A 72,089-nucleotide genomic window follows, 5' to 3' on the forward strand; every position below is an offset into this window, starting at 1 on the left:
GTTTCTGGGTAGAAAGTAATCCATACCTTGGTCTGTTTGAAACCTGTTTCAGATCTCCTGTAGGCCAAGGAAGAAAGCTGCTGCTGCTTTCCATAAAAGTAGAAGCCTGCCCTTGCTCTTCATTTCCATTACTTATCATTTTTACTGCATTCATAATTTTATATTTTGCTTTGGAAGACACAGGGACAGAATGATACTCCCTTTCCCCTGATCGCGCTATGATTATCTAGGATAAATCTCCCTTTATAATCTTATCTCTAGGCAATTCAGTTATTTTAAATGTGAGCCTTCTTGGCCACTAATCAGTTCATCTTCAGGTTTTAAAAAGTGCTATTTCATAATTCTGCACATTTGGATTGCTTCTGACTGTCCAGCCTAGTTCTGTCTTCACTTATCCCCTTTTCTTTCCTTTTAGACAAGGCAGGCTCTTTCTCTTGCTCATAGCCTTTGCATTCCTTCCAAGTTGATGCACATAGTCATTTGTAATCAAGGCTGTAAATTGTATTTAAAGCTGTGCTCCGCTATCCATGGATATTTGAATCATAAATGAGAGTATTGTCCTGCCTGTACTCTCACTTATTCTTTCAGCCGTAATAGATCCTTTCATTTGTGCTCAATTAGCTTTTCCACTCTTGCATTCAGACCCTGGAAGTTTCCACTCTTTTCTTCAGGTCTTGAATGCTGATGGTGTGGCCACATTTGCCTCTACCCCATAATTTGTCTAGCTCTTTTGTGCAACAGATTTTACTGAATATGGTTTGTTTGTTTTGACAAGTCCAAACACTATGACTGTATTTTGCCACAACTGTGTCATAATAAAAAAATGTTCCCTTTAATTATTGCTGGGGTGCTCAGCCCTGGAAGAGGCCTCTTAGGTGTTTGGGTTTTTCTGTTTAAATATATTGCCAGGCTGAAACATAACCAGAATTCTTCTAGAAGACTACCTCGTCTGTTAGGTGGATGGGGTTTTTTTTGATTTTGATAGAGAAGTGAGCCAAGTCACAGCAATCATATGTCAGGAGCAGTCATTTTTAGAACAGCACCCTACAGTGTTTAAGTACACAGAGTACTCTTCCTTTCGCTGCAGTGCCGGTGCGCTGATGTGCAATCCAGCACGAGGGCATCCCGAGCTCTTCCCGGGGGCGCCTGACTGCTCTGCTGTCCTGTTTTGCAGGTCAGTAAAATGACTCCGTGAGGGCTGCATGACGTCAGTGCGGTAAACCTTCATAGTGCTCGTTGCTGTTCCTTGTTAGGTATTATAAGTCTGCTGGGACCTCAGTCTGGTGCAAAATATGCGGCTCCTAATATTTGTAGTGATTTGTTCCATTGCTATCGCATCTTTTTTGTATTTGCTGACATCTCTGAAGGTGGAATTAAAAAGAATCTTTCTAGCTAGGGTTTCCTTTTTTCCTTCAGCTTTCCACCCCCGTTTTTTTGTTTCCTTTTTGTCTTTGCTTTATGAGAAGAGAAAAAGCAAAACTCACAGAATGTTATTAGCCAGCTTGTTTTCCTTGCTTTGGATTACAAAATGTGCACATACTTTTTCAGTATGATCAGATAGGCTTTATTTCTCTTCTCATTCCAAACAAATGTGGGTTGTTTTTTGAAATTGCTATTCATTTATTTTATGAAAGTATTTTTAAGGGACTTTCACTTTGAACAAGACTGTCTTCTTTTAAATAAATGCTTCTATTCAGTACTGAGCCCTGGGATAATGTTGTAGGCAGGGCAATAGATGCTTTGAAACTGATGTCTCAGGAATTATTTTGAATCTAGAACTTGATCTTGAACTTGATCATGACCTTTCTTTCCAGGATTGCCCAAGGATGGAGGGAGAATCTATTTTAACTTCCTCAAACTGTTCTCAATGAAATTTGTCTTTAATATTTGCTAAGGTTTCTAGCGGGCTTAAACTTCACACAACAGATGAACTAATCTCTAGTTTAATTCTCTTGCTGCTGATAGGCATGACGGAAGCAAATATTCTCCCTGAGTTTCCCTAAATCTTATTCTAAAGGTTTCCTTTACTAAGGTTCTCTAGAGTTAAAAAACAAATAAAAATAATCCAGGTCTCTGACAGGCTAAAATGAAGGGTGTTTCACTTTTTGTATGTAAGTGAACAAAACGCAGGGAGAGAGCAGGAGGAAGATGGTCAAGGTGCTAGGATATTCATCAGGGATGTGAATCTCAAAGCAATCTCGAAAAATATGTCAGTAAGAACTTTGCTGAACTGCATTTGGAGGAGAGGATCTCAGTGGAACTCTATCCCTAAATCTCATCAGCAAGAGATGACAAATTTAAGCAATAAATTATCATGTTTGGAGTGCTATATCGCCAGCACCAGAGCTGGTTGAACAGGGCTGTTACACTTCCTGGAGCAGCCAACTCTAAGATGAACCCTTTCACGAGCATCTAACATGGCTAGATTATCTTTTCGTATTTAGGGATATCCAAGCTGAAAGCCCTTATCTTACATTTTTCTTATGGTTAGAATGGGTCTGAGAATTCACTCAGACCTCATGACCCTGTTCATCTGTCAGGTCTAAAATCCACAGTTGTCCAAAGAGACTTATAAAAGTAACAAATCTGTGGCATTGCTATTGAAAGCCGTTACTATTTTATATATATATATATCAAAATCTCAGTCGCCATTCTTTTCTTCACACCTTTCTTACTGTGGGACCCTACTCATCAAGAAATCAAACTTGAAATCCTATCATTTTGTCCTGAAAGGAGGGTCAATATGTGCCTCTGCTGATATGGATTTTTCCACATAAACCGACCTTGTGCAGCATTTCTACTTAGTGAATTATAATCAGTAGGGAGAGCCAGACATGTACAAGTCTCAGTGGCCTCATTTTATTATATGCACTTTAAGAATAGACTGTTAAGGAGGAACATTGCTTGGGGGATGGTTAATACTGATTCTGGCAGACAATGCACGATGGAATTGCTTAGTTTGTATCCCAATTTGCAGATTTCCAAGGCTGCAGTTCCTGTGCAATCCTACTCCTTTGTACTTCTCTACACCGCCCATACAATTATATCTCATCTTCCAGAGTTAATGCCATTTGTATATTGCATACTCTAGTCATACCATCTAATACTTCTATAAGTGATTAGTTTTCCTTTGGTTTTATTTTGAGCTTGGACATTATCTGAGTTTTAGATTCCTGACTACAGAAAATAATTCCAAGCTCTCAGTCCAGAAGGGCAAAAGGTCATCATTTTTTGTTAAGATAGCTACGTACCGACGTTAGAAGCGATGTGATGTCATACTACACACCCACGAGGTAGCTTGCTCTAAGCATCGCTTCAGGTTTCTAGGCTTTCGTTCCTTCATATTCCAGGTTCCCACAGTTTAAGGATGTACTGAGAGGAGGCTAGGTGGAGGGCAGGAAAGAACACGAGAAGAAAATGTTACTAAAATCAACAAGCACCGTTATCGGCAGCATGCCAGAAATGTATAAGTGGACTTGGATGTGGAGAAGTCTGAGCCTGGCTGGTGATAAAGAAGAGAGGATCTCTCTTATGCGAGGGGATCTGCAACCAGAAAATGCATGAGGAAAAAGCAAGCCATCCATAAAGCACACTGGTGGCAGTTCCCTTTTGCTCTACATCCTCTGGGCATATATCGAACTGGAACTGCCCAGAAGCAAAGTAGAAGTTGCAGGGATATAAAAATATCCCCTCTTTCGTAATTTTCAAATTAAAACTGCCAGTGTGTTGCAAACTTTGACTGTCCATTACCCGCATGTGCCTAGGTATTGTGGCAAATGCTGTACATTGCAGTTCTCACTGACCGGAGACCTCTAAGATATTCACAACAGAGATGAGACTTAAGGACGGATTATCTTACTTCTCTGAGAGGAAGTCAGAGTCTTACTATTATTTTATCATAGTGTTTTGGTATTTAATATACAAGGATTTGACAAAGCACTACAGTATAACCTTCTAACAATACCCATTTTGCTCCATAAAATTATAATATCCAGTCTTAAAATGTTAAATATGTCACTATTAGGGTAGAGTATCATAAAATTTAGTTTATAATATTAAAACTCAAAAACGACACAATGTTATCAATCACATTCCTTGGTAATGTTCAACTTTCTTCATTTTTCTTTAATTTGGCATTTTAGTATAACAAATTGAGATTAAAGCAGCAGCCTCTAGTTCAAGGTCTCTTGGCGGTGAATGGCAGTAAAGTTACAAGTAAAGTGATAAGAAAACAAATCACACCAAAATCTAATATTTAATAACATTTCAGACAGATTACAGAGATTTAAGACCCTGTGCTGTAATCAGCATTGGATCAGGGCAGATATTCTAGTAATTATAGAGGGAACACTTTCATCTCCTTTGAAATAAATGCAGATCACCAGCAGAAGATTTAAAATATAGTGAATAGCTAGTATAAAATTAAGATTTCTTTGGGGGAGTTTTTTTTTTTTTAAATTTCTATTTTTCTCCCAGAACCTTTCTGTGAACTCTATTTTACCTGGTTTTCTTTTAACTGAGGGCTGACTGGAAACTGTATATTCTTCCCATTCCCCGTCACCTCTCCAACTGGTGCTAATATTGCACATATTTCATATGGACTTTTACATTTCTTGAACAAATACAGGGAAAACTTTCCCCCGAAGTGGAAAAAGCCCCAAAATGGGCTTTAACACTCTGATGTATTTCTTCTTTTATTCTTTTGTTTTTCTTTTTTGAATACCAGAATATAACAAACTTGCGGTTTTAATCGGCTAATAAAGGACCGAACATCCTTTGGAAAATTTGTTCAACTGACAATGAACTGATGACCAAGTTACACAATAATGCAACAACAACAACAAAAAGTTACACTTGAGTTAGCAGGGCTTTCTTTGCACATAATGTACATATCAATTACTTAGTGATGCATTATACGGTATAATCTAATTCAGCATGTCAAACTTTTCAACCCAATTTATAAATTCAGCTGCATCAGCCTCTGCATCATTTACACCAAGTAATTTTTAGCTTCTCTAGAAATCAGCTTCTATGGAAAAACTGGATAGATTTATTGTATGTGTTATACTCTGGGACCTAGTTTGCTCAGTGAGCAAAATGAATGCATTGAGTTTCACACAGTAGAACTAGATATTGTGTATTGTATTTTGTATGCTGAGCCTTTTTCTTTCTTTTTCCTCTCTCTCTCTCTCTCTCTCTTTTTTTTTCTCCAATAGAGCTATCCAGTCTTGAATATGTCAGTGTGCCTTGAATGTGCAGTCACATTCTGAGGTATGTCTTTGAACTCTTCGATGGTGCTTTGCATTTCTTTGAGACCTTTTATGGGAAGGAAATAGAGAAATGTGGACTAAAATGCTGTGCGGTTGTCTCATTATTTCTCTTCCATTAAAAAAAAAAAAAAAGAGTTTTTGTTAGACAGGGACACCTCCGTTATATAGTATATTCAGCATCTACTGTGCATGGCTCCATACTGATACTTGCAGACACCCTAGGGTGTGGTGTACCAATTTAGGAGGCCAAGACAATAGTTCTGTATCTGCTCCGAACAAAGAAGTTATCATCCCCAGCTAACAATTACTTTGACAAAAGAATAAATTGATTTTCAGTGTATAGCTCATTCTTGGCCAACTTTTTATTTTATTTTTTAAAATAACAAAAAACAAGGGAAAGATGAAGACTGATGACTAATAATCAGAGTATAATAAAGTGTGATCAGAAAAATAAGAAGCTACCCGGCTGTTCTACTTAAGCCGGCCAGGCATATCTGTGGAAGGATGGCAGAACAGGACCTGTGAATACATGCTCCTCTTTAGGGCTAGAGTCTGTCACCCTTCCTCAGGCGAAGTAATGTTTTAGTACGGAAATGGTCTTGAGCAGTAGGCAGTTGAGTTTGGGGATCACAGTATGGCATTTGATGAGTTTCAGATGGAAAAGCTTGTGCAGCAACACTTGATACACAACGCTTGGGCTAAAATCAGCTGTCTCAACACTGCAAGGATGCTAAGTATGAGTGTCAGCTAGATAGACATAAACTAAAGATTGTTAAGGAGAAATTTTACAAAGGATGATTCTAGCATGTAAAAAGAGAAACCAATAAAAGTTTGGTACAGAGCAGTATTCGAGGAGATTATACAAGTGTATTTTATGAGGCTACTTTTAATTAAATTTACAGTTTAGCAGATTTTATTTCTACATGTGTTAGGCATGGAGAGGAAGAGGACTTTCTGATGCAGTTTCTCTAGAACTGAGGCAAATTTCTTCCCACATTTGTGATAATATCCCATTACTCAGTGAATATGTTTATCCTTTAAGTGGCGGGGAATGTGAGTTGGCTGTCTCAATATAAGTGTAATGCATTAAACAAGTTTAATTTAAAAAATCTATTTTGCACATGCCCTTTTGACAGAGACATTCCATAAGCAGATATCTTTTTATACTACTTGGGGCACAATGTCTGACAGAGATTATTGTATAACCTGAAGTAAAAGTATTGGTGTAAAAAGCAAGACTGTATACATGGGATTTCATCCAGAGCACTCAGCCAAAAGAAATAATGAACCACAGCTAAATCATCCTAATGAGTTAAGTATTGTGTGTGGTTTTGTTATTTTAAGCAAATGTATTCGTATTTGTTTCTGGAACTATAAGGATCAGTCAAGCAAATGTTTCTGTGAAGGGAAAAAAATATATGTTCATAAAACTTACAGTGACTTACTTTCTTGGTGGCAAAATATTTAAAATAATTGTTCAATGAAAGACTAAACATTTTCTTGGAAAACTCATTTAATTCAAGAATTAGCCATATAGGGTGTCCACTCTACTGTATAAAATAATAAACTTCATTCTTTCTTTTTCTGTTTTACCTTTAATACATAGCCACCTTTATAAAACCCATATGTTACACATAACGAGGCATTTTCATTTGAAAACACAACTACAAAGAATTAGATTTACAGGCCTAAGGAGAACATTTGACTGGTTTCCAGTTTAAACTGGGGGGTGAGGGAGTGGAGAGAGGGGGAAAGGTGAAAAGGAAATGGTACATATCAACTTAAGCTCAGTGCTTGGTTGCCAAAACGGGGGCTTTCAATAGGAACAAACAGAACTGCCTCAGTCTTTATGTTCTTCTCCAATTTTCTGTTGGTATAGGGATTAAGTAACTACTGCAGTTCATACATTAATGTTTTCCCTCACAGATGTGAAACATCTTCCAGACAGCTTGGCCAGGAGCTGTCGAAACATCTGCTGCTCTCTCTTCTCCCATCTTCACCTCCCAGTCATTCGGCCTGTGATGGGCATAAACTGGGGAAACAGAAGGGAGTAACTCCTGAGTATTATCATTGTTTTGTTTTGAGTAGGAACTGTATTTTTTGTTTGTTTGTTTTGCACTTGCTTTTGTGAGCAATGAAAGAAAAGGGCATAAACATAGCCGTGTGGGTGTTTGTTCAAATGTAGTAGATGTACATAGGAAACTGCCACTAGGTAGGAAAGAAGCTGTGGTGGGTAACAGACCTTCAAAATGATTCGGGATTCTACTTTGGGGCTTCCAGCCAAGCAGCATTCAACGTGACCTGGGGCAGGAGGGGCACACCACCAACAACTATATTATACCTTCTGAGGGCTCCCAAATCTTGGCTTGCCAAGAGGCAGTTCATTACCGGTATAATTTAAGTCAGTCACATGTGCATCATAGTAAGAGCACACTGGGGTTGTTCCATCAGCCACATGTTGCTGGAGTCTATCAAGCTGAGCCCATGGCTTCTCCCAGTTTTGAAATGCCACCTGCTGACTCAGCTCTCTGCTAATAAAGGATTGTCCTTCTGGAAAAACCTTCAGAAGATCATTTACGGCAATGTGTTAGACACACAGGAACAGAGCAAGGGGCCCTCCCCACTGTATGCTAGATCCTTTTCCTTAGCCTACAACACACAGTCTCAGTCTCAGCAGAACTGGTTTGCTCGTACACATTATGTTAATAGATCATTCTGGCTGGATTTGCTTTTTTTTTTCCCCCCCTTAAAACTTTAGAAGATATTTCACTGAGCAGTATCTACAGCTAAAAGGCCGTTAAGGAATGTTCAGTCTACAATACAGGAAGGCCAACCTCTGTGTAGGACTTTTTTAACTTTTCCTTAGAAAAAAAATGTTTCCTTAGTATTGAAAAATCATAAAATGACTTTCTCTTTATGGGTATTTTTTTTAATAATCCTTCTCACCTCTTATAAATAAAGTAAATTCAGTTAATGTCTTCTTGGTATAATTTTTCCAGCTATAGGCAAAAAAGATCTGCTTTGGCACAAATGTTACCGGTCTGAAAGAGCAGAGTCCTATAAACATGGAGAGCATGGGTTCAGTTTTATTATTACAGGCAAAGGCACACTGTGTCCATTTCCAACAGCCGGAAGATGAGAAAATGACTAAAAATGGCATTATTGTCTTTCTCATGAATGTTTAACTGAGAAAGTTCAGAGGGATGAAGACATTTGTGATAGAGACAGCTCAACAGGGATTTTTTTTTCGGTTTGCATCGCTTAACAGTTTTTTTTTTTTAATTTCTGTTAAGATATCTCAGAGGTGAGCTGAATAGCTTCAGTCAAGTGGAAAAATCAGTGCACATGAATTGTTTAAGAAAGATCCCCACTATGCTATACAATGTGTGTGTTGTATGCATATGCCTACAAATTGTAAATACATTCATCTGAGAAATAATGCATTTCGTGCGTGTCACCTACTTTATTTCCACTATGGCTTCCTGTCTTGTAGGAAGGTCAGCAGAGGGTGCACAGCTATTGCAACCTTCTCCTTGTGCGAGCGAACAGCAAGGTCGTAGCTGGACACACAAGCGCAGGCCGTTTTGGAGCCGGTGATTCCCTTTGCCCTCCCCAGCGCTACTTGGTGCAGCACAGGCTCCACCGGTGCAGCTATGTTACAGCCTGCTCTATGGAGCAACTTCAGTCTCAGCTGCCTACTGAGTGAGGATATTTCTACACATCTCTTCCAGGTAGACGTGTACTCATGTTGCCCATGATCTGGGCCGACCAAAGTCACACGGCTACGGTTAGCTTGAGCTAATTGTCCCTGCAGGTACCTCTGCTGCTGCTCTGTGCGCTGATACGGTCATGTGCATGCTGGTCTGGTGGGAGGGCAAGTAAGCCAAATGGGGCAGTTCAGATGAAAGGCAGAAAATGCTCAGGTACCCCTGCAAAATATCATGGAAGCTGTGTCTCAGGTCAGCGGCAGTTTCCACACTTGAATGCCTTCTTTAGTGTTACTGTTTCAAGTGAAATTTAACCTTGATTACGTGTCAGGGACCTATTGCTTTATTTGACTACCGTGTGCTAACTGTATCTGCAGTATAGTATTTGATTTTAAAACATTAACAGTAATTGTGGTGTTGCTGTAACAGCTACAGATCTCAGCTACTAACAAGGCCTTACTGTGTCACTCATTTTACAAGAAGTAAAAGACACTCCTTGTCTCTGAGACTGTAAAGTTTGAGGATAGAGAAATGTCTAAGTGTGGAACATAAGCACAGTGAAACTAAATAGTTTGCCTGAAGTCTTACTACCCAGTCAGTGAGAGCGCCACGGATAAAGAACATATTTCCCAATCAGTGCTGATCACTTCCTTTTTAAATACAAAATTTGATGTTTAAAGCACTGTTTATAATTATTGTTCCAAGCAAAGTTGATAAGGTCGATGCCTAACCACCTAAGACAGAATAGAGTTATATTTGAAGGCTCTGTAGCGCATAGGCAGTGGAAGCATAGACAGGGGTGGTGAATTTTGGAGAATGGTGGTGCGATAAGCTGAGTTAACCTGTGAGGTTGGAAAAATATCAGACCTTCTTGTCTGAGCAAGTGTCAAGATGTGGGGGAGTACTGAAGCAGAGGCAGGAAAAGCACAGAGGAGAACATATGGATGTGTCTTCTGCTCTGGCATTCATAGCCCCCTATATGGGAGAAGGTCACAATGTTCTTAAACACAATGAACATGCTGCAGTTGTAACATAGACAGTCAGAATAGTCCACTAAATACTGCATGTATAAATACAGAGATATGTATCTGTATATACAAACACAAAACTTTCACTTACGATAGAAAATTAAGCAAAATTGGATTGATTTTTATTTCCTGATTTATTTGAGGATATTTGATTCACATTCAAGTTTCAAAAGAAGCTAAAAATATTGGATCTCGGATAAATATATGACTACAATTTGTCAGTAACTGATAGGACATGTTAGGGATCTTGTGGAAATTCTTCTCAGTTTTGACCTCAGCAGTGGCACTTCCCATTCAGTAGCAGTGGCCAGTCAGCTCCTGAATTTATTTATCATTTTCAGTGTAAACATGAACGTTACATCAAATGGTCTCCTGAATATTTTAGTTTTACATAACTAGCTATTGAGAAGAATAGTTAAAGGGACAGTTAAAAGTTAAAAGGATTTACTTGAGGAAGAGATCACAAATACTGTATTTATCTGAATAAAATTATTTTGAAATCAAATTCATATTTTATACAGTTTCTAACTGTGCAACATAGGATTCAGTCTTCTCTTTCTGAAGTTTGTGGCATAACATACTCTGATTTCTGTGTAAACAGATAGATTCCTTAGGTCTCGTTTTGGCAAAAAGTTTTTGCTCTAGCTTCACTAAAGGTGGGCTAAAGAGCTGTAGATCTCCAGCAGTCCAAGGTTAGTGTAAAAGCTTTGATGAATGAGGATTTACTGATGAACAAGCGCAAGAAAACAATTTCCCTTACAAAGTGTTGAAACTAGTCATCTTTTCCAGAACTGACCCATGTGGAACAGACTTTGCTGTGTCCACCCAGTTCCCTTTGTTCATGTCACCAAAATCATCTCTGCTATGGAGTGCTGGTCCCTTGTCCATTTGAACTTTGATTAAATGTGTGTGCCCAAGCAGCCAGAAATGTTCAGACTCAGAGGTATCTGTAGGTTAGCCTCCTTACTTATGCTGACAAACAGCTGTGTAAATCAAGGGGTGTCTATATGACATCTGTTTCCTTTCAACCTGCGATGTAAGAAAGAGTTTGCTTTCAAAGTGGTTTCACTGCTTTGATCCCACTCCTTGTCTTTTACTGCTCCTTACTTTCTCCATTACTTTTCTCTATCTATTTTTCACTATTAATCCTTCCTTGCACTTGATGTCCCCCAAGACTCCATTTCTGCGAGTGGTGAGCACCATCCCATGTGTGAAACTTCTTTTTTCATCAGGGACTGATTGTAAGATCTCACGATGGCACAGAAAACCTACTTTCATCTGTGTTCCTGTAGAGCAACCTTAACATCTACTGAAGCATGTTTTATGCATTGTTTACTTTGGGGATTCATGTGTGCATGGGACAGTGCTGGCTGCGGATGAGGCTGGTAGGGATCCTTCCTTGTGCATTGGAGGACCTCCCTGTCTGGATCAGGGGTACCACATATCACGTTCACCTGCCAGTGTCCTGGCTCCTAGGACTTCTGAGTACAATGTTGGAGAATCTCAGTCCTTTGAGGCATTCAAATCACAACGAGGAGATGGCTAGACCTTTGATGCTATTTCCAGTCTGGGGATGTCCTGTGATTGATCACTCTGCACTTCAAATTCCAAAAGGAAATGTCTGCAGCTTTGCTCCTTCGCTGTGTCATACACTTTTCTGATCCTGCAGAATGAAAAATTGCTATCTGCCTTTCCTCTAGTTCTGCTGTTCACTTGGCTATGTAAAAGGTAAAATAAGATGGGGCGTACATTATTCTACCTGGCTGAGTTTGATAACTCCTGAGGTTTATGAAGCCAGACCAATGAATATACCCACATTGGACCTGATGTTGCAGGAAAAGGACAGTTCCTAGGTAGATATTTCAGCCTTTTGCCTGTCACAGATGCAATTTTTGGTGGCTCTTACGATTGAAGAGGTCTTGCTCCTTTCTAGTAAAAAAAGATAGAGTATGGAGAGTTCAACCAGATTCACTGACCCAGCCAAAGGTTTTCTTACTGGGTATGACTAAATCTCTTCCCTCATTACCAGCCCCTAATACCTTGAAATATTTTCTTGAACTGAAAAAGTCAAGTTTACTGTCAGCTCAGATACAGTTTGTATTTTGGCAATCTCTCCCCATTACTGCCAATTTAGAAGTAAGATTGTGCCCTCCTACTCCCCTGGAGGGCTTGTTGGTTCAAAGCCATTGCAGCAAATTATCCGAACTGGGAGTCTCTCTGCCCTTTATAGCTGAGTTTAATGTAAACCAGGAGATACATTTACATGTTTTCTTCCTCAGACCTCTTGCCTCCAGGACTGCAGCCTCTGGATGAAACAATGCACAGACTTGATATCAAAAGTCAAGTTTTATACCATGCCATTCAGACATTCTCAGCCTCTTGCAGACAAGCTGAAGACTACCTACAAAACTTGACAATTGGCTGTGTGTTAAATCTACTGAGGTGAAGCCTTCTTTTTTTGACCACAGATCAGTCTGTCAAAGCTGAGTCCATGCAAGGAGCATCACTTGCATGACTGTCTACAGCTTTGATGTTTGTAGGACATTAAGGAGTCCACTTGCATCTAGTTCATGAAATACTGCGCCATAACTGAGATATCCAGGAATGATGCTGGATTTGGCAGGAAGGTGGCTGAAATTGCTGCTTGAACAAAGGACTTTGAGACTGACCTCTAGGTGTAAGGTAATGCATAGAACCATTGAAAGTTAGACATAATTTACTAGAGGAGATGGAGGAAAAAGAAATAAAAAAGAAAGATCATTTACCATTAACCACTGGTTTGTTGTGTCTGGCCTGTCTGTCTCTTGGCTTCTCAGTTTACTTTCTCCTCTTTTTCTCAGTTCAATGTATCTGAATTGGAGTTGAGAGGAACTGGAGGCCAAAGGTGCCCCCCAGTTTGTATGCATGCCCATGTGTAAGGTAAGGGTAAGGAGGTCGAGCCTAAATAGATGTTATGGAAACTTTAGGGCAAAAACGTCTCAAGCTTTAGCTGGAAGGGACACCTAAAGTAAGAATTTGTGGGTAGAAAACACTTCTTTCAGGTATTCTGGTAGGATGACCACCAACTAAATCATTTTTCAGGTGGAATTTCATTTGTCTTAAAGGTTGGGACATCCTGGAGAATTCACATTCTCACTGCAAGCTCTGTGACTGCACAGAGGAGCCCAGAGCACCAGATCACCACTTTTGATACTGCTATTACAATTCACATCCAGATAAGAAAGTCATAACTCAACTGAATAAAATACAGATCTTCCCTCAATGTGTATGACGCAGTGCTTTAGCTAGGTCCTCTCAAATGCACAAATGACTGATTATGGTTGTACTCTGGGAATGTTATTCTTCTTTAAAAATGTTTTCCTTGAACTACATGATACAGAAGAGGAGCACCCCAAGTACTTGAAATATCTGGGAAACCAACTTAGTTCTGTTTGACGAATCCTCCCTACCATGCTGAATCAACCAATTAGTCATGCTAATGCTTGATAATGCTATTACTGTTAGAAGAACAATGTCATTTGGCTTTATTTCCAAATTCCGACAACAAAAAAAAACATGTATTGATCCTGTGTGGCAAATTAATGATGTTTCTGTGCTACTGAAGCTCAAAAAGTACATGATTGGCTACACCTTCCTAGCATCTGCTGATGCAACGACTCTGCAGTATTCCCACACCTTCCAGCAAAATTCCACGATACGGATCCCAGCAGAAACCATTAAATCAAACATGGTACAGGCATGGCTAGTTCCCTGGGAAAAATATAACAGGCCTAAAGAAGTGCTAGCTGATCATGTTAGCTGAGCGTATTAATTGTGCCAGAGTCCACCTCTTCTTTGGGCTCAATTAGGAGTCCATTTTGAAAGGGCAGTTGGTCTTTAATGGGTTAACTGATGCCACGTTAATAGAGGAGCTGTAACATGACAAACAAATATAGTTTAATGCACCCTACTTTGAATGCAGAGTTCATATGTATTCCAGACAAAAGGCCAAACAAATTTACAACACTTCATGCATTTCTATAGCGGAACATTTTTTACTGAAGGATATGTAAATCCTGCACTAATCAGAGGTTCTGGAATTCCAAATGCCACTAAAGGTTATGACCTGAAGCCCTGCTAATAGATGACTGAGGGCGTAGACTAAGTAGCTCTGAATGACAGCAACCACAGGGTGTTTTGCATGAAAAGTAACCTCTAATAAATGACCTCTGCTTTTTTCCTTTCAAAGCTATGACAGTAATGAATATGAAAGGGGGAGCTTTGTACACACCAAGTGTTATTTACACCTAAACACTGCGAGAGAGTGCCGGATGGTATGTGAGGGTTTCAGTTCAGCTGAAAAAAGAGGAAAGGGTGTTTTCAGTGCCTTAGCAAACACTACTCCTCTTCTGCTGACTTCATTAATAAACCCTTTCCTAAACAGGGCTACCACACAACAAGGTAGTGTTACGAAAGCAAACATTTCCTCCTTCATTATGTATGTGTGTGTATAAATATCTATGTATGTCTATGCATGTATGTATGTTTACTGGATGGGTTACAGGCTTTATAAGAAATCTCTCGGATTGCTGATAGAAGTATTCACATTTCAGCTGTTTTGTGACCTTTAGTTAAGCAGAACACTGTCTTTGGTGGTACGAACAAAACAAGGATGTTTTTAATGGCAGAGAGTGTCTCCTAGTAGATGATATTTACACTCGGGCTTCTTGCAGGAAAACAGCTCTGAGATTTTTCTCAAACATGAGCAGAACCAGAGCTCTGAAAAAATGGATTTCCTTTGAATGATGGTGATCAGTCTGTGAAATTTTTCATAGCATGGTGGAGATACTGGGTGAGGGGGATAGAGGAAATGTGAGCAGACCGTCTTGTCTGTGCTCCTACCAGCTCAGGACTGTTCCCAGCTGCATGAATTGCTTTGCCTCAGCTGCTCTTACTGTAAATGATTTGCAACATGTCTTTCATTGCTTCTACTGGGCCACCTTCCTGTCCTGCTTTCAATGTGTAAGGGTGGAGGGGGAAGGGGGGAAGAGAGGCAGGCAGGAGCGTGCTGGTTCCTCTATGCCATTAAGGACCATGCTGTGCAGGTGCCCTAACTGCAATGGCTGGAGGAGAAACTGTGCAGAGATGCTGTCATGGCAGAGAAAACCAGTTGTATGGGATACACCTAACCACGTGAACTACCGCCATATCGGAGATGGCTGAGTTAGTGCACTGAGACACAAACTGTTCGTTTCAGGCATGGGCTATGGATGTCCCAGACTAAGACCCACCACACTACAGCCAGGTCAGGCAGTGTTGCAGCCCTCCACCCTCAGCCTCACTGTGACACTGGTGCTTCCAGCGAGGGTGCTTGTTTGCGTAAACCCCATCTCGGGCATTTCTTGACAACGCTGCCCAGCATGGTAAAGTCATACCAAGGGCTCAGCATCTTGAGGATATTTAGGTGCCTGCTTAATGTAGACACGCCTTTAATTCCCAGTGCCAAAAAGCTTGGTCCTGTACAGTGCCACCCTTACCACTGCACACAGACGGCCCCAAGACAGGCCATGTACAGTGATGGGGTGGCTCTGACACTCTGCTTGCCTCTGAACCCCTTCAGCTTCCTCATGTGAAGCCTATTGATTTGGGATTTGAGCATGTGAGCATGCAGCATATTAAGAGATTTTTTTCCACAGTCTAATGCACTTCATAGCCCAGGAGTTTTTTTTGCCTTATTTTCAGCACTATTTTTTTTTCTTTGCTTCATATTATCCAATTATTTTTTCATTAGTTAATTTTTATATGGCTGCTTTATTTGTGGAGAGTAGCTAGGTTTGTTCAGGTATGGGGTACCATTTTCTTAGGTGGCAGTTTTGCCTGAGTAAGGAGGCCAAAACAGGGCTCTAAAATGCACTCCTCATAAAAAATTAAAGAGCTGTTCTCTATTTACATATTTACACAACACTCAGTCCATCATGTAAAGCTTTCTTTGCCTTAAAACCTACTCTCCAGGGTGTACTCTGTGCCTAGGGAAACTGGATGGCTCAGAGAAATGATAAAGAGATATCTGTCCCCCCACCTATCTATCATTTTTTATATCATACTCATTACCATGGTCTCTGAGCCCCTATTACATACATGGAGCCTTTCCCATTTCAGTACAGAGCTGGTCAGTAGAGACAGCAAAGCTGTCATTATTTTCTGAAGAGCACGAGACTGTGGAAGGGCCAGTTACTTAGTTTGTACTGGACTTTTGACAACAGGCAGTCACAAGAAGAAGAGAAGAAAAGAAGAGAAGAAAATTCCCTTTTTCTAGCTGCCCAGGAAGTCTGGAATGGCTTCTGGAAGATGTAGTTCAAATGGACTATGTGCAGAGAGCTAGCCTTAGGTATCAACACTGCTGCTCCCACGTTCACTTCATGTCACCATGAGAGAGAGACTACCTCTTCCCTCCCTCCTTGACAGCTGTTTACCAGGAGGGGGACTTTAACTCTGAAAAAGCATCAGAAGAACTGGCAACTTTAACTTGGATAGACTGTCCAAGCGACTCTTCAAATTAACAGAAATAGCTGCATTTCTCTTTCTCATGCATGTAACTGTTTGGCCACTTTCAGGCCATGTCACCACACATTTGTCTCATTCTTACCCTGGGGTCTACCTGTTTCTTTGCAGAATTCACTTATTGTCTTTTGACTTGTGCTTCAATTTCAAGCTCTTGAGGATGGCAGTTTTTTATTAGGTTGAATTCAGAGCCAGGCACAGTGGGGGCCTGATCCTTGACAAGGACCTGTAGGCACTCAGCAGACAGATATTAGTTAACACTGATCATTACTAAGAATAAAGTACCATCACCACTGCACAGCTCGCTCCAAGGCTGACTCTGTTACAGCTGCTGTTTCCAGTGATTGTAGCAGCCCTATTAGCCATCTTATTGCCCATTTGTTTTCATCTTTTTTCTGCTGTGTTAGTCCAGGATGTTTCAAATCCATCTTAGTTTGCCTACCAGCTCTGAGGGGCAGCTCGCAAGACATACTGCGGTAGCCAGGACACCCCGCGCTCCCAGGCAGGCTGTCACTGGAAAAAGCAGCGTGGTCTGGAGGTAACGCTGCGGTGGGGGCTCCAGGCTCGGTAGGATGGACAGATACTTCAAGCAAATAGCATCTTGTCCTCTCCCCATTCTTGTGTCATGGAGTGGCATGGGGATGGATAACTTTGTTCCTCTTATTACTGGTAAAGGGCAGAGAGTCTGCCCCAAATCACAAGTCAGAGAACAAGTACAGAACCTAAATCTCTGACTTGCTGCTTCTCTACTGCAAGCATCCCTCTTATCTTGTCCTGTCTCAGGCACACTGTAGCCTACTCCTAGCTTTTAACCAGAAGAGAGGAGAAGGCTTCATCAGTCAGTCAGCAGGAATGGTAGCTGGCATCCAGTTCATGAAGTGTATCCAAGACTAAAAGAGGAGAATGATTGTATTTTTGAAATATATGTAGGGAAAAAAATTATAGATGGCAAATGAAGAGCTGGAACCTCACTCAGTCCAGACTCTGACAGGGATCTGCGCATTGTTTGTATCTAAAATTGGAACGTTTTGATTCAGGCTTTCTTGTTCTTCCCTTACAGAAACCTGGCACCACTGCAGGCCAGCTGAGTAGAGCCAGGAGGGGTTTTATGGATAAAACCTAGAAAAAGCTGATCAGTTCAGCCAGAAATGCTTCATGGAAATGTTTCAAGTCTGATGGATTTGAAGGACAGGTTTCTGATGGAAGTCCACCCTTTTTTCCTGGTCAGCTCTTGGGACCTCTGGGCTTCTAGGGGCCACAGTTTTGGGACTTCTTTAAAGCTGGAGTCCTTTACAGCCTTGGATCTTATTTTAGGACTGAGCCATACTGATGAAGAAGAGATCATGTGCTCTAGAGCAGTCCTTTGAACTAAATTTAGTATTTTGTTGCTTTTTATTCTCTCTTCCCTTTCTATGGTCATCTTATGCACTCAACAAAAATTAATTTTCTAATAATGTGCAGTAGAAGTACACTTGCTTTTTAAAGATTACAGACCAGATTTTCAGCTCTTTCCAACCATCCTAACTCAATTGATATTTTTGATTTATGCTAGCTTGAGTAAGAAATTGGACCATTTAAACTTTAACTTCCTCTCCTAGGAACAATCATTTTGTTCCTGTAATCTTCAGATGAAGAATGAAACTCTAAAATATCTGCTCAGCCTGGCCACAGCTTGACTGCAGGACCCTGACAGTAGCAGTTTTGCATGGTGTGGTAAAGAGGCGATTAAAAGTTTTACTATCTATTTTATCCTCTTGGTTTTTACAATAAGGAGAGCTGTCATTGTTTTAGGATTATTTTACCTGTGTCTATTCATTCTGTTTCATTGTCTTTACAAGTCTCACTCCCATTTCGTGCTACTTAGGTTCTGCCCTTTTCAACTCGTCAAGGCTGAGCGGGGAAGGAAGGACAGATTGGCTGACAAACTGCAGGGCGAGAGCGTGAAAACTGAGCTTTAACGCCAATCTCTTCTTGCACCTAGGAAGAGTCAAAACATCACTTATTTTCTTTCCCATCTTTGTGGTGTCTTTCCTTCACACAGGTACATTAGGCCACAGTTTCCTCTCACACGCATGCTCCTCTCCTGTGATGCCCACAGACTGAAATCAGTGCAAGAAACTGATGCGAACACCACTCAAGGATGTGAATGTGTTTGAAGATAATCTAGCTCTTGATGTTGGCATTGTGGTAACAAGCAACTTCAGTGATTTTTCAGCACTGTGGCACGACAGTGACTTTCAAACTTTCTGTGAGGCAGGTTACAGAGCTGTAGTATCTCTCATCTGTGGGCAAGTACAGTGAAGCAGAGAGGTTGTGTCTGTGCATGGTTACAAGGGGATTTAATAACATAGCTGGGAACTTGTAGATTATTTGGTTACTTACATAATCAAGCTGCCCAAATAACCCAAATAACCATCCCTCACTGATGTTTTGTGTATATTTTCATATTCCTAGAAATCCACCCAAAGTTATAGTCAACATGTTGAGATGATATAGGTGGGGAAAGCAGAAGTGAAGTGTTTTTGTATCTAGCATTTGGAGTTTGAGGAAAGTAAGGATGGAAATGGAGATAATGGGGAGAAGGGAAGGCAAAGTAAGAACGGGGTGATTAAAAGAAAAGAGACTGTGAGAACATCGGAAAGATGGGGGGACGGTGTAGGGGGAGGGGGATTGTGTTGGAGGAAGGAAGCCAAAGAACTTTTGGGAGGCATGGGGAGCAAAGTGGTTAAAACAGACACAAAAAGAATGATTAATCATCCAATGTTACAAGCGAAAGGAGAGGAAAGGGTGGAACAGAGTATGACTTAGGGAGTAAATAGATGCTAATTACTTCAGGTAGCAAAATACTAGCCTTGCCAGGGCATGCTACCTGTGTCCCCTTGCTACAGTTTTCCTTCTGACATTTTATATCATTCTCCCTTTTGGTTCCTGTGTAGCATCTGTATGTAGCAGTAGCTGTGGATTTATTCACTATTAAAAATTTACCCAGAGCTGAATGAAACAAAGTCCTGTCCTACCTGAGCATGTCTAGGACTAGGAATCAGTAGTTTACATGTTTCTGTTGCTGTTCTGTGCCTATGACACCCGAGATGGCCTTGGAAAGGTACCTGATAGATTTTGAAAAGATTTTTCAGGCTTTCAGAGATTTGAGTACACAACACTTTAAAAGGCAGCTTTGGAGGTATTTTAATCTGCCTTGGTAGTTTTGAAAAAAATCTCAGTAAGTACATACTTGTACCTTTGGGTGCCTAAATTATTTTTAAGTTCTGGATATTGTAGCCCTAAGGTTTTCATCAGAAAAAACAGGGATAATCATGCTTGCACTTACAGACTTTACTTTAATACAGCCAAGAAAAGTTCTTGAAACACTCAGCCTGGGGAGAGAGAGAGGATGGTATGTTTTCCAGGTGTCATGTAAGTTCAGAACTCTTGCAATTTAAATACACGGCTAAATACTGAAAATCTGTTCTGGGAATATTCATTCCAATTTATTAAAGAATTAAGGTCCAGCTGTGCTTACTTTCCACAATCATTTGCTTCTGGGACATTTTTTCATTTGCTTTTCCAGCAGTTTTTGTATCAGAAACATTGTCTTAAATGTCACAGTTGTCAAATTAATGAACTAAAGCAGTATCACATGGCTTAATTTAGACAAGTAATGCATTTGGAATTTCAGATGTGGAATAGCAGGCTTGCTGATCTGTTCACTGTCCCTCAGCAGTCCAAAAGAGAGAAATCAGAGTAAAGTTAGGCTATACCCTATCCCATGGGAGTGCCCCGAAGAATGAGGGGAGAAGGAGGGCATTTGCCTATGTGCTTAACCTAGAAGTAGCTATATACAGTTCAAGTTCAAATCCCAGACAAAAACATGCTAATAAATAAAAATATAAATATATGTGTGTATGTGTATTTTTTTTTAATTTTGACTTAGAAGGATTTACCCCAAACCCATACAAGTTTCAGTGGACTTGGATTAGAGTTTAATTAAGTCCTTATTACCACCTACTGAATCAACAGCAAAATCTCTCATCTCTGACTGCTGTCAAGAGGGGTAAGATGTTTTGCTTTAAGCTGACAGTCCAATACTGCTATAAAAAGGCCATTTATCTTACATACCATTTCTTTATTTAGGATATTAGGAAATATCTCAGGGTGGGCATCCACGAACTGAGGCACCCATAATCACTATATACATCTGCAATCTAGGTATCCAGAATGGAACTATGGGTCAAGATCTTGGAGCATTTATTTCTCCAAATTGTTCACCCAAATTATTATTATTCTCCAAATTATTCACAGTGGATTGCTGTTTATTCTCCCCTCACTTAATCCTGTTCTTCACAAACCTCTTGGAGAACAATAGTTTTAAAAGAATGCTTTGGATTAAGGTGATAATGAGGGAGATGTTCAAAAGGTTATAAAAAAGGTTTCGAAATTGTAAGATTTGTGTTCATTTTACTTATCTCTTGGCATCTTAGGCTTCTGAGTTCACATTCTCAAGCTTTAGCTTGCAGTCGTTACAATTAGAAATTTATATTAAAAAAATTACATGACTCCTAGGTCTCATAGCAGAAATTTGCAAGTGGAGTTTAAGAAAAGTTGGCAACACAGTATGAGTATTGATTAATTAGGAAATCTTTGTGAAAGAGACTTCTTTCACTAGGGAATATTTGGATGAAATATTTTATTGAATTTTTTTTGTAAACTGTAATAAGCATTTGCACTGCAATCACCAACTTTCTTTGACTCACACTAGTCACAGCTCAGATTTCATCCACTGAAGTGTGAGGTCTGTATCCCATGGCACAGAAGAAATGAACATGGCCAAACGCTTCATCATATCAAGCTGCCATATTATTACTTTACAAAGTTTTCCAGCTCTTGTATCCTACTTGCCTTGCTGTAGTTACTTGTTTATCATCATTAATCCTTTAGCAGGAACAGTATACGTTCAGGTTAGCATAGCACTGCTGAAGAATGTCTACTCGGAGCAGAAATTATGTGGTATATTGAATTGTGTCACGACTTTGTTTATGCTAATAAAGAACTCACCCAACCCAAAGGAAAAACTCGTGAAACTACTGAAAAGTGATTTTGATATACAATATGGTGATTAGGCAGTCTTCTGATTTTTGTGGTAACAGATTACTGTTAGGGGAAAATACCCTTTGTTTACATCAAATTTAGATTCTGGCTTAAATCTATATGCTCAAAATCATGCCTAATTGACAATCCAGTCAAACCTGACTATTCCTGTTTTTCTCTGCGTTTGCAGTTTGAATATCCTTTTGATTCATAAAAATATTTTTGCAAACTCTTTTTTAAGCAGGCAGTGCAATTAAGGTTTGAAAAGTGGCTAATGCTCAATTAACTTTATTATATGCGTTTGCTGGCTTTGGAGAATGGATCACTTTACCAAAAATGTGAACTATTACAACTATGTGTTTGTGCATTAGCCTGTCTGAAGTTAAGTCTTGAAAGGATTTTAGAGTTCCTAAATATGTGTCCATGGATTAAATCATAACGCATCTGAAAGGATCATAATATGCCTACTATAAATTATTTAATTTCAAAGAAACTATTATAGTTAGCAGGTAAATATGCACTGGTACCTTAGGGAATAAGAGAAATTAAACCATGAAATGTATGTAACTTTGAAGGTCTGAGTAAAATTCAAAACACCAAGAAAAGAAGACTGAAAATTTGGTCTGATACCAATTTTATATTGCCCATGTTCGCCTTACATGCCAAGGTTTCCAAAGTGTGTGTGATTTAACTTGAGGCAATGTAAGTGCTGCCTTTAATTTGGGGTTATGATGGCATGTGTTAAAGACAAAATGTCACCTAGGCTGGATTTTCAGCTACGAACACATGGGTTATGGTTTTAAGTGAGGCCTAACAGTGTCACTCTAACATAGAGCTGTTTTCTTTCTGTTGATGTGCTTAACTGCATAAAACCAAAAGCTCAGATGAATGAGAAGAACTGGTAGAGGTTTTCTCCTTCACAGAGCTAGGACTGTCTTTATACTCTGTTAAATTCCAAGCTGAGTCTGCTCACAAATGCTGCAGTCAAGAATACTGCTTTTATTTGCACCTCGCAAGATGTGATGTTTAACTTTTCCTTCCCGAGATGGCACAACTGCTCAGATTTTTGACACTTGTGGCATAACAACGGTATTTGACTTTGTGAAGGTTGCATGAAATCAGCTTCCTTCAGGGAATCAGGGTATTAATTAATTCATTGATCAAGGTATTAAGCTGCATGTTGGTAGTTCTGTGGTCTGAACTGGCATCCAGTGAGTTTCCATTTAGATACAGTATGCTGGCTTTAACAAATGCAATTTAAATAATTGGGGGTCTTAGCTGTATGTAGATGTCCGTGGTGTACATTCGTGGTTGAGAGCAGAGGCAGCACAGCTAAGGTTCCTTCCACAGGAATGGAAGAAAATTCTTACATTGTCAGGCTCCTGGAAGGACCCTTGCTCTATAACACGTTCCATACTTTGGTTTACTAACTCTGACTTTACTAGTTTCTTAAAACTCTCTTTTCCCCCTTTTAGCGTTCAGCCTGCATCATGACTTAGATGTTTTGTAGGTAATATTAAAAAACGTGTTGCATGTGTTTAATGTGTAATTTTTAAAGCTGAGAGATAGGCAGCCCTCTCACTAGATGGGCATCTGGAGATGTTTCCTAGCAATGTGACTGAACCACCAAAAGCCATTTAGTGTTGCAGCTGTATTGGGATAACTTTGGACATTATCAGTTGGCTGCTTTGAGACAAAGATAGCGGTAGAGAGCAAATATCTCATCAAGGAGTTCGTCTACCACAAGTCTATCAAGAGGGAGCTGATTTCACCATTCAGACTGTCTGAAAACTCAACTGCACAGTGAAATTGTTTTATGCCTGGAACAGAAACTCAGTCAGGCTATGAGCGAGAAGGAGAACAGTCTCTGAAAGGAAAGTGTTGTTCCATCCCTCTGAAGGCACTAACCTACATGCCATGGATTGATTCCTCTGAGACCTTGCTAGTGATCTGGACTGTAAGACTTGTATGCAGGAGAGCGTTGAGTGCACCTTCTTCCCACTCTAGGCATCAAAGCACAGAATAAAATGAGTGAGGTCAGGTACTGATACCACAATAACATTGTGATCTTGTGTGCAATGTCAAAACTATTGGGTGCTGATAATACCTCGATATCTGTAGCTCACCAGTCCCTCTCCAAGGAGTTGGGACAATTCTATCTCTATGACCTTTCTGCTGCAGCAGAGAGGAGAAAAGGAGTGGGTAATATTCTTGTCTTCTCCCAGTTGGCAATGCTCCCCTTTCTACCCAGGGCCATGTCTAAGCTAGCCCAGGGGGGTCAGTGGGTTCAGGAAGGACACAGGCAGAGGTCACAGAACCCAGGCCACTAGCTACCTCATCCACTACCTCATCCTTCTCCCAGTAGAAATGAGATCCTCCTGGAAGAATCTCATCTCATGTGAGAACACCTGTGCGAGTTACCAGAGCGCTGCAAAACACTGCACAGAACAGACCACTGCGGTCCTGATGGATCCACAGTGCAAAATCAACAGGATCCTTTTAGGTGTTGACACTTCTCCTTTCATACTATGGCATAAAGTGGGGAGTTTTGCTGCCGTGTCAGTCTATAGAGCTGTTGCCAGTCAGGAAAGCATTTTAACTTCAGGTAAAGGAAAAATATAAGTTGTAATATTGACTTATGTTATTATAATATCATATTATGTTGCATTACATTATATTATGTCTAACATACACAATGCAATGCACACTATACATAGCCTTAAACTGAAAACACAGTGCATCCCCAGTGGCTGTTTCCAGGGTGCAGAGCTAGAGCTATGGCACAGGGCAGTATGCACTAATTTTCACACATTACAGATAAATGTGCATTTAACACATATACAATGAGCCTATTTTGAGAGTTCCCCCAGACAGGCCGTGCTTAGCACAAACACTTCTATTCTCATCTTGAGGATTCAAAATATCTTGGCTTTATGCTTGGTTTCTTTGGGATTCTTGAGGTAAGCTGATAACTACAGTGTTATTTTATGCTAAATTATATATGTGTAGGATTGATACAATCATTAATTTTTAAGATATATGGTTATGAAGTATTGTAACTAGCATAAAAAGAGTTATATAAATTAAACCTATGAGGGAGGTTTGAGAATCTTCCTGTTTGATTTCTGTTGCAGGAGGAATGAACCAAATTTCGGGTGAAACTCAACTACCTCAGTAAGAAAGGAGCTCCTTTTCTCAGGGTGACTCAAATAAAGCTGTAGTTGTATTATTCCTGGCACCAAACAGTCCTCTCTTTAAACAGAACAGCAAGGAGAAGAGAGGTGAAATCATTCCTAGTAAGCTTAGGAATGCTTTCTTTTCTGTATATCTGTTGATTTAAGCTCTCATTCAGGATATTTCCTTAGATTGAGGGATGAGCCAGAAAGAAAGCCATGTTTCTTAAGAAGATACTTTAATAGTTGCTTTACACAGAAAAGATGATATGGCTCCCCACTATATACCTAGATACTGTATCTTAAGTCAAGAGCTCTGTTCTGAAAGGCCATACCTACAAATACTCTTCATTATTTTTATCGTTTGTGACCTTGTTTCCAATTTTGTGATCACTCATCTGAACATATATTTTCCTGGAATGAAATTGACTTCGTTTCTGTCCTTAAATAGCAATAGAGAGGTGACAGAGAGATCAAACAGATATAGGGTGCTTTGTTTGAACCGTTCACAGCAGTGAGTAGAAAATCTTCAGGTGTCCACTGCTTGAGATGAATTTTGGCTTGCCAGGAACAGGGTGCTCTCTTTCCACCACGCTGCTAAGGTCAGTTCAGGGGTTAATGGCAATAGGTTATGAACCTGGGGAGAAGAGTTTCCCATCTCAGGCAAAAACCTGTGTTAGTGTCTTTGAACATGAACACAGAGGTACAGCAAACACCACTGTAACTCTACTGACTTCAAAGAGTGCATTTGTTCTAATGCAAATACTATGATTTTCAGTGACCTTTCACACTTATTCTTTGCAACTGGGTATTCAGGATACGTGTAGGAGGCCATTGGCTTCTCATTCCACATCCAGTTGAGCATCTGCTCCTACCAATCAAAGATGTAAGGCAGAAAAAGTTAGATACATGGCTGGGATTCAGTTGCCTAAGCGTATGTTTCTAGAGCCAGTTTAGATGTCCTTGACTATCCCATCTGGCAGCCAGCTCCTGTGGAAAGATGGGGGTCTTCTGCAGCTCATATGTCAAATCTTCCAGGTCATATAGATTTTTTGGAAATCCTACAGTGTCCAAAATGGTGCTAGGACCCTACAGTTAGGATCCTGAAATGTTGCTATGGTGTTTAGCAGGTGGAAAGACTAACCTGAGACTCACCATTATGCATGAAATGTTCATATACTTCAAATTTAACATATCCTTAAGAGCACGGAGGCGAATGCATAGAGCGTCCTTTTCTGTCTATGAGAGCAGCTATGTTACAGAGCTATGTTACGTTTAAAAAAATTTGTTTTGTTTATTTAATATCTCTGGAGAGAGCAGGTGGCAGTACTGAAAAAGCTTCAAAAGCAGGAGGTTCACTAGCAGACGTCATGACCGCAGCCAGCCCTTTCCATCGCGGGGCCTTGTCTGTTGGCACATTAAAGTGTACGGACTTTCGGGGGAGGGGGGGCAGCTGCGGGCGGGAGGGAAGGAAGGGAAGGACTGTTTTTTCCTCACCACCTCTGCTCACAGGGGCTTTTTGAAGGCTCAGTTCGGACAGCGATTACCACTGCTTTGGCCTTTCTGGCACATGGATGTGCTGTCAGAAGCAGCTTGGATTTTGCCTGCGCCTGTTCCTGAAAGTCCAAAACCATGAGTGAAGACGCTCTATCTGAAAGACTTGGGAAAGCACCAAAATAAGCAAAAATAATTGAGGACAGACTTGTAAAGGCCAAAACCACATGCACTGTAATTCTGTTGGCCCAATAAATGATATCTCATCATCACCTACTCTGTCTAAATAAAGCCATCTCCCCATGAGCATATCTGACCCAGAAACTGCACAGGCACAGAACAGAATGCACTGTATTATTCTCCTTCAGCTTTTTTAAACAGCTTATTTCAAAAGTAGGTTTCTACAAGGAATTAGAAAGCAGGGAAGGCAAACTTCTTCCCGTCTTCCTGAATTCCCCGTCTCCCTCTGTCCTGCTGACAAAGGGAAAATAACGCGTTACTGCCAAACCCTTCTCCCACCTCTCCTGCCCTGTGCACAGCTTCCAAAAATGGAGCGCAGAGGCAAACCTCTCCCTCAGCTAAACCGAAAGTTATTTTTAAGGCAGAGCCCTTTATCCAACATCAACTTAACAGCTACCGCAGCGATTCAAAGGAAACACGCGGCTTTCCCGACTCCAGGGCTTCTGGAGGGCGCGCTGCAGCCCCGCCGGCCGGAGGCAGCGGCGGCGCGGAGGCCGCGCGCCCCGGGGACCCCCCCCCCCCCCCCGCGCCCAGGCGGCGGCGGCGGCGGCGGCGGCAGCGCGGGGCGCGGAGGCGGCGGCGGCGGCAGCGCTGCTGTCCCCGCTGCGGCCACAAGATGTCACCCGCGCTGCTCGGGTGCGCGCCGGGGCGCCTGCGGCCCCTTCCCTCCTCCGCCCTCCCACCCCCCCCCCTTAATTTCCACATGGCTCTGAAATAATGATGATGAATAATGAAGGCCAAAAAAAAAAAAAAAGGGCCCCCCCACAACAACCTCCCTCCTGTAGTCTATTCTTTATCCTGTGGGTATGGTCCCCCCACCCCTTGCTCCCACTCTATTTCACCCCCCCGCCGGAGCTTTGGGGCTGGCTGTGTGCCCTCCGCAAGGTAAAGCGAGGGATAAGGGGGCGGTGAATCCGGCTCCGGCGCTTGCAGGACAGTCGCAGGGGTGAGAAGGCTCCTTATCTTGCGCGCTGGTTAATAAAGTTTATTCATAACCTTAATCCCAGTTTATTAACTTTAGGTATAACAAGTTGTGCAGTAATTGCGGTTGTTAAGGGAGCACTGGGCATTTTTTTCCTAGAGGGTATCAAATTCTGTGTTATTATTATATATGCACTAAATCTCCATTAAAAGGCTCTCTGTAAATGTTTCAAGGCTATGCCAGATAGAAGGGTACTTCATCTTGGTTTCCAAACGTGGTATTATCTATTTTAAATACCCTGCAATAACAGTTGCCTTATTTGTCTCTTTCCCCAAAACATAGTGGCATAAGAATGGCTTGGTTTTTTGGAAGAAAAATGGCATAAATTGAACTTTTGTGCCTGTTATATCAGTCATTAGTAAACCTGAGTTGAAACATATACTCTCGGTAGAGCCTGGCCACAGTCTTTCATAGTCTAGCAAAATAAGAAAACTGCAGGATGGAAACTCACTGAGCCTAACTATCCTGCTGCCTATTATTTCGCTCCTTTTCATATAAATCACACTCATTTGAAGCTTCTGCTTTTCTTTCGTAGTCTCGAAAAGCTCATCTTTTAAAGTCTCTCTTTAAAGCTAATTGTTTCAAGAGGACAGGCAACTAGTAAAAGACAGCTACAGTTTATCTGTATCGTCTCTTTCCAGGAATGTTTATAAGATAAATATATGTTTATACAATAGACATGAGTGTTTAAAAGCTGACTAGCAAGGCAATATTTTTAACAAGATTAGTTAATGTGGTTGTTCAGCACCCCAAAGGAAGCGCAAAGCGCTTGCAGGACAAAATTTCTACGGCCGGATCCAAAGCCCATGGCAGGTATGGGAAAGGCTCCTGGTGATTTCAATAGGCTTTGAGTGAAGGACTTGGGGACAGATATACGAAGTTGAAAAGTGCAAGCAGCAGCCCAGAGAAATGAAATGGACAGCAGCAGGACAGATGCAAGCGAGGACCAGTGATGTGTGAGCCTCAAGAGGTGCTGTTTATGTTTGTGATGAAGGTCTGTGCTGTTAAGTTACTATTTGACAGTGTATTTTAGCAAATATTTTAGATAAATACATTTGCAGGAAAGATCAGAGATACCCACATCTTTGACTATACCGAAGCATCAAGTGAACTTCAGTTTCTTAGGGAGATCTGGTAAACTTTAAGTTTAAAAAAAAGGTGGGGGAATTGGGCAGCATTTTATGCTGTTTTTGTAAAGGCAATGGGAGTAAATGATGTTGTTCTTATGGAATTTCTGACCTATCTGAAAGCAAATCTACCTGAGAGTTAGGCGTGTATTTCAACCCCATTTTTGGATCACAGAGATTCACAATTCTCTTCAAAAAATATCATTCGTACCTTTATTTTTAATGATAACTCATCACTAGATGTTTTAGGATCTTATCCCATTACTCTTCTGGCAGTAGTTTTTATTCCTGTTTTTGAGGCCAATGTTCTGCTTGTGCTGTTGAAGCCAATAAGATTACTCACTCAAGTAGGACCCAGATATGTGAAAGAGTACTGTAAAATGTGGCCCAGAGTCTGTAAATGGAAAACATTAGATCCAACAGTCAGGCTATGTGTCTGGTTTAGCTCTCAACGCCATTAATACGTCCATTACTTAAATGAGTGAGATAACAGGCCTGCCCTAGAGTAACAACTTCCCCACTATCCCATTACATGAGGCCTCAGCATCTTGTTATTCCATCCCCATTCAGCAGCCTGTACAGTGTGGGATAAGACTGCCAGTGACATAGCCGCAATTTATTTCTGAGGACTAGGATTTTCTAAATGTGTCCACTAGATAGCACAATAAACTTCCTTCTTTTCTTGTTGAAAAACTTTTTCTCCCACCCAAAGAGCCATTAGCCCTTCTGTCTCAGAGTAATGGTGCTTCAGAAAGAGATCAAAGTTTCTCAGATAAGTGTTCCTTTACACAATGTTACTGACACTCCACTTTGTAAACAGGCTTCTTTTTTATGGTTAAGAAGGACATATAAACATGCCAAGTGAGATGGATAGACTGTCACTTTCTCTTTTTCTTTTTCTCTTTGTACGTGCATATTAACTGCTCAGTGAGTATCATGGTTGGGTTGTGCTGATATCATTGAACTTGGTCTGGCTTTTGTGTAAACAGAGGAAGAGCAGAAGAACAGCAAGGATTAATTTCAAGTGCAAGTTTCTTACAGGAGTAACAGCTCTAGTCTGACTTTCTTGCAGCCTTTGTTGGGAAAATGCTCACTTGCCCACCTGAAAGAAGATGGAGAGCTTAGCACTCAGATCCATATGTGCCTGCCATAAGTCATAATACCTCCCTATACAGACATGTTAGACCCACTTCAAGACCTAAGCTGGGTATTGTAACATCTAAAAATGAGGCTGCTGCCCCCAGGAAGGTTTCCAGACTGCCTCAGTTCCCTTTAGCTGGAAACAAAGAAGAGGCTGAGGGCCCTCCAGAAGCCCCTGGGACAAGCCTAAGTTCTCTACTAGAGACTATATAGAGAATCTGGGCCCTGCTGTAAGATAAGTTCAGTACGTCTCCATACTGAACTGAGGGCTAGCTGGAAATAGCCAATAGGAAACCTGAGAGGTGGAGCAAAATGTTCCAGTCTGATCAGCCTGCTGGTAAAAGGTATTGTGCAGGGGGGCTTTTTATTCATCTGAAAACCTGAATCCAAATTTGAATGCTCCCATACCTGTGTGTTAGGAAGAGGGGGGGCTTGCAAATGTAGAGTCGACTTTTCCAGCTGGAAAAAAGCATGTGCTGTGGCCTGTGCTTGCATCATGTCATCTAGGGAGCTAGTCATCTTGTTTTTTTTTTTTTTCTTTTCACTCCTGTCTCCCTTTATGACTTTCTCTCAAATGTCTTTCCAATGAGAGCAATCCTTTCTCAGTCCTGCGAGCTATGTTTCCATACTTTCCTCTCAGATTGTTCCTGAAAATCCCTTCCTCTGTGAAATGCTTTGAATAACTTCGTATTCTCTGTCATGCATTACCAAACACTCTGTGTAAGGCAAAAACCTGGGGAAATAATGAGAAAAAAACCTCCTCCTTTTTTGTCTCCCTATGAGTTTGCAGTTACTCTTCTACCCAGACTGTAAGTTCCTCAGGGCAAGGACCAGCACCATGCAACAGCCCCAAGTGACATACATGCCGTGTGACCACTGAGCGCATATAAGGAAGGTGCAAAAGGGGTCTGCTTGCATCTCCTCTTCCAAGCAGTGGGCCTGAGGTTTCTGGATCTCTGGTTTAAAATGGTAATGACAAGGCCCGTACTGTCTTTCACATTTCAGAGCTAACTATAGGAGTGTAACGCACATCTTTAAAAACAGGTGACACAAGGGATTTTCCACGACAACCTTTCAAACTACAGCAGAATACCTCTGTTACTAGGTTGAAAACACTCTTAATCACGATGCACCATCTCCCTTTGACATGAACGTGCTACAGCTGTACTAATTTGTCATCCCTGAGGATTTTTGTTGCTGTAGTGGCACCTAGAAACCTCAGTCATGGATTTGGACCTCGACCTCCTCTACAATTTAGAAACATAGGCCAAAAAAAAAAATAGAGAAAAGGAAAAGAACAGAAAAAGAACAGACCAAAAGACAAGAGGCAGCGAATACAAACACACTGGGGAACCCAAGGTAAAAGTGAGACAGTAACAGGCAGTGGGCTGAGCTCAGCAGTGGCCTAATTGCTGTTCTGGACTTGTAAACAACACAGCAAAGAGAGCCTTAAAGAGAGATTTGAAGGAGAGCACTGAAGTGGTTTGCAGACAGCTGTGGGGAATTCCACCCTGAAGGGCCATGCAGGTGTTAATTAAGATGCCTGTTTATAATACATCTTTACTTACTTTTCTATGTTCTTCAAGGAAAAGATTTGCATATTTCCTTTAAACTGGAGGCACGGTGGTGTAACTAGCCTACCTAAAATCATCCTACAAGTCTGTACTTTCCTTTTTTCATCTCCTCTTCTGTATCCATAGGCAAGACTATTGCAGATCTCATCTTTTAAGTGCTACAATTGATCCATTAAATAGCTTCTCGTGGACATTTTTTTCAGCTCCAAGGAGTAGAGCTGCTGAGTGAGAAAGGCATAAGCCGGTCTCTCACTGCTGGGACTTCCTCCAGACCAGCTTGCAGCCCTAAGAAAAATGAGTTGGATGGTCCTAGCTCTGTCCCCAATGAGCAGCAGCAGTAGATCACTTCGCAAAAATGAGCCACGCGTAATTTGGCACCATTGACAGAAGACTCACTAGCAGCAGCTCAGGGCCTTGCAGGCTTGAGATAATGTGCTGCTAAAATCACCTCCTGACCCTAACCCGGGAGGTTCCTCCGGGTCACAAGGGAGGAGGCGGTAGTAGGCCACTGTGAGATACCTTGATAAATGTACAAACCCGGATAAGTCAGCCTGGTACGCCTGCACCAGTGCAAGCCACTCTGTTTATCATAGTGAGTAGAGTACGTTTCCTGAGTTTTGTTAGAGGACTCGAGACTTCTAATTGAAGCTGCCTCCTCCTTTTTCCCCTCCAGTGCAGCAAGCCCACTGTAGTGAACTGGTGGCCCTGACGGAGAGCAAAAGCAGGCTCCATGCATCTCCCTGTGATGGAGCTGGCAGAGAAAATCGGACACTGGGACAAACAACCATAAATCAGGACTGTCCTGATTAAATCAGGCATGGCTGGCAAGTAAGTTATTAGCCGCCTGTGAAACTAATTGTGATACTGATACACTCAATTTTGCTGTGTCTTTCAAACACCAGTTGTGATGGGAAACAGCTGTTAGAACCCGAAAAAAAAAGAGAGAGAGAGAGAGAGAGAGAGAGAGAGAGAGAAAAAAAAAAGAGAGCGCTTACGATTCAGAATCATAATAAAGTCTGTCTTCTCTATTCCCTTTCACAAAAGCTCTTAGATTCTTCTATTCTCCTCTAGACAATTACTCCCAGCAGGCAGGGTCACTCAGGATGAGCACACTATTGCATTTAAAGTTCATCTACTGAAGGGGGGGAAAAGGCAGAGAAAAGAGAATTTTTTCCCCCATTAATGCGTGAAAAAATGGAAGGTTTAAAATGGGTTAGAAATTCAGGTTAAAGCAAAAAAAAAAAATTGTCGCACGACATCAGTAGGAGAAAAGATTTTGTTCAGCGGTATTGTTTGACTGAACACTTCCTTCACAATAACATTAGTGCAGGGATATAAAAGCCAGTGTTTATTTGATGCCTGGTCCAGGCAACTGTTGCGAGTAGTTAGCATAGAAAAAAGGAGGATGTTTTGAAATATGTCAAAAGGAGAAAGGCCCTGATCCTACTTTCGTGGATTTGCTGGTAAGACTTTTTCCGCCTTCAATGTCAGCTTCAAATTCTATGCTTCACTGGCCCTGGGCGGCTCCAGCGAAATCAGTGGTGCTACCCCCGGTGCAGGCTGCTGTAAGAAAGAGTAAAATTTGGCCAGTTAAAATCTACTGCTGTCAAATTCAGTCCAGGTAGTTAGTAGTGCTGTAGTAGTTTTGATGGCTTAAAGATAGAAGCCAAGCAAGGTTTGTAGGGAGCTGCTTACTGGACTAAGTAACACAGCTGAAAAAAAAGACAATATTCTGAATATACAAGCCCTTCTGTAGGTCTGAAAAACAAGCAGCAAACCTAGCTTGAAATGTGTTGCTCTTGCTTCAGTCTTGAAGAAGGGCCTGTGAATCCGAGAGCTTGCCTTTTTTTCTCCAGAACTACTTAGACAAATAAAAACTATGACCTTTTTTTGTACGCTTGTCATTGTCAGGATAACTACACATATCTGAAAAATCTACCCCTGCATGGATCAGAACATGAGTGATAATAGCAACTACATGGAGTTTGGAAGACGCTTTCTCATCGGCAAATTTATTTTTGGTGATTTTGTGCCTGCTGCCAAAACATCTGCAATGGCCACCATTGAAGGTTAGACTTTTTAGCTCTTGGTTTGATCCCCTGTGATCCCTAAATACTCTGTACTCCACCAACTTTAACTTTCTGCCACTTTTCTTTCTCATCTTGTGTTTCTCCACTTTCTTTCTATTGCTTTCTCCTTCTTCCTCCTTTTTTTTTAAGTTGTGTTTTAGCTGTCAGGGTGGAGAGAAGAGGAAATGCATTAGCTAATAACAATACGACTGCACCACGCGTTTGGGAGAGATGGAAGGAAAAACAAATCACTCACGTTTCAAGAATCTAACCCCATCCTCTCAGCTTCCACAGTAATATTTCTGGCTTCCTGTTTGTAAACCAGAAATGTTTATTTACAATGTCTTCCAAGACAACTTTTCAATGTATAATGCTTGTGTCATTACATAATGGGCCATAAATGATGTTGGTTGTCGTAGAAAAACAGAAAATCATCCAATATTTTCTTCATTTTTGTTTGCCTTTTGTGGCAGGATTCAGAGCCGGCTACAGTTGGGAAGTCGGAAGGTAAATCATCGTCTTTCCAGTAATTCCAGCTCCAGTTTGTTCAGTCTGCCAGAAAGACTCCTGACAGATGTGTGAGGTAATCCTGATGCTAAAATTTTGGTTGTATTGTTTCACAGTGGCCCTGCTGCTTCATGCAGCTTCTCGGCTGCTTGTCTGGAGAGGGTCAGGCAAAGACTTCTTTCTGCGTGGTTTTCTGAACAGAAGGGGAGCAGTACACTACCTATACACAAATCCAGACCATGAGCAGTTATTGTTTGCATATAAAAATTCAAACATAAGGCTATGCACCAAGCCAAAAGAATATCAGATCCTGAGAGTTTGTGCTATAATCCTGAAAGGCTGCAGCAAAGGTTAGTGCAGGTTTTCAGGGAATTTTCTGATCTGAATTGCATCAACAGGGCATATAAAAGTGCGATTTTTTCCGGTATTGAGATACACAGTTGTATGGCCTAAAGTCTCCTGTTCCTATCGCTACAATGCAAACCAGTAAGGTGTGCGTATGTTCCAAGAAGGTGTAGTCTTTATTTCTGACTTAAACTTAGACCCGGCTATCATAGGCTTGAGCTCTGATGGACTCCCTTGCCCTCTCCTAGTTCATTTGGCAATATTACAGATTGTTCCCTGTCTCAAAAGTCGGGGAGGATGAAGAAAGAAAGCATCTGTTAAACCAGGATACTGGCCTGAAATTTTTACTCCTGCTTACGCCAGTATATATTGGGTATAACTCCCCTGAAGCTGGTGGTGAAGCTGCTATTCTTACATCTGAACAAATCAATTCTTAGCTCTAAAAATAAGTGAATTAGAAAAGAGGTAAAGCTACCATTTATAAAATAAATGTGTTTATTTGGTAAACATTGTATCCTGTTTATGAACTTCACCAATATTAGAGCTACCTAAATTCTTCTTAATCTCATTAGGGAAAAGGCAAAAGGATTTTGCATACTTTTACTAAGTCAGGAGACGTATTTTTTTTCTCTTGGTCAAAATAACGGCAAATTATTCATTATCAGAATAAACGACAAAAGGTAAAATACGCCTGTTCAAAACACACCCCTAGAACTTTCACTTTCCTGGTTTGGGATTGTTTTAAAACAAATGTTCCCAAGCCCAGCTATATGGTATGCATTCAGTAGCTCTTCAAAGCACCGTCAGGACACTGATAGGCATTTCTGGATTGCCTGAAATAGATGAGCCACACGGATCACTCGTGTAATTCCATTAATGCCAGAGAAGTTGCATCTTGCAAACATACCACCTGGTGAGCTTATGGGTACCTCTGCAGGAGGAATAGGGTTTCGTGCCTAATTTTTATGGCCATGACAGATTATTTGCTGTGATCTTCTGGCATTCATGTGCATCAGGATGTCAGTGAGCACCCAATATAGTTTCCAGCCACACACTAGGAAATACTGAACTAATAAAATGTTTTCTTTAGTGAATTGCGTAGAGCAAAGGGTTTATCTTCTCCTCCAAGGAAATACACAGCTGTCACAAGTAATATCACTGAAAAAGTTTTCAGTTACTATGCAAGGTCAAATTACCTACCTCTTTCATTATCTAAGTGAATGATGAAAAGTTGTGGAGGTCTATCCAAAGTGAGGCCCCAATTTAGCAAGGTGGTTAAGTAGGTACCTGACTTTGCTGGAACTGTCAGCGTGCGTTGGGCCAGCCGTGTGCTTTAGTAGGCTGCTGAATTGAGAACTAAATCTCCAGAAGAGTTCTTGAATGCTGTCTTGGAAACTAGATACACACGTGCAACTGGAAATCATAAGTTATGTTATTACATAGGAGTGCTGTGTGTGTTTGAAAGGAGAAAAAACGTGTAGAGGAAGAGTAGGAGCAAGTGTTCTGTAGTATATCATGCATTTTGCGTGCATGCATAGTATTTATGTGCTGATTGAAGAAGCCTTTAGAGATGTACATTACATGAAACCACCAGTTAATCTTTACGCAGAATTTTTACTCCATAACTCTACTATTGTATTAGCAAAAAAACCCCCCAAAACTGGAAGTACTGCCCTGCTGCAAGTTCCAAACACAGTTCTCATTTTGGGATTCTGACATGCACTTGTAAAACGTTTAAATACTTATTGGTGGATAAGAAAATCAATTTACTTGTGAGGTGACTAAGTAACAAAACGTATTAGAATTGATGTTACAATTAAGAAAAAAAAGCAATAAATTGTTTTTCTGCTCATTAATATTTGGATAAATATTTATGAATGCATAAGACAAGGAACCAGTGCCAACACTAGATCTTTATTATGCCAGGCATAGGAATAATTCAAGCATTTAGGCAGTTGCAGGTTGAACTTAGCCCCAGTAGCTGTTCAGTTGAATTCGATCTTACCTCTGAAAGATTTTCCTTCTGAGGTGGCTCAGATTATGTGGTTTTTGTGTTTTTTTTTTGTTTTTTTTTTTGCTTAGGGATCATTTAAGAAAAGGTGTAAGATCCTCTGTAGGTAGCGGGCTTCTGATAACTAGCTGCATTGGTCTGGGTAAACATCTGGCAGGCATAGTGACGAGTGAAGAAGGAATGAGAGACAAAGGACTGTGGCAGAGACGGCCGGGGAAGTGAGGCCCAGAGGGGCACGGCAGCTCTGTGGGGACCTGAGAGCGGACATAACCCCTTTGCTCAGGTGTGAAGACCCCCTTGGGCTGTGGTGGTGGCGGTGGAGGAGGAAGAGGAGGAGAAGGAGGAGAACTACCCAGGGTTTGTATCTGTCCTGGGGACGGGGCGAGAATGGCAGCATCAAGAGGTGAAGGTGGGGGGGGGGGGGTCCGGCCACCCAGCTGCTCACTTGCCAGGGAGTCCGCTGACATGTTTTGCTAAAAATGTCCCCAAGCTCTTGGCTGCAGTGCCAGGCATGTGCCACGCAGATAGGTAGCCTGCCAGGAGGGCTGTGCGAGGATGCGGCTTGCAGCTTTAGCCAAGGGAACCTTTTCAGTCTGGGAACAGAGGCAGGAACTTCCTCAGGTTGGGCTTTCTGCTGAGGCTTCATTTTTTTCAGTTGTGGCTCTCACTGACGCCGTCAAATACAGACATCTAAATGCACACGGGGTGTGTGAGAGCTGCTGCCTTGCTTGGCACACAAGCCTGCTCTTCCTTTGGGGAGTTTTCCTATCGCTTGCGTTCATTTTACTGCAGAGGGCAAATCCTGCTCAGCTCCCACTTTACCCATGGCAGTTGGTGGTTGCACTGTCTGGCAAGGTGGCTTTTGTGGATCCTGAAGGGAGCAGAGGGCATTTCCTTTGCTCTGTGGGGCCTGATTTCACAGCACTGTGCTAGATGGAAGGGGGTGGAGGGGAGAGGGGGGTCACTGAGTAGCGCGGAGAGAGCAAAGGGCAGGACTGGTCCATTAACCTGGCTCTTACCGACCCTTGTGCTCTCGGAGGCTCTGGCCGCAGGAGCTGCTGCGGCCTCGCTCTGCCCCTCGGGTGAAGCTGGGGACAAATCCTGCTGCCTTCACCTGCAGCATACCCGGGACAATCCCAGTGTGGGGTGCTGGCAATCCCAGAACGAAAGCATCAGCTTCACGGTAGTGTTCGACGGTGTGCCCAATACCTTTCCTCGGGAGCCTGCTGCTCGGTGTTGTCTGGAGCAGGGTGCTGGGCTAGGCAGAACTGCGGTCTGATCTGGTGCAGCCATATCTATGTCCTTTCTGGTTAAGAGGAATCCAAGTTTCACTCTTCCTTTTTTTTTTTTTTCGTAAAAAAAGGCTTCATTATTTTAAAATGATTTTTTTATAAACCTCATCTTCAGTTCACAATGTGGAATAGAACAATAGGTATTTTGGAACCCGAGGAAAAAATAGCTCGCTAATGTGGCTCAAAATGTAATTTTGTAGGTGCACACATCAATAATGTAACTACCGTTTCATACGGATATTACGCAGGCAGCCTTAATACGCATGCATGGCATCTGGATTGACAAGACAGACCATGATGGCTCCAAAGGGTCAATAAAACATGCACCATGAAGGATTTACACAATAGACAGTAATGGCTTCTTTGGAGCTGTTACGGTCTATTGGGTCAATAATAATCCACTTTTTAAAGAGTGCCAAAATATGAATTTACACAACAGACCATAATGGCTCCTGATCTATCAGATAAATGATATGAATTATCAGCATTAGTGCCCACACTGCAATGCACGTTTACCTATTAGAGTAGATAAAATAAATAGTAGGTGCTTCAAAATATGCGTTCATATTCAAAAGCCCAATTTCTAAAAATATCTGAGAAAGACAAAAGAGAAAAGCCCAAATTCTCATCACTAAACCTGTGAAATAAACCAGCGTGGATGAGGAAATTTAAATTTTAGGCTGTCTTTAGGAGGTTATTTTGAGTTTTCATTTTATATTACTGTTAATTAAATATTGCTACAGCCTATACAATGAATTTTTAACCTTTTGTTTATTTTTCTAGCAAACTCAGCTTCTTGCTCTGTGAACATTTTCCCACCCGAGTAGCCTTTTCTATGCTATTACAGCCATTCGCCTTCGTTAAGGACCAGTTGCCTGAGTAATGGTTTGCAGGATCCAGATTGCATGTTATACAAACAGGCTTGGTCTGAAAATATATATTCAAGACTAAAAATCTGTTTAAACAACATAAGTTCTGTTTGCAGCCCCTTATCCAGCTACATCAAGAAATAAAAAAGTCCTTGTCTACACTATTTCATTGGTACAAACAAGATACAAACCCTGAACTGGTATTTGCCAGCAGGTGGTGACATACAGCAACAAGCTCCAATGGCAGCAGCATTTTCCTGCAGACTTGGAGAAAATCCAGGCTTCAGGAAAATAAAATATGCCTTCAGTTTGAGAAGAAATAATGATGAATGTCCATCAGCAACACATGCGATGATTTAGTCTCATTGCGTGGCAAGAAGAAGTATGTTCAGTCCACAGCAGGTCAAAAGTTTTACTTGCTGTTTCTCTGCGTTTCTTTCTTGTTATTATAAAACATTTGGCTTGGCTGTGAAATATACTTTTAATTAAAAGATAGGAAAATCATAGTAAGACAGCAGCAGCAGAGAGCTGTTAGAAAGCCTGCTGTCTAAGCTCTCGTAACAAACAGCACAAAGGATAGGTGCACACAAAAACTGAAATGTTGCAGTGAAAATGTGTATAAACCAACTTATCCAAGTCCTTTCAAGGAGAAGTGTGAATAGTTGCTTGGCTGTCTGTGATTTCCTCATGCTTTTTCAAACCTTTTTTTTTTTTTTTTTTGGTCTCACAGGTGTACCACTTGTTTGAAAGTCCTACTGCTCTTACAAAACAACGCCTTTCAGTGGACAAATGGTTCTCCCTTAATATACAAAAAGAATTAAATAAGGATCCTGGCAGAACAGATTCTACGTTTGGTTTCTATTCTGCTGCAGTTTCTAGGCACTTAAATTCCCTGCATTTTGTACACACATTTTGTGTACATGTTACTCCTACCTTAGACAACATGCCCTTTAGAAGAAATTGGGGTGTTTGCAGCATGTGAAGTGTGCTAGCTTAACACCGTAAAATACGAGTCTCATCTTGCTTAACAGGGAGCTGAGAACAGGATGAAAATATAAAAATACTGAGGATTTTTTTTCCCCTTTGCAGTGTCTGTTTCCTACAAGTATCTACCATCTACAATATTGACTGGTTTATCAGGCAGCAGGTATCTCTATCAGTCTATCTTGAATTGTCATCCAACAGGAGATTAAACGCCGCCTGCCTCCTCCTTGTGATTTTCAGTCCTCACATCACAAAGTTTTCAATCAAGTTTCAGCTGTGTACATTTAGCTTAGAGAACTCGCAGTACTTATCTTCCTAAAGCAGGTGATTTAAACCATGTTTACCTTGTACATTTCCAAGATATCTCTCAGCAAACCTGTCCACGTTTTAGGCCTTGAAATGCTTCCCAAGTTCTTTTTTCTTTTCTCTGTCTGCCTTTCCCTTTCTCTCCATAACCAGGCTACTGGCCAAACAACAACAATAATAACGACACCGATTTTGAAAAACGGACAAGTGCCAATTTGCAGAAGAGTTATATCAATGCAGCAACCTGGTATTGTCAGCTTCTCAGAGGAAAGCCACGTAACCACTTGCAGCATTGTTCTGAATAGCTTCCTCATTAGTAATCTTTTCAATGCACTTATCACAGTTGTGGTTTCAGCCTGTGAATCAGCTCAAGCATGAGGAGGATGTCAGCTGTGCGCATTTCTTGCTTTGCATCGGATACCTGAGGAAGTTGTGGGCTGTTAGGTATCCTGTAAAATAAACTATACCTCCATTTGTAAGGAATTTGGTGTGAGCAAGTTGACGCTGAGAAAAGGACTTCCTTGCCAATTAGCATATTTTCCACATAGGATTTCGATAAACAGACTAACTAGAATTTGAATAAACATAAACTTGAGACCAGAAAATGCTGGAAAGGCAATTCAAAGTGATCACAAAAAGCCAGACTGGAATTTTGTGGTGCATTCTCCATGCAAAATATTTAGAATATAATACAACCAAAAGTGATTCTGCCAAGGTAGATGAATGGTGGAATTGGGAATTACAATTAGAGAATCCTAGTTAGTTTCTCACCACCAGATACTTTGAACAAACTTGTATGCAATAGTCAGAGTGAGATCCAGTGGCAAATTTTATACCCACACTCTGGCCTCTTAATGCTGGATAAAAAGGTTGCAGAGAGGTAGAATGGCTTTATAGACCATGGTTCTGAATGAAGGAATAACCCAGTTGCAAGTACAGCATGAGATGGCCAAAAGCTGCCTTTTGAGTTACTCTCTCCTCAGTGGGAGAGAACGAGTATGTGCCCAGCTTTCTGGGACAGGGCTGCTCAGTGAGGTGGACCCCCAGTGATGCTGTGACCTCAGGCAGGTGATGTGAGCTGGCATTCGTGATGAATGATCTCTGCAGTAGGGCATGGCCCAACTCCATCTGAGGTCTGCGCTCTTCGAGTTACCAAAGTGCCTCACCCTAGGGGTGGGATGGATAAGAGCAATGTGATCCTCAGATGCTTTTGTTACAAATAGGATGGAAATACGTGGGATGGATACTGATCTTCTTCTTCAGAAGACCTGAGAGGCCATTACAGTAACTTGATGCCAGCTGGGAAGAGGCAAACACCTCCCAAGTCAGTGCTTTGGCCACTAGCCTGATGACAACAGAGGGTTCCCATCAGGCAAGGGAAATCTTCGAGAGGGCGATACCTGCCAGAGCGCGTCTGCTTTGCACTGTCAGGGCAGCACAAAGGAGAGTTAAATGACAGGCAAGTTGGCCCAGCTGCTTGTTCATAAATGTCTGAGATTCTTGCACACGGTAAATGGAAACACATATATGAACACATCAAAGAAAAAAACACTCTGAAGATTAAAAGTTAGTGCCTAGGTATTTTTAAAGCCATGAATTTAGCTCAATCTAATTAACTTCTTATGTGTGCAATGTGGAAAGTAGATTGAAGTGGTAGGAGTGAAACACAATTGCTTTGTTGTTGAATGTGGAAATGACTTATTGTTTTATTTTTCCTCTTTTACTTGCGCTTTGTGCTTCTTTCTTCCCTTTTCACAAGCACAAGTAGGCAAAAGTGCCTGGGACCAGCCGGGGGGGGAGGATTATGGCATGGTCCCACGCAGGCAGCAGCCTGACAGCACCCTGCCCGGGAATATCCTGTCAACGGGAGTCCTTGGATGGGGTGAGTGCTAAATAAACCTTATCAAACTGAAGTCCTGTAGGCAGTCATTGTAATCAGAGAGTTTGGAAAGCAGTGCAGATATTTTATGTTCAAACCCACAAAAGTCCTGGCAGGGTAAAACCCGTTCTTTATCACCTGGTGCTATGACTTGACAGTGCTGCAAAAGCAGGTGTACCTTGAGCCCAGGAGTGGCAGATGTACTTGCTTTCTAGGAGTGGGATGGATGGGACATCTGTGTCCCGGATGGGCATGGCTGAGGGTCAGCTCGAAGCTCAGCAAGGTCCTGATCACAGGCTCTGAAATTGCTTTCGCTAGAAATACTCGCAGTCTAGGGGAGACCAAAGAGAGGCTTTCTTATGGTGAAAGCTCCAGCCCGTCAAGCGGAATCTGGGTTTGCTTGCACTGGCTTGAGCTGCTTAGCTTCACTTTAATTTTTAGTCTTGGATATGTGAATGTATATATGTGCAACCTATTCTGTGTATTTCAGCCCAGCTACTTTTATGTCTGTATTCAAACTGGGCTTCCTTAACTCTCCTGGCTCTAAGCCTTACCATGTCATCAGCCTTGAGGTACAAGATTCCCTTTAAGCCTTTTTAATCTTTAGTCCATACATTTGCAGTACCCCTGAAGACACTATGCTTTCAGTGGTACTTGCAGAGTTTGCTATCCCATTACTGACTGGGATAATCTGCTTTCTAGGTAAGGCACGTCCATAGATGTGTATTCAGTTATCCTGCTGAAACACTATCTGTAACGCTATTGCAGTTGTGGGCCAGTTATAAGGCTATGGTTAAGGGTACTGAATACCTCCTGTTATTATAATGTGTTTTCAGTTGCTAAGCTTTAACATTTTGGGCTGAATATTTTTGAATAGATGTTTATCTCAGGCTGGATTTTTAGGAGAGAAAAGTGATAATAATGGCTCAGGTACAGATGAAGTGGGAGGGTACAGATAAAGTGCTAGAAATTAAAACCCATGTGAAAATCTGCCCATACTTCTTTGGGCTCTCATCCTTTGTAAAAACAATTTACACATGTTTAACGGAGTTACTTTCAAGTTTGGCAGCAGGATCTGGCCTAGGCTTCGTGAGCAGAGCAGGACTTTCTTTAAGTTGCTGTGGCCACCACAGACATAGCAACATATCTGTGGTTATGATCTGTGGTTGCTATAGGTATGCTTCAGCCACAGGGTAGAGAATGGGGAGATTTGTTCCCCAGTTCTCCCATTGCTGCAGCCTAAAAACCAGAGGAGTGAGGATGAGAGTGGGTGACGGGGACACAGGGCAGGAACAAGATATGCAGAAGAAGCAGCTGCAGGAGGGTAGGGAGGGAGGCAGGGGAAATGCCTGGGCCTTGGGGATGGCAGAAAGAGGGTTGGGAGTTGTAATGAAGAGAGAGCAGTTATTGGGAGCCAGGATAGTTCTGCTGGCATGAAAGAAAAAGGTGATGGATATTGGGAAGGGAACAGTAGTATGGGATCAGCTATTTATTTAAAGAGTGCAGCATCATGTGATGTAGGTGAAAGAGCCAAATTAAAATACACTCAGACATTTCTGGGTGCTGGCTTTGCAGCCTTAACTTCTTTTAATATGGGTGTATGTGTATGGATGGGAGGAAGAGAAATGGCAATTGTTATGTAGGTTGGTATTCTGGCATTTAACATATCACTGGCACAAGTGAATATTGTGTGTGTGATGCCCTTCATATCCTTAGATTGGGGCAAGAAGTCACTTGTTCTGGTTAAAATGGGGTCTGAGAACAAAAAAGTTTAAGGATTCAGTGATTTGGGCTACTGTTTTTTCTGCTTGTTTTTTACGCTAAAGTAAACAGGACATTTCTTCTATAAACAGAGAGTTTTGTGGTTTCAAATTTAGCTCTCACAGTAGCACTTTTACTTAGGCTCTTGAGCTCAAACCCTGGAAGGCCCAAGATAATTCCTATTTTGGTCTGACCAAAATAATAACAATGACATTCTCCCAGTACCCTCCGCACTAAGTGGATCGAACAGCTGGGGGACACAGAGGGAGAACCAATTCACTGGAATTGCAAATCCTCAGCTCAGATGCAAGCCCCAAAGAGAAACACTGAGAGAGGTGCAAGTGGCTGGGAAGGAAGGAGGGAGGGAGGGAGCGAAGGGAGTGAATGAACCCTACCCTGCAAAGCCTGCAGTAAGTACCACTCATTTTTAGAAGCTTTTCTAAATCTTGAATCAAAGCAACATATTTTACAGTGTATGTTTTGTTAGTGTTGATTCCTGCACTCAGCTCTTCTGGTGCTTCAGAAATTGTGTTTGAACGTGGCTGAGGTATTTCAGTTTGACAAATAAACTAAGCTGTGGTTACTTTCTCAGTATGTTTTGTGTCATGGTGCTAATTTCCCATTCACTTGATTGGGATGCAATGATTTCACGACAATGTCAGTGCAGGTCTATGGAAAAGACATTATGGTGTCAAAATGAAATGAAACAATGTTAATTTGTCTATGGAAACTGTGTTACAGTGCCAAATTGAAACATAACCCTCAACGCAGCCACCTTGAGACTTGGCGCTGCAGCACTATTGAAGGACCCCGCAACACTGGGTGATTTTACAACAGCGCACTGGGAAACTACAAATCTGGATTAAATATTAGAGGAGGTAAGACTATTTGTTTTGTTCTGTGAAATCACAACTGTATAACATTTCCTAGTGTTATAGGGACCTTTCACATGTGTTGCAATACCTAAAGCCCAGGAAGAGGGTGGGAAATGAGAAGGGAAAAAAGCACTTTGGCAGCGTTTACTCAGATTTCTTTTGGCTTCCATTGGCTCTCAGCACGTCTCATTCCTAACGTTATATTAATGGATCTTTTTAGGTGAGAAATGTTATTAGATTTTGCAGCGTTCACAGCACCTAACCCACATCTGGGACACTGGAGCTCAAATTAAGCGGGGTTCTAAATCCAATTTGGGTTTTAATTCCACCAGGATGTAGCATTTCTAGTAAAACAAGAATGTGAGCATAAACCAGAATCCAAAGTGTAGGGAATACAATCATGTAAAAGAATGCTAAGCAAGCTGAAATCAAAACACAAGTGCTGAGGGAAGGAAGAGGAAATATATGAAGGGATATACAGAGATACAAATACATATTTTCTCTGTTGTTAGTGGTCTGTGGAGCTATAGAAATTACTTATCCACCATAGTTTGTCTTTCACTCTGTTTTATGTTCTTGGGCAGTATGACCACCTTTGAAAAAGGGCAATATCTGATCTCTTGCCCTGGGGCTAGCACCAGCAGATGTTCTTTTGTTCTCCTTTCCATAGTCAGTGTCCCTCACCTTCCAAAGCCCAGCCATGTTCCCTGGAACTGGCAGGTGTTTCTCCGTTTCACTGCAAAGAGATGGATTTAGGCTAAATGTGACCTGAAACCTTCAAAGCAGAGGGGCCTCCCAGCATACTCACAAAAAGAGTGGGAGGAAAAGTTGTCGTAACATCTGCACTTCTGGGAATATTAGCAAATCACATACAGAGGTCAAAGAGAAAAAGGCTTATCCAATCCACTAGGCATTGTCTTGGGACTTTAGCACCCTCTTTCACTGCAGGTGAATTTCCTGGGTGATTCTGGCTACTTAGTTTCTACACAATTTTTTCCTTATTTGTGAAATGGAGGTACTGGAGATGGAGCTTCCTTGCCCCTTATAAGATTAGGAGAAAGAAATAAATTAAAAGTTTTGTGATGTCTAGGCAATACTATGAGGGTGGTCATGTGGTACATATGGCATCAGGAGCTGGGGAGTGTGGAAAGACTAATTACATCAGTACTGTAGCTTAAGAAAGTCAATCTTTTCTTTGCATGTGCCTCACCAGGCATCAAAATCTATCATTGTTTAATGAAAACAATAAAACCATGCAATCTTTTGATGGCTATGCACATTTCTTGGTCATGAGGATCTTTGTAGTCTCCTCTTGTGTATTTTAATGTCTCTGGGCTGTGCACAACATTTCTAAATGTCCACTGAATGCCCAGAGCTAAAGGTCCTCCTGTGGGTCCTATCACTGCGTCATTCTTAGAATGAGTGTGGGGCACATTTCTTTTCTTTGTAAAGCTCCTTCTGTCTTTCCTTCCTTCCTCAGGAGGCAGTGTGCATTTGTTGAACTCAGTGGATGCAGTCCTGGTTGTCATTTCCTGAGAGCTGCAAAGCCCTCTTGTCAACTTGGACAGGGAGGAGCAGCATATAGGCATTAGAGTTCACATGCATGGTTAACTATCAGTTGGCTTGTGCAAACTTTGATTCACCAGAGCATGAACAGTTTTGCTGCCCCAGGAGAAGAAGGTACAAGGATCTTCCCTCACATGCATCCTGCATATCCCCTGCTATTCCCAAACAGTGACCATCAAATCAGCATGGAGATGTAACGTCTCCATGAGCCTCAGGCACGCTGCTCCAGGCATTGCTCTTCTCAGAGATCCCCAGCTTCTCTGAATGCACAGGAGGAAGCTTTGGGCTCTTCTGGCACCATTTACATACTATTTTGAAGTCACTTATGTTGCACTAGTTATAGTTGTTGAGATGTGCAATGCATAGCTGCAATGTGCAATCCGATTTCAAATTTACAGGGAAGGGCTCCAAAATGAAATATTGCAGATCTTCCAGTTTGCTGCAAACAGCTAAAACAAATCTTGGATAGAAATTTTAATGAAATACCCTACTCTAGGTCCAAAGATTCAAATACAGAAAGCATTTGTGCTAGCTGAGGAAGGCAAATCAACTTATTCTAGGTAGGTTCTGTGCAATATGGGTAAGAGTCTCATAGTTAAAGCTTATTACTGAAAGAAAGAAAAAAACCTTCCTTTCCAGGATTCTCTCTCTCTCTCTCTCTCTCTCTCACACACACACACACACACACACACACACACACACACACACACACACACACATATATACACACACACACACAGGTATTTTTTTCCTCTGGGTGTAAACATGTGAGACATCTAGCTGCCAGGCTCAGTCTTCTCCCTCACAGGAGTATAACAACATCATTGTTTGAATATGTTCTTTAGAAGTTGACATTTGGTGAATTTATCTGCTCTCCTCCAATAAGTAAGAACATTCCAGCAATTTTATGCAATGTGTAAATCACAGATTAATTGCACAAATTATATAAATTATCCCCAAATTTTTGGGTAGTATTTGCCATGTCAACACCGTAATTGAGCTGACTGGGCATGTGGAAAGCCTGCATGTGGTGAGAAGCATTCCGTGATGCAGATGGAGAGGCGATTCACAGTCCACCTCTGCTTCGAATGAGTAGCGCCAGGGCTGTAGTCTGCAAGCAGAATAGATAACGTGAGAATTCATCCAAAAAAAAAAAAAAAGAAAGAAAAAGAAATGGATCATGGTCATCTGCATTGCTTCCTAATATAGAGGGTTTTTTTTGTTTTTGTTTGTGTTAGTCTGTGTCCTTTTCCCAAACACCAAGAGAACATCCAATAGGAAGAAAAATCAAAATGAAAGCTAAAGGCTCAAGAGTTTCAGCAAAACAGTCTTCCTTGCTTGTGAAATCAGCCACCGTAGGATAAAAAAGCTTTTAACAGATTTATGTCCACATCAGCTGAACTCCACTCTCCGTGATTTGGACTGAGTGGTGACTTCTCATAGGAAGAATCCCACAAGTCATGTCAAATTTGCCTTGTCATTTCAGAAGATGTGTTAGTTTAATATCTGGATTTGTAGTAGAAAAGAATAGAGCAATGACCCAGAGTATGCCTTTGAGTCAGCAAGCATGAGCACAATATCTGTAGAGGTTATGTCTAAAGTGCTGAGAACTCCAAATATTTAGGATTCACAGGCAACTGCATTCCTCCTCCTTCAAGTGGAATGGAAACCAGAACCAGGGAAGGGAGCTCTGGGGTGTTAAGCACTCCAAGGGAAGAAAAGAAAAACCTCCAAGCAAGCTAACACCAACTTCAGGTCATGGGCTGAGTTCCCGAGGAAGCTTTAGCTCTTACCTCACATCAGCACAATGTGGCGTTATGTTAGAAATCTGTGTGCTTTGAAACAATGGCAAATTCAGCCACAAAGGCCATCTTAACCATTTGCCTGCCAATACAAGACAGCATCTATTTTTATTTTATTTTGTACATTTCTTTGTTTCAGAAACCCTTAAAGCCTTCACTGTTTCCAGTGAGACTTCAAATTGGATGAGGGGACTGTATGTAGCAGGACCGATTTCTGGACTTTGGAAAATTTCATTCAGGATTCCCAAGCCTGTGTAAGTGCTTTTAGAGTAAATGGAACGGTTCCTTTTTTACAAATGGCGCAGGGATGTGAATAGTTATTCAATGCAATTCGGATGAATGAGGCTTTTGGTGAATGAGTGCAGTTGCTGACTTAGGGGAGAATTCCCCTGTGTGAGATACTTGAGCAGTGAAGGGGCTCAGGCTCAGAGGCCTGGAAGAAATGGAAGAACAATGCAGGACAGAAAAGCATAGTGTGGATGTCTAAACCAGAGAAGATTTGTTTCTCAAGAAGAAATTCCACTGCTCCTCTGCATGCTCTTAAAGTGAAGGGCAAGTGAAAACTTGATTTTGTTGCAGTGAAAGGCAAAATTCTCATTTTGTGCTACAGGGCTGGGATTGCATCCAAAATCTCCACATCATTCTAAGACACTCATGTAGCCCACATTTCATCTTTTACAAAGAGTATTCTGTTTCCAGAAATTATCAATGCCTGCTAATTTTCTGACTTCATCATCTGGGATGCCCCTGTCATGACTTCTTTTTATACAACACGTTTTTGTTCTTTTTTTTTCACTCTCCTTCTTCCAGTCTTGCACATACTATCATTATGCCCCAAAAGATCAACGAATCATAGCACAAGGTAAAAATATCTCATTGCAAAGAGTAAAGACATCCTTTTTTCCACAAACTTTATTTTTACTTTAGTACTTAAGAAAATGAAGTACCTGGGTAAAATCTGGCAGTTGAAGAAATGCGAGGTAAGTTCTTGATTTGACCGGGAACAAGATTTCACCCCACATTTCAATGGAAAACATTTAGCACACAAGCATTTCTCCCCCCTCCCCCCCCAACCCCCATATTTCAAAGAAAGAACAGAAGGCGACGCAAAAGTAGCTGCCACCATCCACCAGATAATTCTTTCAAACATCTCTCAGCATTCTAAACCATAATCTAAACTTATGTCCACATAACAAATAACAGTCCTTTGAAATGAACTGAGAAACTGTAAAGCCATTAAGAAAATGTGCCATTAAGGGAAGGATTTTAGCATTTCCTATGAAAAAGGTTCACAATGTATGTATTTCCACATGTTCAGAGAAATGATTAAAGTGTTTATAGCTTTTGTAATTGGTCTTTCTCCATTTAAAAAATATAGGCTTTTTTAAAGTTACATTTCTCTGCTGCTTTTTGTCTAGAATAACATTAATGAAGTCCCATTTTCTCAGCTGCTGAAGGTAGAAAATAGGGAAGTGATGTGCTTAAGAGAATGCATTCTTGAAACATGCCGTCTGTCTGCTTGTATTCCAGCAAACACAGACTCTTGCGAATAGGTCCATTATATGCAGCACAGTCCTGCAAGGTCTGGAGCTCCGGTGATTCCGGCAGTAGGGCAGCGTACAGGGCAACAGGAGAAGGAGCTTTTTAATCCCTTTCAGGTCATCCTTCTGCATGCCAGTGCCCATGCTGTTACAGAGAATTTGAAAGAAGATATGTAATGTTTTTTCCAGTACATTTCTACCTCCTTTGGGCTCAGTTGAGAATGGTCAGCACAGCAAAGAAGTCAAATTCCATCACCAAGTGACTAAAAAGAGGGAAAAAAAGTGAGGGAACCAGTGAAGAACTCCTTTTCCAAAGCACACCTGCACTTTTCTAGGAGAGCTTACACTCTGCTCAGCTGAATGATTTAAACATATTGGATACACTGACAAAAACCATGTGGTCTTGTGTTCCCTGAACTAGTGAATCAGTAACAGGATGGTCCTAAAAGCCAAAGTCATTTTCAACATCTGCGGATTATAGCCTTCGGATTGGTTCATAGCGTATCTAGGTCAGTCTAGAAGAGAAAGAGGAAGATTTTTCGCCCAGTTTCCAGATGAATACATTTGTCTTACAGCTACGAGTATATACACAGATGTATAACTTTTTTTTTTGTAGCGACTGTCAATCAGGTCACGTGTTAATTTTTTCCATTCTATTATTTTCTTTTATACTGTTGAGCTAAAGCTTTAGGTTTTGTTCTAACTGTAAAAGCATATATCAAATGTTTTGTTATTTCTTTTCATAATACCCTGTGAGAGGGTGTTTTACCTTTCCTTTTGTAAATTAGCTTAAGTAGAAATTGTCAATCTGAAATTGACAGGTATTTGTTACAGTCAGCAACGCATTGTGCAGGTTTTGCTTCATCCTCCAACACAGGTGCTGCTGTCAGATGTCACAACAATGTGGAAACTTATTAAACTATAAAGAGCAATAATACTATAATATAAAGGTGTGAGGGTAAAAATCTGAAAGTGTTTTTGGTGCCTTGAGCTAGTAAATTCTGTCCTTCTTTTAGCTAATCTGACAGTTATTTGCATGTTCCCATAAACTCTTCTCTCCTTGCTCCTTCTTCCAGGACAGCTTTCATAAAATACCGACCCCTTGCTACCTGTGCCACCAGCTATCAGATAACAGTAAGGCAGAGGCTTACTCGATCCGTGAGATTTCTCCTCACTTCTTGAATTGCTGAAGAAGAAAGGGCGCAAGTGCTACAGGAAGCCAGGATTACTTTGTTCTAATTATGGAAAGATTGGGCCAGTTGCGGGGTTATATTGTGAGTTCGTAAGCGTTTCTTCTGTCAAAATCTGTCCTAGGTGTGGTGGAATTCCTAGGTGTCTTACTAAGCAGTCAGTCTGTTGTGGACTTGTTAAAAAAGGTGCACAGTGGTCTTTGCTGCCCTCGCGGTGTTTCGCTGCACAAGCACAGACATCAGCTCGTTGCTGTTTACTGGAGAGATATATTCTAAAAATGGGCCTGAGCTGCAGAATGTGGGACAGGATTCTGCTCACACTATCCAAATTTGGGTTTGAATATGAGTAAATTAGTGCATTGCCATCCTCTGATAGGCAGCAAATGAAATGGTTTTTTTTTTTTCCGGTTCACCACAAAAAACGATAACAAGCAGCAAAGGCTAAGTGAAGAGAGAGAGAGAGGTGACATCATCTGTAGAAAAGTTTTACTTTTCTACACCTGAAGGGCTGTTTTGATTTCCAGTTGAATCTCAGGTAACTACTAAAGTGATGATAATGCATCAAGCGTGCAAACAGCATGTAGTGGAAGTATAAGTTGTTGTGCAGCAACAATGCACTGAACACACTATGCTGCCTTTCTGATATGTTTTCAGGGGTTTTTAGAAATCAAACAGCTTCCGGCCTAGCTTCGAAGACCTGAGACACCACTCAAGTAGTTCTGCATTTCTCATTCTCCATGGGAGCATGGCAGTGGCTGGGATTAAATGCGATACTGTGCATCTTCCCTTACTCTCACCCTCCCTACCCTGTCCCTTCCCCTAAACCCCATCTTTCCCCTTATGTGGTCTGGGAGACCTAGTGTTATGGAGCCAGTCAGTCCTGTGTGCTTTAAGTTTCCTGAAGACTGAAATCAGTATGTCATACTCTGTAGCCTGTCAACAGCCAACTTGGGAAAGAGAACCAAAGACTAGAGAGCCAAAACTGGGCTATTAGAACAATCAAAGCCAAGATTTGCTTCTCAGTTATAAAAAGCTGAAAGAAAACTGGCCAGGCCTGAACTTTTTCCTTTGCAATGCTGGAAGGCTGCTGCCCCCACCCAGCATCTGATGCTCAGTCAGTCAGACCATACACAAGTAAATCTGCATGAGACGATATTGCATGTATTGTTTAAAATGCCTCTGCCATCAGACAGGGAGAAGACTGCTGTCTACAGTAAGTATCCAGACTTGGGATAAATAGCCAATGATTTATGTTGCCTTTGTTTTTTGTTTTTTTTTTTTCGGTGGGGATTCTATTAAATATTTTTCTGAAATTCTGTGCTTGTGTAGAACTGAAAAAAGTGATATGTGTTCCTAAACACCAAATACAAGTTGTCAAGACACATCCTCAGAGACAGAGGGTCCTTTTTGTTGTTGCCCAAGAATTTCTTATTTAAAATGAAGTTCCCTGTAAAGATGAAAATACTATTTTTTAAAATGTACCAGTCCTGAGAATAAAGCAAGCAAAAGAGGAAATTAAAACAGTGACAAGGAAGGGAGGTCTGGCAAGTTGGCTTCCAACCAAATGACCTCTTGATAGATCAGTTGGGAGCCAGGAATGCATGAGATTACCAAGAACTGGAGAGATTTATAGTTCTTTGTTTGGTCTCTTGGTAAGTGTCTGTATATAATCAGTTGTATGATGGGCAATGGCAAGGGAAAATAGTGAGAAAAAAAAATCCAGAACCCCAAATATTTATTAAGATTCCATAAGCAGATATGAAAAGAAGGAGCTATTTACAGATTCAGAGCATCTGTTTATTTCACTTCAACAATAAACACCCTTACTAGGAGGAAATTTTGCTTAGTCCCCAAAATCTAGCTCTCTTAGGAGAAGCTATTTGCACACTGTAAATACAGCTCCAGTTGAATTCCACATGTGAAAGTAACACAGAAAACTCTCAGTCATGGGAACAGGCATTTGGGTTACTTTAATCACTACATAACCTTCCTCCGAGCTGACCACCTGCAGAGAGAAGGTCTCCACATGGACTGCATTAGCTGAGCACATCCATAGATTGTTCCAGACCTCTTCAGAAAATTTTAATTGTTGCAGTTTAATCTTCCAAACTTTGAATAAGTATTTCTATTTTCACTTCATCCAGGTGATGAAGAACATGACATCTGTGTTTTGTGTTCTCGAGATCAAATACTAATATTATGGTGTATTATATACCAAGGACATTACAGTGGAAAAGTAGATGGATTATATAGCCTAGTTTATGAAGCTCTTCACGATTACTAATTAGCATCATCAACTGGTTCATCAGTGTACTGATTGCTACACCCAAGCATATCCTGAAAGGACGACCTGTATGATGAATCCAGAAAAAGGGTGATCCAGGGGCCTTTACGGCAAGTAAACCTTGGTAAGTAACAAAGCACAGTTTTCTACCAGATTGCAATAGGCTTTTTACAAGCATGGGACCCTGGAATTTTGAAACACAAAAATTTTAAAGGACAATTAAGAAGGAGACCTTTAGACAAGGCAGAGGTTTTGCCAACAGCTTGTTTTTAAAACGTAATGTAATTATTTCCTTCTTTTCCATATGCATCCCATACATCATATGGGCATATAATACATTCACTGCATTAGTTCATTATTGCTGTGCATTTATTTTTTTTTAAGTAGTGAAGCTGCACTTTGCTCTGTATAAGATAAAAATAAATAAATAATCTTACATCCAAGGACAATATCATCCATAACAGCATAATGATGATGTCTGTAATGTATCATTTACTATTGTCTTTACGTACTATCTTATTCTCCTTTTATGTTAAACCAATGAATTATCTTCTTGTAGTAATTTATTCACTTGTCAAAACTGAATGTTAAGAAGCCCCAAGGTTTGCCTTAAACCTATAATAGCATTTAAAGGGCAAGTATTCAAAATTCAGCTTCAAGGTTTGAACCTTTTGTACAACCTTACAAGTGCTTTCTGAGCGTTGTCATTTTGTCCGTATGATTCTGATCTCATTTACATTCCTCACATTTCTACTTTGAGCAGGTTAGAGTTTGCACATGTGAGCTACTGCGTGCAACAGTTGCTTTGAAAGTATTTTGTGCATGCAAAATAGACATCTTTTGTTGAACATTCAGCTTTACAATAAGAGGAGGACCAATAAGATAGTAAGGGATTTGCAAACACAAATGTGTTGCCCCATACCTTGAGGAAAAATTTTCAAAAGCTGTCGTGAATTTCTAATATCTTAGGTTTTTGAGTGTCCTATCTGTAGCCTGGAGATCCTGACTCCTAAAAAGATGCTGAGGACCCCAAAAGGAGAGTATATTTTGAAAATATTATTATATAGGCACTGCATGACCTGATGATTTGGGCAGCCTAAGATATTATCTTCATGGATTCCTGAAGAATTATGACTGATAAGAAGGAAACCACTCATTTCTAAGGAATTTGAAAAAAGAAATGAAAAGGTCAAAGGATAGCGAAGGCCTTCCCAATGGGAAGAATGCAACCATAAATCTTCTTCGTGACCATAAAGCTCATCTTTAAGCTCAATTAAATAATTCAGAGCCAGAAATAAAATTAACTTCTTTATTTTCTGTCTGATACAGTGCACAACAGCACACTATATTTTTATCTAGCAAGGAGTCCATCAAATACAAATGTAACATGTATGACAATCTTTCTTTCTAGCTCTAGCATAGATGGTTATCCCTATAACAAATAAATAGGCAGGCTGAGAATCAAGAAAGGATAAGAAAAATGATAAGCAAAAGAAAAAAGAAAAAAAGGCCTAGTGCAAATGATCTTGTGAGACACTACTTGATCCAACTCTCCTTAAGACCTCATATCTCAAAATCACAGTGGGATAGCAGAGCCTAGGAGCACTTACGGAGGAATACAAATATGGATAACCACAACTCAAACTACCTGTTAAACACACAGTCATATAGTATTCTGTCATGCAGGTTCAGCGCAGTTTGGATCTTTTAGCTCTGCAATATACTCCAGTTCATCTGGAGCCAATCTTTTTTGGGTTCCTTGCAAACTTGGGCTGTCTTGAGCATTTTTATACCCTCCCCTCCCCAAAAAATCCTTACTTTTTATAGTAGTAGTTGGTTTCAGGAATAAAACTAAATAAAAAAGAACAGCTCCCCCCATTTTATAAACTTGGAAGTTTTAGCATTTGTTTTCATTCTGCACTGAAACATTTCTGTGAAGTAGTTTTATGTTGGACTTACTGTCTTTGGATCTGCCAATGTTGGCAAATCTGTCCTGATGGTACAGCATGGAGAATGCCAAAGTTAAAACTGTAGTGTGTCATTGCTCCCTTATATGCCTTTAAATGTTTCCCCTAGGCATTACAAGACTTCTTAGGGTTCTTATCACTAAAATCTTTACTATTTATTCCTACTGGTCTGCCAACACTGTAAGTGAGGAAAATGAGATGAAGATACTAGCATCTTTTGGAATCCTGCTGAGGGAATTGGACAAATGTGCAGGTAGGCAACCTGAGATCCCTTTTCTTGTAAACCAAGTCTGTAGGCTAACACAATCACCTCAACTCTTTCTCTGACTCCTAGGTGTCTGGAGATCTCATCACTTCCCAGAGATTATCACGGTGGGCGACAACACAGGCATACAGCTGAGACATTGGCCAGGACTCTGGAGAAGCAGGTTTGGTCCTTTGCTCTGCTACAGACTTGTGGGGTGCCCTTATATAGGGTTATTTAAAAGATTTTCAAAAAAAGTTTTCAAAGGCATGCCTGGAAATGTAGTGACAGAGAAAGGTATTCATCCGGGAATGCTTAGAATAAGTCAACTGGAGTCAAGATTATTAAATTCTCCTGCTGACAGTGACTTGCAATGCATAACTTGAGTTGAGTGAGTCACTTCTTTGTGGCCTCTGTTTATATTCTGGTAGTTAGAACGTGTAAGACTTTTATTAGGCACTTTTCATGGCGTTTAAAAAGTGAATTAGTGATAAATATATGTATACTTAATAACATTGAAGTAATATTTTCACCAAGCTGCAAAGATTGTATGGATAATTCAATCTATAGATTTACAAATAATTTATTCAGTTATTATTTTAACTAGTTTTACTAGATGAATGAATTAAATAGCTGGCAGTTTGCCTATCTCTTCATTGCCCTGCTACCTTCTCTCTCTTTTAACAGAGTTATTTTTCCTTTTGCCCTGATTGTGAATGTGGCATCCTTTCTACTTCACAGACATCCTCTCTGGACAAGTTAGGCAAGGGAGATGCTCAAGTGTGAGGTGATCTTTCAGGGCGATTCAAAGACATGTTTTGTTATATAATTTACTGAGTGTTCTCAGAGATATTGTTTCATTTCATAACTTCTCCAGGATTTTTGGCAATCTTCTTTCCTAGTACGATGGAGCAGATTTCTGAATGAGGCTGATGAGATTTGTAATATACCCTGAGTTAATTTAGACAGCAGGTTCTTCCCCTCAACAAAACTGTGGCCCATATACAAGTCAAATCTGCTTTTTTCCTTGGGCAATGATTTATTTCCCTCTTAAATTGGCTGGACCAGTTAGTTTTTTATTTTTATTAAGTCACACTATTCTTAAATGAAACTATTGATTTAAAGTCAGCTTAGTGAGGATTTAATTTGTTTTCAGGGGATTAGAGCAGGTAACATGGGATAATTTTACAATAAAGTGGAATAGAAGCATTCCTTCACATTACCCTCACCTTTTTTTCTTGCCAAGCTGCACAGACATTACAAATTTTCAAGTGAATTGTGGAAATACATTCATAAATCAGGCCTAATTCCTCTGCCTGCTTAAGGGCTATTCTAAAGAATATTTTCCTTTGACCTTGTCTGTGTTTGTCCTTCCATGGGCAGATGCATCTGATAATTCCACACAGACATGGATACACACAAAATATTTTCGTGTCCACAGTAGGAATTTTAAACAGGGGCATTTGTTGAAAAATACAAGACCAGACATGGCTTTTAATACTGTTGGTACAGAGTGCTTTTCAGACAGTTTGAAAATAGCACTATACTGTTCACAAACAGAGGGATAGTTATAGATATTTTTTGGCATGCCTCTATAACATATATAGTGGATATGATGGTTTTTTAATATAGGATGTTATTGTTAATCTATGCTCCATGTAACTCCCTGAAACCTCTTTCCTCTTCATCACTTTATTTTTCAGCCGAATCTACCACACAGGCAACCATTTCATGGATTTCACTTGCATATCTGTAGCCTGCTTTTGCTCCTATTGCGCTCAGTGACTTGAGTCGGGGGAGGCTGTACAGTCCAGTTAGTCCACAGTTACCCCCAGACCAGACACCCTCTTTTTGACCATTTCCTCTTTTTGATTGCTTTGCATGTTTTCATTTGCTGTCCTTTGCTTTGGATGCCACATCCTTACAAGGAAAGTATTAGAAAGCCCCTGTGCTCTAGCATCTTTCCCATGGCTCATACAGGTGGATAACCTTCTTCTTTGCTTTTAATTCATGTTCAGCATATCCTTGCTCCACCACGTTGTGGGAAAAAGAGTGTGCCTGGGCTTTGTGGCAGCACTGAGACCTGCTCTGAGACCCCCTCAGCTTCTTCATTTCTGTAAAGCCCTGTGAAGGGTCTGTCTGGTGGGACATGAAGGCTATACCTGCCCATTTCCACAGCTGATCTCTGGTAGTAGTGAGTGTGGGAAAAAAAAGTTCGTTTGTCCTTTCTGAGCAGAAATTGTCATAACATAACTTAGCTCCTAGGAATAATTGGTACAGCAACAGGTTGTGTTTTTGTTACTTTTGAATCTACCCAAACACCGCCAGTGGGGAAGTGCCACTTTGGTCCAAACAGAGGGTCTGCTTGGGAAAGCCTCAAAAGAAGGCATTGGAAAAACCTCTCGTCAGATAGACATATTATAAAAGGTATAGAAAGACATGTTGGTGCCTGTGTAGAAGATTTCCTCCTCTTTGCTTTCCCTGCATTCCTTGGGGAAGTGGAGGTGGATTTCTCTCCAATATTTATAAGGACAGCAGAAAGGAGAAAAGACAACTGGAGAACCCAGAGCAGTCACCTCGTTGCCAGAGAGGCCACAGCACTGCCTTCCCCGGGGCAAAACAGCTCCAGGCTGGGAAACCACGTGTCCTGCCCATGGCATAGCGTGATTTCCAGGTCTGCTTGGGCTTATTTGAAAAGGGGGGATCTCCCCTCCACCCGTCTCCTGCTATTTATTTTACCATGTCCTCCTGCAGGTGAATGCTTCCTTCGCTCTCTTCCTGTTATGGTCCTGCAGACTGCCTGGTTTTTGAGGGTATTTTTCTGTCTCTGCAACTTAACAGGGTTGGCTTCTGATTAGACTCTCTATTGTAGGTGTTGCTGATATAATTTGAGCAGGCACGCATGGGCTCAGCTCTACATATATTTCAAACCAGATGCACCTCAGTGGCTTTTTTTTCCCCTGCTATATAAATGTGAGATCATAAGTAGTAGAGAGAGAAGAAGGAGCTGTTTCTGGGAAGACAGAGGAAAAAAACCAGCACATATTCTCCATTGCCCTGAGTATAAGGACTGTGTTTTATTATTATTATTTATTTAATGGCCAAAAAATAAAAGCTTTGCACATACACTATACTCTACTATTTTATGAGATCCACATCTGGAATCCAGAGCATCTCAGGAATCAATCTATCAGGCCCTAGTCAATTATAATAGTGCACCTGGGGTGAAATTCTGGCTCCATTAAAGTCAGCTGGAATTTTGCCATTGAAATGCAAGGAGTGATGGCTGATGTAGACTACTCCATGTTAACTCTTGGGCAGAGTGAGATGGCCCATAAGCTGCCCATAGCTCCAGTTTTGGCTTAAAATTTGGTGAGGGGGCGAAGGGACCCAAACCTGTGGCTGTGTACACAATGAGAGAAAGTAAGAGTCATAATGAGGTCACAGTGATTGTACATTTGACCGTTACTGGAATAAATGGTCTAAGTGCTCATGAACTTTTTTCTTTGGTAGAAGCTTTTAGGATTAAATAGAAATAGTTTACTGTACCTCAGAGTGACCAGATATATTTGTGTGTGTGTGTGTGTGTGTGTGTCTAAGCCATCAAAAATCCTGCTTGTAAATGCCTATTTCCACCCTTTCTTTTCAAAGCTTTCAATTTTAAATGCATTTCCCACTGTAAATAGTATATCTCCATTACTTATCCATCGGTCAAATCAACTCGTTTCTGAAATCCAATTAAAAGGGTCTCATCGCCATAAATCTAAAAGAAAATTTTATTGTTACTTTGTAAATTGGAAGAATGAAAATTAAAATAGTGGCTCTGATGGAAAGAAATGGGTACTAAATCACAGTGATATTTTGCAGTTTATCTGTTCATTGCCATTTTTTTAAGGCTATTTTAGGATGGAAGGACGATGAAGTGACTTGTGCACTCTATATTAGTTTTATTTATTTTTTGGCTACTCCAAGTACTTTTCTAAATCTTTTTTATGGTTGTTTATCTAAGTTTCTCCCAAATGTTCCATCAATTGCTGTCCTTGTTCTTTTATTCCATATGTTAACTACTTCCTGTGCATGAAAGATAGTTTGCTTATATTCCTTTGGCTCTTGACCTATCCTTACCCTTGGCAGAGATGCTCTGTAATTTTGGGACTTTTTTGCTGAGCGTCAATTGAATTGTCTTAGTGTCAGATAAAAAGAAGAGAAAGGATACAAATGTGTCATTTAAGTTGTGAACTTGACTAAAGATGCAACAGATTTCATGAAACGGGTACAAGGTGGGGCAAAACCAGAGACTGAAACTGAAGTTCCTATGCTGTGACTACTCATGACAATTGAAAAGAATAAGTATGTTAAAAGGCATTTATTATCAGCTGCGGTGACTAGTGCTAAATAATAAAAATATTGCTGTCCTGAGAAAAACACAAAGCCAAATCTATGACTCATCTTTCAGATTTAGCAGGAGTTCTACTAGGGGGCCAAAAAAAAAAAGATCCATTTCAGTTTCATGTTGCTTCAGTACCGGGATTACAGGAGGCCAGACTAATTCTGTCTAATTTCAAACCCCACTCAAACATCATAACGTTGAAAGTTTTACTTCAGCTGAACTGTTATTACATTCTGCGTAGAAACGTCTGTGGAAAAAGAAGAGAAAAAGATCCACCGAAAACCCAGAATAAAAATGAAGTTACCAGCTGGCAGAGTGAAAATCATATATACTAGGAAGATTGTGTGTAAGGAGAAGAGATGAGGGTAGGGGATATTTAATGAAAAATAAATACAGCATATGTGCCATATACAGCATACATAGAAGAAGCACTTCAACCTGTTCAGGCTGAACATGTTAGCCGGAATACTGTACTTAATTACACTTTCATTTGAGTTGAATACAAACATTTGCGAGCATAGACATACGTATAGCATCTCTACACAGTAAAAACATGGTTTTAAATTAAATCTGGAAGGAAGATTTATATAACTAACTCTCTTTGGTTAAAACTAGTGCAGATCCATAGTAATAACTGACATAAAATTTGGTTATCTCTAGTTGCCGTGCCCCCTGAAAACAAAATCTTTGAGGGTGGTCAGATAGACCCCATGAGACCTCTCTGCTGGGATCCATATACCAAGAAAATCCCTATTGCCTTGAATGGAAGTGGTGCCTAAATAAGGGTTATTATCTGGCGCCTAATGAGGAGAGTGTTGAAACCTAGGTTGTTGCCAGCTCTCAGCGTTGCAAGCGAAATCTACGTTTCCCTTCCCTTCAAAGGTCCCCCCCACCAGGTGAGGTTTTTTTTCCCCTTCCTTTGCTCTGAAGATTAAACGTAACAAAAGATGTTTTCTGTAACGCAAGGTATGCAGCACAGTTTTGCCTTCTCTCTAGCTGATGTACTAATGTGTAACTGTAGGCTTTAATTTTACTTTACATTAATCAAAGAACAATAAAGGCCATAAAAACCCCACTAAAAAGCATTTCAAGCTAAGATCCAAAGCTATATGCCGTGGGATTTTGCCCATTGTCTTGTTTAGTCCCCCTGTAAAAAGAGCTAGATAGCACGAGAAAGAAAGAAAAATTGAGCCCATGTTTTTTGCATAGAGATGGAGAAAACACATAATAAATTAGGGGGAGGGAGGAGTGAAATAAAGGCCAGAGGTAAACGACGTTTAATTGTGTGAGCTGCTCTTCCTCTTGTGGTTCCTGCCAGCTGCTGCTGCTATTGCTACCTTCCTGTTTTAAGATGAAAGCAATGATGGTAGACACGTGCAGACACACAAAAGAACCTATTTGGACTGGTGTGTCAGCTCATCTTTATCAAATGTTGCACAGGTATATTTTGTTGCCATGCTTCATTACCCCAGAATGGCGTGCCTGAAATGTTTGTCTCTTCTGTAAACCCAATAGCTTTCCCAGCGAGTCACATTTGACAGAGCAATAGACAGGTATTTGCTTGCTGGCATCCGTTTGTAAAGCCTGGGCAATTATATACATATTATCCATATACACCTACATGTGTGCATATATATATATATGTATATATGTATATATACAGGAGAATATGTATATATTTACATGCACACACATAGAGCAAGAGAGAGAGATGTAGCATTATTACTATTCACATATATAGAGACTAGATATATATGTGTATATATGGACTGTAAAAGATACGTGATACAAAATTGTATGCATATATAGGATAAAATTAAAGTGAAATGAAATAAAAGTTGTCCAAAATTAATAAAATAAAAGAGAAAGTAGGATTTTAATATAAATTTTCTAATCAAATAAAGAAAGAAACTTCAGTCGGGAATATACATTGAAAAAGATAGATGGATATTCTTCTACAAGTATTTCATTTGTAGGGTTTATCACTGGGGAAAAACGAAATATGAGACACAGATCACTTTAGTCTGGAACTAATGTTAACAGTAGCCCAGTTCAAGGGAAGGGGGAAATGAGAGTCAGAGGAGGAATAAAATGCAGCTTTTTTTTTTCCCTGAGAAAAAGGCATTATTTGGAGGAAAAAGCTATGAGGGGAAAAATCGGCCCCAGTATGGGCTTCGGGGGCCTTCTTACACAAACAGCCAGGCACGAAGGATTTGTAGGCACATCTGCAGAGGGAGAGGAAGATTCAATAACGGTACGACTACCTTCACTAGTTTTAAACTAATTCACATGTTAGTGCTTGCTATATTACTTAAATATATCAGATTGTTCACCTGTAACACGGTGATAACATTTGCCTCCCTTACAGGGAGCGTGAAGCTGTGGGCCTGCCTGCTCCTCACTGACACTGGGGCTCTCCTTCACACCGCTCCAGCTTGAGCCTTAATTGCGGATGTGTGCGCAGCAAAACGCAGGTGTGATTACAGCCGAGGAGGAATTACTATGCAGCTCAGCGCTCTCTTTGCGGTGGAGAGCAAGCTGCAAACCTGGGAATCGGGAGGCTGGTGCTGCCTCCCGTGCTGTCGAGGGGAGAGGCCTAATGGCGCGGAGGCAGAAGGAGCCTGCGTGCTGCAGACCTGTAACCACACAGCCGTACAGGGTGGTTACATCGCAGCGCGGCAACGGCACTCAAACTACTTGATGGATACTATTTTCATTATTATTACTTTAATACGCCACTGCGGACACGCCGCTCTGTATTGTAAAAAGTAACACAAACAGAACACAGGCCTCATACGTGCGATTACAGCCACAGCAGCTCAAAAAGAGGACAATTAGTGGTGTGCATTCCCCAGAAAGCCATCCACTGAGGTCAGGGTTCGGGAGTAACGTTTCCTTTATCCTCTCTCCTCCTCGAAAACCTTAGCGTTAGCAGCACCAAATCATCTACAGAGCACTCTAACTAAAAGGAGAACATTATGGGTAAGTAACAGACGATATAATTGCTTAAAAAAAAAAGAGTTTAGACAGAAAAACCGGGTTTCTAAAATCTGGTTGTGTTTGGCTTTTGGTTTTGTCTGCTTTGCTGCATACTCTTGGTGTTTTGGGACTTTTTTTGTTGGTGTCTAAAGCTAAGAAACAGCATATTTCATAGAATGCTGCCTTGATTTGTTGCCAAAAATTAAAAGATGAATTTGCAAAAATTCAAATCTGCTAAAATTATGATAAGTGTCTGCTGACAAGGAGGTAAGAAAGAAAAATGATGGGGACTTCCAAATTTGAAATGAATCTTTTTGCCGTATTGAAAGCACTTATGGAGCTAACTCCTACCCCATTGCGTATGCCCTCGAAATGATCGACTCGCACTGGAAGTCACTGAGACAGGACGTGAGATGCCCTGGCCGTGTGTGAATGGAAAGAAGGCCAGAAACGCTAGCGCTTCTGTAACTCTGCCACATTTCCAGCCCATTTGAGCAGACAGTAGTAATTTGGTTGAGGTTTGGCTCAGGGTTTTCAGGGCAGGCAGACGGTGATCCCTCTCTGCTCTCCAACAGCCGCATTACCATCCTTATTCAGAAACATGTGGATAAGGTGCTATCTGTTACTAATGACTGTTAAGCTGTTGCTGCCTTTCTTTTTGTAGTCAGTACCCCGGGGCTTACAAGTGTGAGCAAGGTGGTTCAATTTGCAGCTGGATTTGGTATATGAGACCCCTAACAGCTGGGGATAGATCTCCCTTTTTTGCACGTGTCCAGAGAAAGGATATTGCAGTTCTTGGGTAACATTTGCCGCAAATGCATTGCTTGCTGTGCTTGTAAGTTAGCTCAGTCATATGCTTCTCCTGTCTCTTGTCACTGCAAGCAAGCTTTTCGGGACACGCCGTCACTCCTAGTCACCTTGCTCCTAGCACAAGGACTGATCCTGGTGGTGCTGCTGGGACGTTACCATGCTTTACATGATTAGTAGTAGTCCGATATAGCTGAGAAACTTGCAATGCCACTGACCGCTGTGATGTTTGGTATCACCTCAGGAACTGTTTCATACCAGTTCTAGGTTCAGGAAAGGTGCTATATTTTCTACTGCAGATAATCCGCAGCCCTTTCAGATTGCTGTTGTTTGTAAATTAGTCCTCAAACAACCTGCACAAAATCAGAAGGGGTGGGGGGATATTGGATGGGGAGGGAGGAATTATGTGGCTCAGGGGTGGGAGAAGCTGCTGACGAGAGGAAATAGGTTATGTAGATGTGAGTTTTGGGTTAAAATTCAGCTTGTAGTGTGCACAGTGGGAATTTTCTTAACTGATAATCCTTGGGCTATACGTGTGCCTATTTTTTCATTTGGGGAGGATTTTAAAAGTGAACAGTAATTAAAACAATGGAGTCAAAGGCAGGTGAGCAGGGAATCTGTAGGTGCCTAGGAGCTTGTTGGTCCAGTGTATAACACTGGTGGGGTGAGCTGTATTTTACTTTTAAATTACATTACCTATATATTCCCTTCCCCCCTCGTCCCCCAAGTCATTTCTCTTGTGGTCAGATTTTCAATGAACCTGGTGGAAATTGCTGTGAGACTGTTCCTAGGCATAGCTAATGGTAGAATCGAGGCTGTATTTGGTTAGCCATCAGCCCTGTGTCTGACCTCCGTGCATGTGTGCATCTAACACAAAATATGTGCGTTGATAAGTAGTATTTCATGAAAGAGTTTTTTACTCAGATTATTATTTAGGCTTGGACATCTGTATGTGGACTGAAAACCAGCAGAGCAAAACAAAGTAATTCTAAAAGGTATATGACAGCGTAAACCTGGTGTGAGGGAACCTGCTGGGACAGTCTTGGTGAAATCAGATTGGGGGAAATAAGAGTTGACCTGTTACCTAGAGGAAAGAAGCCAATTTAAAATAAAACTGTGATATGTTACTGTGTTAAGAATGCTATTTTAACTCATGGAGCTTACTTATTTTAATCTGAAGGCTTGGAAGTCTTAGAAAATTGTGTAGAGTCATTCTGGTCTCTCTGGTTTTGCTCTGGTATTTTTGATTTTTTTAGTTTTTCTTTTTTTAGTAAGACAACGTAGGTTGTGTGAGCTCCAAGAGAATGAAGTACCAGGAAGGAGGCAGAAAATAGTGTCTGTTATTTCATGTAGCCAGAGAAAGAAGCAACACCTTGGAGGTGAATGATAGATATTATTATAAGAGAGTTGTAGCTTAGGGCAGGTGAGTGGTGTGTTAATGAGGAGCCACCTTCTGCTTTCTGACAGATGACTGTCATTGTTCAAATGCTGCCATCAGATTGATTAATAACTGGGTCATCCTGCCCTGCAGTTGGAGTAAACTGTCTTCATTCTTCTGCTGATTTCTCTAATCTGCTAACCTGAGGATGACCCAATAGAGGTGGAGCTGAGATTAGCATTTCATTTCTTGTGGAACAACAAGAAAAGATTCAAAAAAGGGGGGAAAAAGCCCACTAACCAGAAACTCTAAGAATGTCTGTGCCCCCCGTAGAATCCCAAACCTACGCAGCTTGTGCAAGAGCAAAAACGCTAGTCTTATGAATAGGCAGTTCAGGTATTTGAGATGTTTATATTTTTTTAATAAAGATTTAAACTGGTTGTGTTCATTTCTGCCGTGTCAGCTTAACCTAAATGGAAAGATGCATAGGGTCTCTTCAGAACACACAAAGGAACGTAAGGACCTGCCTATTGAGGGGCAGGGAAATGAGCTGATATGAAAATGCTTGCTTTGCCTTAATGTCTCTTAATGTTCACTGAATTCACTATTAAAAGACCAAATAGTAAACAGCGTGCTTTGACAAGTGAAATACTGGCGTATTATCCCAGATGACTGTTATTATGTGGAAAGAATGGCAATTCCCCTTCAAGATTTGTGTAATTTTCTCTCCTTTCTTGATTTAAATTCTTCTGAAAGCAATGGCATGGTGAATTTACCTTTCTCCTTGTCGTATGTTGGCAAGGTGTGATGGCCCTCATCTGTTTCAGGAGCACAGAGCACACTATAATACTCAACTTGAGCCAGAGGGATCCTCATAACTAATTAGGATTCAGTTTTCAGACTTTTTGGAACAGTGCTATGGCCAAAAGTTACGTGAAAATATCCTTCAAATGGCTTATGAAATTGGCTCATTTCTGGCACTCTTTTAAAATTACTGATCCTTCTATTACAGAGACCAAATCCTCAATTGAAGACTTTTTTTTAATTTAAATGCAACATTTATACTGTTTTACAGGAGTACCCTTTTATTCTTTCTAGCTTCCTGAAGGACAAGGTTCCCCCCTTCCTTCCCTCCCCTTCCCGAATTAGTCATTACTTACAAAAGCAACCAAGCCTTTCTATCCTGGGACTCCACTGCAGAGCAGAAATCTCTTATGGGATTTAGCTGATCAGGTGCACAGACCTAGAAATGCTACCCCTTGGTCATGTGTACTCTGTGTATATATAGATACATTTTGCAGAGTACTTTTTAGCTGAATTAAAGCATTAGGCCACTTCTGAACTAGTATAGAGGATAACCTTCCCTTTCTAACTGAGGCTTATGTTTTCACATAGAAGCAAAGAGAAGCCAAAGTCAGTAATTATCAGCTTCAAATCTCCACACCACAAGTCTGAATCATGATTTGCGTTTTAAACACTCTCAGCCTTGCAGCATGGAAGATTGCTTTATGCTCACAAAATACATAACTAGGTGCTAGAACAAAACAAAACCCAGTAGAAAAAGAAATAAGAGGTTTCTTCAAGGAAAAATGTAGCCAGCTGCTTATTTTTAATACCTAATATCAGTAGCATCACAGCTCAAGTCCTTTCTTTTGTGTGAAGTCATTTTTGAACACTTATCTCTGTCTGCAGAATGTTACTTAAAACAAGAGAGGAAACTGTGATGCAGGTCAGTCCATAATAATTAAGGTTTTTTCAGCAATGAAGATTCAAAATAGAGATATTGTGTCAGTTCCCCTTTACCCAAAGCTGCACGCTTGTAATGTGTTCATCACTTCCTGTGCAATCTATACAATCTGGTACTATATTCAGTGGTGGGAAAGCCCTTCATGTCTCCTCCACAAGTTTCAGTAAACTGGTGTTAGTTTCCAAGTAAGTTCAACTTGGAAACGTTAGGTCTGTCCTTTGAAGAACAAATGGGTGAAAAATATCAGGTAGGTATTGCTGTCCTGGTAGGTATGCAAAGCAATGAGCTCTGAATCACTTTCAGTTTGGATAAGAGAGTAACTAAGAGGTTGTTTTGCTATTATAAGGATAATATTTAGTATAGGCCTCATAGGCAAGTGGCTGCCTCTGGAGTCCAGGAATTAGCACATTATCAGCAGGCACATTTGTGAGGGTAACTTGGGGTTTGGTGAGTTAAAGCGAGCTACTTTCAAGCCCCTTGAAGTAACTGCTATGGAGATTCTCCATTTAGCTAAAGCACACTGTTAAATCAATTCAGCTACATAGTGCTATGTTTGGGTAACATTAAAGGTTGGCTTTAGACCCATAAAAGCCAGGAAATTCAGGGTTAAGGCTGAAAATCCTGGCTGCAGCTCTGGTCTCAGCTCATGGCATTATGCCAAAATAATAACAATAATGCAAAAAAAAATTATATTAAGGCTGCAGTGGCATACTAGATTCCAGCCTCCACTATGGCCTCTTTCCTTTACAGCACTCTTTCTTCACTCACTTTTCTTTACTCTCTTCCGTTACAGCAAACACTTCTCAGCTACTCTATTTCAGATACCTGAGGTAAACTGATATTTTTCTGTATGCAGAAGTGGTGATATCACACTAATGTAATAGCTGTGAAATGGCAAATGTTGTCTTTTCAGCAATGCCCACTAAAAGGTCCTTAAGATTCCTATCTCTGGACTTGTACTGACAAACTGGTGTGCTGTTGTATTTGAAAACTGCTTTTTTATGTTCTCTAGTTGAACACCTTTTACTTAAATCATAACTTGCAAAGAAAGAAGAACGTCTATGAGTTCCAGAAGGCAAGAGAGAAAAGAGAAATTTTCAGGGAAAAAACTGAGTTCCAGGCTGTGGGAAGTAGAAGTCTCTTCTGGTCCCAGTAGTGGGACACAGAGTAAAGGAGGAGTGGGAAGTTAGGACTAGGTGAGCTTTGTATGAGCTGAGGTATAGGCTGCAGGGAGTTCGTAAAGAGAAACTAGAGTAACCCTGAACCCTATTTACATCAGTGGCAGAATTACTGTTGACTTCCAGTGGGTCAAAATTTCAGCTGCAGGCCCCCAAGTTCAAAAAAAAGGCGGTCAGTGTGGTTTTCATCTGTAGGCAGTCTTGTGGTCTCTCTCGGTTATTTTAGCTCCCTTTACTGTGAAGATTTTTCAAAGTATGGAAGAGAAACTTAACATGTGATTTATTCAGCATATCTTGCAAGTTGTTTTGTTAAACTTCACAGTTCTTATACAGGCATTGAAAGCATTTGCAAAAATGGTGGAAAATGGTGGACAGCGTGTGGAATCTGAGCTGCATATTGGAGTCTCTTGTAGTCACCAGCTATGTATTTGTTGCTGATTTCATAAGGAAATTGATTTGGCATATTTAAAGTTGTTTCTTTACTTTATAGGTAATGGACTATTCCCATAGCTCTGTTATAAAATAGTGCATATATATGTAGATCTCTATATATCTCACAGATTTACAGCTCTGATGTTTCACTAGGGATACACTTAATGTGGTATAAGTCTCTGGATATGACAATTAAATTCACATGACCCACAGACTACCTCACAACCCAAAATTGCCCTTTACATATTACAAGAGAATCGTGATTACCCTCTAATCACTTATTAAATCTTTTACATAGAAATTTTGTCTTTCCAGAGCCTAAAAAATGGAAGGAAAATCTGGTGTTCATAAGAAAAAACAGTAATGCCGCAGTGCCCATTATCTGCACTTCTGTTAAGTGTGCTCAGAAGGCCAATATTACATGTTTCTTCTCCATCAAAACTTATAGAAACGTAAGAATCTTTTGTTCAGAAGTATCTTATATGCCTAAGTATTTAAGTAACTTTGGAATGCATCATTTGAAGTGGTGAATAATATTGCACTGATTTAGCAAGTAATTAGCATGTTTGTTATGTGTATTGGTGTCTTGCGCCGGATAACTGGGAGTCTCAGTCCCAACGCTGACAACAGTCATCTTCCTTTTGTTGAACTAGTAATAGCATGTGGATGAGCAGCTGTGTAGTCTATCTTCTAAATTTATTGTTACTTTGCAGTTTGGGAGAGCACAACTTCTGGAGGAATTCTAAGTCTTACCTAGTTTCAGACTTGTTACAATATTTTCTGTTATTTCATAAGCTGCAAGTGCAGCAGCATAGTGTTTTTTGCATCAGACTTGAAATATCCAGAGTCCCTGAAACTGTAGGTTTGAGGCTTGGCTGAGTCAACTAACGTTTCATTTTGCTGAAGCAGATAAATGCACTTTCATTTAATTTACTGTGGGAAAGTCTTTAAAAGCTAGGTCCCATGGCACTTTTGGTGGTAGCAGATTTCTGCACCTGGGTTTTTGGTCAAGGTTACTGTGCACTAGCCGTCCCCTTGACTGCAATTCTTCATCCCAGAGGTGACGGAATTTCAGTGATGGGTGAAGTGATTTTTCTGCTTTGACTTAGGATCTCTTTGGACATAAAGCCTAAAATAAATGTAAGATATAATTAAACACATAGCGCAGGATTTTAGATTAATAGGAGAAGGGATAGAGAACTAGACTCTTTCAGCTGAACTTACAAAGGAAATATATTAAGCTGCATTTGCTTTCTTCCTTTCTATGTGTTACTGTTTTTGGAATGAAAAGGATTGTTATTTTTCTATGACACAAGTGAACTATCCTTGATGCAGCAGGTCTTAAAATTAGTAGGAAGATCTCTTCATCTCGTGGTATGCAAATGAAATCCTTCTGTTGTCCTGACCATCTCAGGATGAACTATGATGGGCTTCAATTTCCCAGAATATGCAATTTGTGACTAAATGAAGGGCATCACCTGTGCTCCAAAGGCCAAATTGACATATACTAGCAAGGTGTGTGAGGTAGGCCATTAAATCTCTCACCAATCTACAGGCTTCCATTTCATCTTTTAACTGCAGCTTAGATCTTTTTTTTTTCCTCTGCTTTTGTATGTGTATCTGTAAGTCCACAGCCTTTGCAAACAGCAATGGGTGAGAAGCTTTAGCGCTAAATATTAAAGGCAAAAATGCCAGCGCTCACTGGGTGAAACTGCTCTGCTCTGCAGGCTTGTTTGGGGCTGAGCCAAGCTGTGAAATTTGCGTATGATTTTTGAGTCTTCTCACAACTAGAGCGGAGGTGTGGTGTGGTGAATAAGCCTGCAACTCGGAAGCACTTCTTGCCCTTCTGTGAACTACCTGTGTTACGTTGGGTAAATTGCCTAGAGAACTATGCCTCAGCTTCCTACTCAGAAGCAAGGGCTGGAATAGCACTGCCTTAGTCTACAGAGGTGCAGAAAGCCACACTAAATATATTTAGCCTTTAGGCTGTGATGAGGAGAGACAAATGAAAGCCTATATTTAGAAGTCTTAATGCTAATGTGACTAAGATTAACCTCAGATTTTGTCTGAGGTTTTAGCTGGGATCAGCTACAGCTGCAGCACCTGAATCCCAGTTTCACTGGGGTTAAGGAATTACAGGAATCAAACCTGCCCCCTACTCTCAGGCGGAAACTTTTTCATTGAGCTGACCCAGGCTATTCCAGGCTGGCCCCTCTGTTGCTCTGATTTTGTGCTGAGGAGGATGTTCTAGCGGTGCAAAGCTGGAAAGAAAAATTCAGTGTCAAACCAGGTTGTGCTTGCTCCTACGCAGTTGTGCTCATGGGATATCAGGATCTCCAAGGGCAGTCAATATTTCAAAACAGTGCTAAAAACACATATTTCACACGGATACCATTATTATTAACAGCAAATATGAGGAGTGAGAACAAGGGAGGGGCAATGAGCACGCAACCCCGCTCTTACTCCCCTGCTGAAACTTTTCTTGTTCTTGAACCTGAATTCAACTTGAAGCATTATATTGTAGCCTTTTGAATTTAACCCCCCAAAATTCCTAATGCTGGTTCACAGTAATGATTCAAATAAAACCAGTCATCCTTTAGCTGGAACCTGTTCAGCACAAAGTCCATTTGTGCCTGTCAGAGTCGGCAGGGCAGCATCAGATCCCTGCATGGTCCTTGCCACATGCTTACCAACACACCTGGTATGTGTCCTGACTTCTCTGTGGCCATGCTCTGCAAGTGTCTGTGGGGTCATGGAGATTTTTCTTACCTGCCCATGAGAGGCTGTAACTAGACTGCTGCTGGTAAGGGAGTGTTGGCAGTCTCTCTGATTTCTTTCCTCCTGTAGAGGAGAAGAAAAGAAAGAACTTCTCATGGTGGAGAACAGTATATCTATATCTAAATCTATATATTTATATATACATACATACATACATACATATATATATAATGTTCTCCCTCACCCCCTAAAACTTGTCCTGTATAGGCTCGGTTTTACTGTTACTTGTCCTGGTCAGGTTCCCCTAACAGTAGCCCTGTTAGTGCCCCATCCCATTTCCCACCTGCCCGCTGCATCACAGACACCATTGCACTGCCAACTCCACTTCTTAGGAGAATATATGGAGCCCAGGCCATCAAGCAGGATGGGTTCAGATATTCTTCCTGGCAGAAGCCCACAGCTCTCAGCCCACCCTTATCCTGTGTACTTTCTATTGTAAACTGATTTGGTTTGCCAGGGTGGTTAACAGACTGGTTTTGAGCTGAACCAGTACAGAATAGGGACATTTAAGACACAGCTCAGCCTGAACCCCCAAAATCAAACCTCTTTGTGCTCCTTGGTTTTCGTAGCCAGGACATTGGTATTGGATGTGTCACGTTGTGGGGCTGGGGATAGACAGGGGCAAGTGGCTGGAACGGTTTCTGCCCCAAAGATCTTGCAACCTAAACCCACTGTTTTGTAATGTACAAAACCCTCCCCTGAATTTTAAAGCATTAGTATACACATGAACCTCGTCTGGCCATCCAAATTCCTTAGTACAGGACCCTATAATATCAGGAAATACTCTGTTTATCCTCCCTCACATGTGGGGAAGGTGAAACAGGAAGAAAGCAAGGTCAGAGCCATGTGGGAAGGCTGTGCGAGAAGATGCTAGCATTACCACTAATGCTTTCTTCTCTGCTGAATGTTGGCCACGCTCCTAGGAGCTCATCAGAGGTTTATCTCAGCTTGGTGCTTGTCCGACTGGGTGCAGTGTGTGGCCAGCGTACCCTGTCTATGGGTGCCTTACTGCAGCTCGCAGCAGCAGCTGACAGCAAGCTATCGGTTGTGGGATCCGGGCTTGTGTTGTACCCAAATGCAGCATAAGTTCATCTGCAAGAATCAAGCAGGAATATTCCAGCATTGGCACCAGTTACTGACAGGCTTTCTGTAAAGAGATTTTTCCCACCTGCATGTTATAAAACCATAGTAAATGGAAACTGTAATCTCTCGACATTAAACAAATGAGGAAGCTGCATTCTGAAACTCATAAGTCACCAGCAGCCTTTACCAAATAATAACAATTGCATTGCTGATGGCCCTGTCTCTTGCTGTTAGCACACTGAATGACAGCAAGTAGTGTGTGCTAGCGAGAATATCTCATTTGCTCCAAGTACTGCAAGCATTCCTGCAAATCCACAGAGGCTCTTGATAATCTTTTGCAGGTGGTCAGATTTTAAATATTAGAAAAAAGTGAAGTAACATATTAAAACAGGAAGATAAGCATTTCCTCTGTTTGTTTTCTATTCCTTTACTAAAGTAATATATCTTATTTGTGTCACCTATTAG

The 72,089-nt window shown here is 40.9% G+C and overlaps 2 long non-coding RNA genes across 2 annotated transcripts; both read left to right on the plus strand.

Moving 5' to 3' along the window:
- Nucleotides 1–1,102: 1,102 nt before the first annotated feature.
- On the plus strand, nt 1,103–9,990 carry LOC138065999 (uncharacterized). Its single transcript, XR_011139106.1, has 3 exons — nt 1,103–1,174; nt 5,217–5,271; nt 7,197–9,990. It is a non-coding gene; the product is annotated as an uncharacterized lncRNA (long non-coding RNA).
- Nucleotides 9,991–54,567: 44,577 nt separating this feature from the next.
- LOC138065998 (uncharacterized) lies at nt 54,568–59,287 on the plus strand. Its single transcript, XR_011139105.1, has 3 exons — nt 54,568–54,861; nt 54,943–55,036; nt 56,871–59,287. It is a non-coding gene; the product is annotated as an uncharacterized lncRNA (long non-coding RNA).
- Nucleotides 59,288–72,089: the final 12,802 nt, after the last annotated feature.

This window comes from Struthio camelus, chromosome 2, assembly GCF_040807025.1.
Source record: "Struthio camelus isolate bStrCam1 chromosome 2, bStrCam1.hap1, whole genome shotgun sequence".
Classification (NCBI taxonomy): domain Eukaryota; kingdom Metazoa; phylum Chordata; class Aves; order Struthioniformes; family Struthionidae; genus Struthio; species Struthio camelus.